This window comes from Telmatherina bonti (assembly GCF_933228915.1).
Source record: "Telmatherina bonti genome assembly, chromosome: 7".
Lineage (NCBI taxonomy): Eukaryota > Metazoa > Chordata > Actinopteri > Atheriniformes > Telmatherinidae > Telmatherina > Telmatherina bonti.
The window spans coordinates 39,192,107-39,264,195 of record NC_136625.1 but is presented as its reverse complement, the minus strand read 5'-3'; the positions used below and the strand labels follow the sequence as shown (position 1 = coordinate 39,264,195).

The following is a 72,089-nucleotide window of genomic DNA, read 5'->3' as shown; positions in this document are numbered from 1 at the left end:
CAACTTCCCCTTTAAAATTCGTCTTCAGCAGTTCTTGTTGTTTCTTGACCATTTCACCTGTTTTGCTTTGACAGCAGCTTTTTCTAATGTCAAAGCTGAATCTGGTTGCAGCTGCTCTGATAAACGCTTGTCTCTGAGTCCCACCATGAGCCTGTCTCTGATCATCCTGTAGCCACAATGTTCAGCTAAACAATGCAGTGTGGTGATAAAGCTGTCGGCCGTCTCGCCCATCTCTTGCTGACACGGATTAAACTTGGCTCTTTCAAATATTACATTCCTCCGAGTCACGAAGTGAGCATCTAGCCTCTGCTTGACTGGGGTGAGATGTAAAGACACTAAAAATGTCCTCAGCTTCTTCTCCCATACTGTAAATCAGCGCGTTCACCTGGTTTTCATCCACCTGGGTTTCCAGTCCTGACGTAATCCGGAACCTCTCAAAACATTTAATCCATTTGGTCCAGTCTTCAGCCTTAAATGAAAACTTTTCTGGCGGCTTTACTTGATATTGTGCCGTTATGTGAAGCTGTGGGGGTTTTTTTCCCCACTGGGTCCTACATTCCCACCTTGTGCTTTTTCTTTTTTTTTTTTTTTTTTTTTACCTGGCAAGGTCTGAAGTTATTTTTAGCCAACCTCAATCCTCTTGTGCTGGCGTATGGCATCCGTCACTTGTCTTTCCTTTGGAGTCTCGTTATCCCTCTCCTGACACCATGTTTGATACTTGCATAGGCACATAAAACTTTAAGAAGGCAGGCATAACCAAGTTGCATTATACCGGAACCATCTTTATTCATCATCCTGTGTAACTCCCCCTTGCCCCAGAGCACACAGGGACAAAGGTTCCTATCCAGCCTATTACTACAGTGTGGTCGAGTCTTCATTAACAGGAAGACATAACAGGCAGCACTTGCAGTTCGTTCGACAGCAGATACTATTGCAACAAATCACAGGTGATGGTGAAATATGATGGTATAGGGCTTGGCAACGTGACGTCACCTTGTTGGCCCCGCAGTGGCTGATGGGAAAAGCTGCCATTGTTTGAGGCCATAGAGAAGGATCGCAGTAAATATGGGAAGAACTTGCTGTGTAGTCGGCTGCAATGTCCGAGCACTAGATCGATCGGGAAAAACTAGATAACGGCTCGTCTTTTCACTCGTTTCCTACATGGAAGCAAAACAAGGGGAGTCTTGTACCTGATGTAACACAGAGAAGACGGATGGATATCGGCCATTAGACGCGCCGAGTTAAGTTTTACTAACATCCCAACATCTTTGAAAGTCTGCTCGCGACATTTTCATTACGGTAAGTGTGACTGTTTTGTGTAATTCGATTATTGTGTTCTTATTTTGTTCCGATTTCAATCAAATAATCCGAAGCTACTTTGGCTGGAAGAGCATCTGTTGACATAGCGCCTAGCAAGCTAGCATGCTACATGAATGCTAACGCAAAGATCGCATAATAATCGTGATAAATGATTAGATTTATATGGCACCTTACAAGGCATCAGAGCGCTTTACTTTTAATCCATCCCTCATTCATACTTGGTGACAGTAAGCAACATGTGTAGCAACAGCTGTCCTGCAGCACACTGACGGAAACCAAGCAGCCGAGGTCCGCTAGCGGACTCTCTGACTCTCACAGATAAGTAAAACCCAAACAACACCCAGCCGAGACCATCAGATACACTGATTAACAACCAGCTTAGACCATCAGATACACTGATTAACAACCAGCTTAGACCATCAGCTACACTGATTAACAACCAGCTTAGACCATCAGATACACTGATTAACAACCAGCTTAGACCATCAGATACACTGATTAACAACCAGCTTAGACCATCAGATACACTGGTTAACAACCAGCTTAGACCATCAGATACACTGATTAACAACCAGCTTAGACCATCAGATACACTGATTAACAACCAGCTTAGACCATCAGATACACTGATTAACAACCAGCTTAGACCATCAGATACACTGGTTAACAACCAGCTTAGACCATCAGATACACTGATTAACAACCAGCTTAGACCATCAGATACACTGATTAACAACCAGCTTAGACCATCAGATACACTGATTAACAACCAGCTTAGACCATCAGATACACTGATTAACAACCATCTTAGACCATCAGATACACTGATTAACAACCAGCCGAGACCATGGATCAAGGGTCCTGTCTGATGTAGAACTAAAAGCCCTGATATGTCTGATTCTTCTATAAAAAAAAAAACTAAACTTATTAAAACTTTCAACAGTGCAACTGAGGTTAATTTTGTTCTTATTACTTAATACTGATTCAAGTCAAAAGAATGGATGTATGTGTGTGTACATATGTAGATATGTATATATGTGTGAGTGTGTGTGTGTGTGTGTGTGTGTACTAAAACTACAACAGTCCCAGTCTGTACACTGCCTGGAAATGATAAATAAGGTACACTTAGTGACAGCAGAAGTATTTACTTTATTAATACAAAGTATAATGTACAAAATGTAATAGTTGCAAAACAAAGTTAAAAGCTTGTATTCAAGCTGACTTTACTCTCTGGGCTCCACAGCCTTAGTGTAATATTTAGCAAGTAGCTCTGGAAGCACACCCTCCTAAAGAAGACCTGTGCTTCTGTAAGATAGTTTTCCAGAACTCCCTGTCTGGGAAGACGCACCGCTACAAAGTCCTGTTCTGTCCAAACAACCAGATCAGTCATCTGACTGAGTAACAATAATCTTACATCCCACTTCTGGTTGAATCTGTGTGAAGTTGCTGCGCAAAACCCAGTATGCTGCTCACAGTCTTCGTTCCATGGATGCCGACAGTTGCCTCCAGTTTAAACAGGAGTGCAGCTACATGCATACAGGTGTCAGCTACTCCTGCCATGCAGGTGCAGCGGCCACATTCCACTTTGCCCGCACTGCTCACCATCACCCAGGGCTTGAGAGGAGGCTCGTTCAGCCGCTGAGAATGCAGGACTTGTGAGGACCGATGAACAGAGTTTATGAAAAAAAAAATTATATATAGAAACATATATATTGGCGTGCATTATTTTAGTCTGCATGCACACATAGTTCGCCTAATTATAACAAGTTCATATCACTCGGTTGCGGGCGTCACCACGTTAATCGGTTGGTTCAGACCAGCTGGCTTTCCATAGGTGAATGAAAGAAATGCGCTTTAGCTTATGGTTGACAGCAGTTGTTCAACATAAAAATCACTGCTCTAATAATGATCTCAATGATCATGTAATTCCTCAGGAATGGCCTCCGAAAATGGCGCCGGTCTACTATTTACGTCCCAGACCGCATTACGTCCGTTGCCAAGCCCTATTGTGGGATGTGTGTGACTGTGTGGTCCAGGGAGATCAGTGTGTATGAACATGAGTGAGTGTGTGCGCACGGCTCGCCATCAGGTGATCAAGCCTGAAAGATAAGAGTGTTAAACAGAAGTGCCACCCCCTCCTTTTAACGGATTCCAGTGAAAATATGGTGATTTTCTGAAAATGCATGTTTCTTCACAATATGAAGGAAATCATGGAGGACGTGCCATGGCTGGTTTCTATAACAGTATGAGAAAAATTTGGCCGTGGAAAAATGTAAATACGAACAGCACGGACCTTTTTAATTCTTGAAGATTGCTGTGAAATTGGCAAAACCGCTGGAGCATTAATGCAGAGAAACACGCGGACGGTCCGCTGTACCGCTGCAGGGTGACGTCAGAGCCGCTCTGTCCTTCTTTCAGAGATCTGGAGCTTCATCACAAACTAACTGATTAAACATTATTTCATACAGTTGAAACAATAACTTAAAAACTGGCAGATCATAGTAACCATGAGCCGCTGTCTGACGTAGTCAGTCCAGATACTCTTTCTGCTTTCTGTTCCGCCCGTTTGTCGCTAACATTTCTGTTGCCACGGTTACCAATTGGAGTTTGAGCCAGCGCAATGATTGAGAACTATTTGGCTATTTGACAGAACTTTTTTAAACTAGTGTCCTATATCACTTTTTAACGGACACCCTGCAACCAATCAGAATCGAGTATTCACCAAGCGGCAACCTCCGGCAGTTAAAAGTAAAGTCTGTGCGGAAGTGCATAAAACTGCAGTTCCCCCTTTATCCGCTAGGGGCTCCAACACAGAGCGAATCCTGATATAACACTCTCATGTTAAAAAGACCAACTTCCAAGCAGAAACAAACATGTTTACAGCAGAAATAAACACGTTTACAGCAGAAATAAACATGTTTACAGCAGAAATAAACATGTTTACAGTAGAAATAAACACGTTTACAGCAGAAATAAACACGTTTACAGCAGAAATAAACACGTTTACAGCAGAAATAAACATGTTTACAGCAGAAATAAACATGTTTACAGCAGAAATAAACACGTTTACAGCAGAAATAAACATGTTTACAGCCTGGTACAAAAATCTATTTTAGGTTTAATAGGTCAGGTTTACCTTCATGACAACTGTGGGAGGAGTGACTTTTTTTTTTAACTCGCCCCTTTAAAAGTAATTTAATCACGAAATTTAATCTCTCCAAGTTAGGGGCGTGTCCTTTTGATTGACATGTACCCGAAGTCAGAAGAACGTAGAACAACCGTGTTTTTTCTTTTTTTTTTTTCTTCTTTTTTGTCTTGTCCAGCATTTAGGCAGCAGAATGATACTTTTGATGTGCTTAAACAGCACGTATTCATATATTTACATGAAAAAATGAGCTGACATTCAGAGATTTTGCAGCTAAGACAAGTTTTCTGGCCCTGAATGAAATAGGCATTATTGTCTGAACTTCTTCCCTATATTGCTTTGTTTTTGTGTTTATCCAAGGTCTTCACAGGTAACCCGAGCAAGCAGCAGCAGCTACTCTTCTAGTCTGGCTCCATGCTGTATAAATGCAATCACTGCACTGTAAAACAAGTTGCCTAAATTAAACTTTAGTCTCAATTTGAAGTGACGCCTCGGCTTCTTTCAGTGTCCTTTTAATGCATTTCGGCAGCTTGTTTTTATGCTCCTGAATATCTAACAAGCACTAAACCTATTTCCTATGTGGTTGCATAGAGAGGAGGACATAAAAAAGGTTTTATGCTCCGGCAGGAAACATAACGACTTCCAGCAGGTGGCTCAGTGTACTCAGCTGTTTCTGAAGGGTGTTTTGCTGTGGAGCTCTCGACCAGAATGGCTCGATGCTTTTAGCGTTGAGAAATGTCCCACGTCTATGTGGGAGGATAGAGGAGTTATATTTGTGAGCTCTGTGTCCAGTTTCATGGTTATTTTCCTGTTTGGTCAGAGGGAATTCTCCGATTGTGGGCTGATTTTATTTTCCAAAGAAATGTGGTTCTTTTATGTAGACATATCCACTCTGGCCGTGTCCGTGCAGCCACTCCTTTCCAGCCCTCTGTGGGTTTTGGTTTGTTGGACTCATTGACCTAATTGTTTCGTGAAGGCATCATAAAAGTAAAAGTACTGCAGCCATTCTACTTTGAATTACCTTCCATTCTACACTTCCAGCCTCTTGTCAAGACAGTGAGGTGGAGCCTTTCTGGAAGCTTCTGCAGGTGCCAATACTCTGAATGTATGCAGACCATCAGCATATGGTAGTAACATAAAAAGGCAGCGTAGTGATCTTTTTACGTAAAGGATTTATATGTGGAAACGGACTGTGCATGTGCAAACACACATGGTTGCGATGATGAGAGGAAAAGGCAGAACAGGAGGGTGTCTACGGCCTCGACCTCCAGCGCAGGATGAGTTGTGCAGCTTCTCTACCTGGCCAGGAGGAGGCGCTGTGGAGACATTTTTATTGAGCTGTGAAAAGCACTGAATGCTATCAGTTTCAGATCGATCGGTACTGCAGGCTGTAGGGCATTATCTTCTGAACCATTATAATATTAATTATTATGCAAGAAAGTAAAAAAATGTATGAACTAATTATTAAAATGGAATGATTCCATTTCTCAACTTCAACTTTCAACTTTATTTATTGATATAGCATCAAATCACGGCGACAGTGGGAAGGAAAAAACTCCCTTTTAACAGGAAGGAAACCTCCGGCAGAACCCGGCTCAAGGACAGGCAGCCATCTGCCTCTGCTGTGTGGGGGGAAGAGGACAGAAAGACAACAGACTACAGGAACTGCTACTCCCGGCCAGGGAGACCTGCTGAGACAGGAGACATACATGTTAATGATGCTACACTGTTATCAGGCCCCTCTCTTATTCCGTAAGAGAGGGGCCTGATAACCAAAGGCTCTGCCTCCTGCTCGGCTCTTTGAGACTCTAGGAACCACAAGTAAGCCTGCAGTCTGGGAACGAAGTACTAGAATGATGCTATTATTTTAGTTAATTCAGAGGGTTGGACAGGACAGAAACTATTTAGACACAAGTCAGATCCTGGTTCTAAGGATGCTTCGGAGACCACAACAGGCTCAACATCATAGGTAGAAGGAAGAATATTGTGGATTTGATCTCTAATAGTATCAATTTTATTCCTGAAAAAATACATGAAATCATCACAGCTAAGTGAGAAAGGAATACATGGCTCCACAGCGCTCCGGCTCCTAGTAAGCCTAGCTACAGTGCTGAAAAGAAACCCAGGGTTGTGTTTGTTTTCCTCTATCAATGATGAATAATAAGCTGTTCTTGCCGTACGTAAGGCTTTTTTGTATACAATTAAACTTTCTTTCCAGGTTAAGCGAGACTCCTCTAGTCCTGATGAACGCCATCTGTTTTCCAAACGCCTTGATGCCTGTTTTAGAGCTCGAAGCTGGGAATTAAATCAGGGAGCCTTCATAATCTTACCTAATTTCTTCTTCTTTAGGGGAGCAACATTATCCAAGGTTGTACGCATTGAAGCTGTTATAGTATCAGCATGTAGATCAATCTGAGCAGGAGTAAGGCTTAAAGGGGGACTCTCAGTCATGCTAACACATGGTAGAGGGGAAAAATTGATTCAATTGATTGTTTAAATTTTGTAATATTATTGTCTGATAAACATCTACTATAGTAGAATTTATTTTTGGTCAGTGAGTAATCAAATAAAGTGAATTCAAAGGTTAATAAGAAGTGATCGGACAAGACAGGGTTTTGAGGAAAAACTTTGAGCTTATCAGTCTCAATACCAGATGTTAGAACCAGATCAAGAGTATGACCATGAGAGTGAGTGGCTCCATGGACATTTTGTGAAAACCCAATTGAGTTTAGAATAGAGCTAAAGGAAATGTTTAAACTATCATTTTCATGGTCAACATGAATATTAAAATCACCTAGTACAATGACCTTATCAGTAGTCAGCACTAACTCAGACAAGAGATCAGAGAATTCGGTCAGAAACTCGGAGTAAGGTCCAGGTGGGCGATACACTAATGCTAAAAGGAGCGGTTTCTCTGAATTCCATTTTGGATGAGATAAATTTAATGTCAGGAATTCAAAGGATTTATAGTTAGTTTTGATCTTAGGACTAATTAATAATTCTGACTGAAAAATAGCTGCAACACCTCCTCCTCTGCCTGTAGTTCTAGGAATGTGAAAGTTTAAATAGTTAGCTGGCGTAGCTTCATTAATACTAACATAATCCTCTTGCTGTAACCAGGTTTCCGTAAGACAGAATAAATCAAGTCATTGACTAATAAAGACTTATTTGCGAGGGATCTGATATTCAGTAGGCCACACTTTATTGTCTTATTTTCAGATTTTATTAGATCCATTGTTTTTATTTGTAGGAGGTTTCCATGATTAACCCCAAAAGTGTTTTTGTGTTGTTTAATTCTTACTGCTGGGAAGTTGTATAAGGTCGGAATGGGGTTTTGGGTGGGCGGCGGCAGGTGGGAAGCTGCAGAAAAGTGTGTAGGACTACAATTCTGCCTCCTGGTCCCAACCCTGAGTTGTCAATTTAGCTGACTAATAAAAGAGTCCATATTGCTAGATAAGAGAGCGGCTCCATCCAACGTGGGATGGATGCCATCTCTCCTAATAAGACCAGGCTTTCCCCAAAAAGCGCTCCAGTTATCTATAAAACCCACGTTCTTATCGGGACACCACCTAGACAACCAGCGGCTGAAGGATGACATGCGGCTAAACATGTCATCGCTGATTAAATTTGGCAAGGGACCAGAGAAAACTACGGAGTCCGACATGCTCTTAGCAAAGTTACACACCGAAGCAACATTAATTTTAGTGACCTCCGATTGGCGTAACCAGGTGTCGTTACCGCCGACGTGAATTACAATCTTACGGTATTTACGTTTAGCCTTAGCCAGCAGTTTCAAATACGATTCAACATTGCCCGCTCTGGCCCCAGGAATGCATTTGACTATGGTCCCCGGTGTCTCTAGTGCCACGTTTCTGACTATGGAACTACCTATAATCAGGGTTTCTGCCTCAGCGGGTGTGTCGCCGAGCGGGGAAAATCTGTTAGAAACGTGAACAGGTCGGTGGTGGCCAGTGGGTTTTGGTTTGGGGCTACGCTTCCGCCTGACCGTCGTCCAGCCCTGTCCAGTTGGTTACAGCTGTCCTGTTGGTTACGGCTGTCCTGTTGGTTACAGCTGTCCTGTTGGTTACAGCTGTCCTGTTGGCCACAGCTGTCCTGTTGGTTACGGCTGTCCTGTTGGTTACGGCTGTCCTGTTGGTTACAGCTGTCCTGTTGGCCACAGCTGTCCTGTTGGTTACGGCTGTCCTGTTGGTTACGGCTGTCCTGTTGGTTACGGCTGTCCTGTTGGCCACAGCTGTCCTGTTGGTTACGGCTGTCCTGTTGGTTACGGCTGTCCTGTTGGCCACAGCTGTCCTGTTGGTTACGGCTGTCCTGTTGGTTACGGCTGTCCTGTTGGTTACAGCTGTCCTGTTGGCCACGGCTGTCCTGTTGGCCACAGCTGTCCTGTTGGTTACGGCTGTCCTGTTGGTTACGGCTGACCTGTTGGTTACGGCTGTCCTGTTGGTTACGGCTGTCCAGTTGGTTACGGCTGTCCTGTTGGTTACGGCTGTCCTGTTGGTTACGGCTGTCCTGTTGGTTACAGCTGTCCTGTTGGTTACAGCTGTCCAGTTGGTTACAGCTGTCCTGTTGGCCACAGCTGTCCTGTTGGTTACGGCTGTCCTGTTGGTTACGGCTGTCCTGTTGGTTACAGCTGTCCTGTTGGCCACAGCTGTCCTGTTGGTTACGGCTGTCCTGTTGGTTACGGCTGTCCTGTTGGTTACAGCTGTCCTGTTGGTTACAGCTGTCCTGTTGGCCACGGCTGTCCTGTTGGTTACGGCTGTCCTGTTGGTTACAGCTGTCCTGTTGGTTACGGCTGTCCTGTTGGTTACGGCTGTCCTGTTGGCCACAGCTGTCCTGTTGGCCACAGCTGTCCTGTTGGTTACGGCTGTCCTGTTGGCCACAGCTGTCCTGTTGGTTACGGCTGTCCTGTTGGTTACAGCTGTCCTGTTGGTTACGGCTGTCCTGTTGGTTACGGCTGTCCTGTTGGCCACAGCTGTCCTGTTGGTTACGGCTGTCCTGTTGGTTACGGCTGTCCTGTTGGCCACAGCTGTCCTGTTGGTTACGGCTGTCCTGTTGGTTACGGCTGTCCTGTTGGCTACGGCTGTCCTGTTGGTTACAGCTGTCCAGTTGGTTACAGCTGTCCTGTTGGTTACGGCTGTCCTCTTGGTTACAGCTGTCCTGTTGGTTACAGCTATCCTGTTGGTTACGGCTGTCCTGTTGGCCACGGCTGTCCTGTTGGTTACAGCTGTCCTGTTGGTTACGGCTGTCCTGTTGGTTACGGCTGTCCTGTTGGTTACAGCTGTCCTGTTGGCCACGGCTGTCCTGTTGGCCACAGCTGTCCTGTTGGTTACAGCTGTCCTGTTGGCCACGGCTGTCCTGTTGGTTACGGCTGTCCTGTTGGTTACGGCTGTCCTGTTGGCCACAGCTGTCCTGTTGGTTACGGCTGTCCTGTTGGTTACGGCTGTCCTGTTGGCCACAGCTGTCCTGTTGGTTACAGCTGTCCTGTTGGCCACGGCTGTCCTGTTGGTTACGGCTGTCCTGTTGGCCACGGCTGTCCTGTTGGTTACAGCTGTCCTGTTGGTTACAGCTGTCCTGTTGGCCACGGCTGTCCTGTTGGTTACGGCTGTCCTGTTGGTTACAGCTGTCCTGTTGGTTACGGCTGTCCTGTTGGCCACGGCTGTCCTGTTGGTTACAGCTGTCCTGTTGGCCACGGCTGTCCTGTTGGTTACAGCTGTCCAGTTGGTTACGGCTGTCCAGTTGGTTACAGCTGTCCTGTTGGTTACAGCTGTCCTGTTGGTTACGGCTGTCCTGTTGGTTACAGCTGTCCTGTTGGTTACAGCTGTCCTGTTGGTTACAGCTGTCCTGTTGGCTACGGCTGTCCTGTTGGTTACGGCTGTCCTGTTGGCTACGGCTGTCCTGTTGGTTACAGCTGTCCAGTTGGTTACGGCTGTCCTGTTGGTTACGGCTGTCCTGTTGGTTACGGCTGTCCTGTTGGCTACGGCTGTCCAGTTGGTTACAGCTGTCCTGTTGGTTACGGCTGTCCTCTTGGTTACAGCTGTCCTGTTGGTTACAGCTGTCCTGTTGGCCACGGCTGTCCTGTTGGTTACAGCTGTCCAGTTGGTTTCGGCTGTCCAGTTGGTTACAGCTGTCCAGTTGGTTACGGCTGTCCAGTTGGTTACAGCTGTCCTGTTGGTTACAGCTGTCCTGTTGGTTACGGCTGTCCTGTTGGTTACAGCTGTCCTGTTGGTTACGGCTGTCCTGTTGGCCACGGCTGTCCTGTTGGTTACAGCTGTCCTGTTGGCCACGGCTGTCCTGTTGGTTACAGCTGTCCAGTTGGTTACGGCTGTCCAGTTGGTTACAGCTGTCCTGTTGGTTACGGCTGTCCTGTTGGTTACGGCTGTCCTGTTGGTTACAGCTGTCCTGTTGGTTACAGCTGTCCTGTTGGTTACGGCTGTCCTGTTGGTTACGGCTGTCCTGTTGGTTACGGCTGTCTTGTTGGTCACGGCTGCAGGAGCACCAATCACGTCACTGGTCTTCTGACTGTTGCTGGTCTGGTGGGCTCCTGGTGCAGACGGCTCCAGTCAGTGTTTTCTTACCAAGCTCCTCTGTGCTCAACAACGTGTAACTGGGGGTTCCGTCGTCTTCATCAGCTTTCATTAAAGAAAAGGTTGAATATACAACAGTCACTCAACTAAAGGTGAACAGTGGCTAAAAATGTTTTCCAGTTATATAAGACACTTTTTTTGTCATTTAATTGAGTTAAAGAAAAAACAAACAAACAAATAAATGTGTCCTGGACAAATTAGAGCATTTTTCTGATGAACAGTGGGACAAAATACCTGTCAACAGGTGCAGAAATCTGACTGAGAGGAACAGAAAACACCTGACTGGAGCGGAAACATTTATTATTTTATCATATTTGTTTGCTTTTTAAAAAATCTTTCTATTGAACCAAAATTAGGAAATAATGTTGTAATTTTCATAAATGTTTGTAATCTATTATTAATTTAGTCAATTTTAGCTTATTTCCCAGGCAGCAGTTTTTTTTTTCTTTAATGGGTGTGTGTGTGTGTGTGTGTGTGTGTGCGATGACTGCAGCCCGTTACATCCTCCACGGGAAGCAAGAACTCTTCCTGCTCTCGTGGCCACAGAACAAGAAAAAGGTTCTGGCTCCTGGTGGAGGATGTAACAGATTTGAGATGTGTGTGTGTGTCTACGTTTGAGTGTGTAAGGAGGGGTGGGACTAATTCGTTTTAGGTCTTTTAAAATCTCTAAAGCACTTTGTGTTACATTTTATTGTATGACAAGTGCTTTATAAATAAAGTTTGATTTGATTGGATTTAAAAAGGACAGAAAAAAACTGATTGGGTGAGTCAGACAGGAAGCAGGAAGTCAACAGCTGCTCTTTCTTTTCAATAAAATATCAGCCACTGTAGGATTTGGATTCATTGTTTTTACTAGTTTTGCAATCAGAAAGCATCATTTTTCTTTACAAACACAAAAGCACAAAGAAGGAGAAATTAGCTATGAAAACCGAGCCTGGCAAAAGTTTCTACATCCAACATAAAGAAAAGGTGGCGATATGCTACCGTGGTCATCCAGCAGAAACATTTGTGTCATTCAGTGTCAAACAGCATGCCGTCGTCGTAGCAGCGCCACCAAACCCTACAATCACATGTCAGGAAGCTGCGTGTTGCTAGCAAACATGCTGCAGGCAGGTTTTACATGGAACCTGTGAAAATAAGCCAGGCAACATGTTTTTGTCACTCTGAAGGCTTGTCCAGATGGACACCGCTGGAAAACTAATATGAGGCGTTTGCAGTTTTCCAGAAGTCTGCCAGCAAGTTGGAGTGAGTTTTCACCATTAGCGAGTCGGTCTTACGCGGAATCAAACCAACACTGCGCAGCAGAAATATGTCCAGATAGAAAACATCCCAGCGACTGCTGAAAAAAACCAATCAAACTTCTATGAACTCCCACCGTAACTTCCGGGTTGCAAGCCGCGACTGTTTCCTCACCATGAATCCTGCAGCTTAAGCTATGATGCAGTTAGCTTCCCGCCACGCCCTCGCCATGGAAAACAGCAGAAGAAGTGCACATGATGCAGCCTGCAGCCGTCCATGTGGCAGCTGAAGAAGAACGTAGAGCTGCTGCTCGCTCGTGCGGCCCAGAAGTTACGGTAATCACAAAGGCATGGTAAAAAGGAAAAGAACTTTTCATATGAGGCATACTCAGATTATTTGTTGATGTGAGCTCCAATTTGTTCGATCTTCCTCCATCAGAGGATTAAATGTGTCCCTCTCTGATGTTCCGGGTCAAAATGGACAAAGATCTGATCATAAAGCCACGAGTTCTGTGTAGTCCAGATGATGTCCTGGTTTACCAAGAAGCTGCTTCCTACCCACAGTCTGCACTCATCTAGAAGCTCAACCTTAACTATACTGACAAACATGAAATAAGGCAACAAAAAATCTGATAGAAAAAGTCTCATTTATGGGCACGGCTACACACTGAGCGCTTTATTACCATAAGTCTCATCATTTTCTATGAAATTCTAACATCACACAATGCCATGACGATATCAATGCATGAAAATAAATAAATAAATACAACATTTTATGAAAAATATTTAACAAATAAGTTCAATTGAGTGATGGTCACAAAAATCTAAAATGTGAGCTAAAGTGAACACACTCATCCTGTAGCGTTATGGCAACATTATGGCGCCGCCGCTGAAGGCGGATGTCCATTAACACGAAGGAAAGAGACATTCCACATCATGAAGGGGTCCTGCAGGGCCCTGTGCTATAAAACCTCCTCTGTCCTCCACGTTTCACCGATCCAACATCCTCAGGCTTCCTCACCAACGCTCTCCATGCTTAAAGCAACGACAGATGAGTGTTGGCGTTTCAGATGAACCACTCCTTCTTACTCTCATCGATGGTTTCGGTGAAGGCTGGATCGTTGACGATGATCGCTGCGTCGGCGCAGTCTGCCGACTCTGCCCCCTTGGCCTCGTTTGTGTGGTATGAGCCTTTATGACGGAACATGTGACGGATCACGATCACCATGATGCACAGGACGGTGAAGATCACCATGGAGATGATGCCTGAAACAAGACGCGACAAGTTCCTTCAGCAGATTTTACACTTCAGATTGATGCTCCTCACTCGTGAACAGCTTGTTTTTTTGTTTTTTTTTAAAGGACACAGTTTGGGAACATGGCGTCTGTGTTTCCATGGTAACTGACTCTTAAACAGCTTGGTTTTTTTTAAGAGGAAACAGTTTGGGAACATGGTGTCTGCGTTTCCATGGTAACTGACTCTTAAACAGCTTGTTTTACGTACACAGAGGTTATAGAGCAATATCTGCTGCCATCCAGACAATGTCTCTTTGACAGAAGACCTTGCAGATTTCAGCAAGACTGCGCTAAACCACATCCTCCATCCAAAACAAAAGCAAGACTTCACAGGCCAGTCTGCAGTTCATATCTTTTACGAATACAAAACATAAAAAGCAACTGGGCCGCAGTTCGATGATGGATTTTGTAGTCGTATAATCGGACTTGCGGCCACATGCCTTGGACACTCGGGTGAAGAGGGGGGCGGAGCTTCAACTGATCACCACCTGGTGGTGAGTTGGCTCAGATGGTGGGGGAGGAAGCCAGTCAGATCTGGCAGACCCAAACGTGTTGTGAGGGTCTGCTGGGAACGTCTGGCTGAGTCCCCCGTCAGAGCGAGCTTCAACTCCCACCTTCAGCAGAGCTTCAACCATGTCCCGAGTGAGGCGGGGGACATTGAGTCTGAATGGGCTGTGTTCCGTGCCTCTATTGCTGAGGCGGCCGGCTGGAGCTGTGGACGTAAGGTCGTTGGTGCCTGTTGTGGTGGTAATCCCAGGACTCGTTGGTGGACACCAGCAGTGAGGTATGCTGTCAAGCTGGAGAAGGAGTCGTATCAGGCCTTCTTGGCCTGTGGGACTCTGGAGGCAGCTGATGAGTACCGGCGGGCTAAGCGGCATGCAGCTTCAGCTGTTGTCAAGGCAAAAACTCGGGCTTGGGAGGAGTTCGGCGAGGCCATGGAGAAAGACTTCCGGACGGCTTCGAGGCGACTCTGGTCCACCATCTGGCGGCTCAGGAGGGGGAAGCAGTGCTCCATCAATACAGTGTACAGTGGAGATGGGGAGCTGCTGACCCCAACTCGGGACGTAGTGGGTCAGTGGAGGGAATACTTCGAAGACCTCCTCAATCCTACCAACACGTCTTCCAATGAGGAAGCAGAGCTGGTGGACTCAGGGGTGGACTCTCCTATCTCTGGGGATGAAGTCGCTGAGGTGGTCAAAAAGCTCCTTGGCGGCAAGGCCCTGGGGGTGGATGAGATCCGCCCGGAGTTCCTTAAGGCTCTGGATGATGTGGGGCTGTCCTGGCTGACACGCCTCTGCAGCATCGCATGGACATCGGGGACAGTGCCACGGGATTGGTCCCCCTTTTTAAGAAGGGGGACCGGAGGGTGTGTTCCAATTACAGGGGAATCACACTCCTCAGCCTCCCTGGTAAGGTCTATTCAGGGGTCCTGGAGAGGAGGATCCGTCAGATAGTCAAATCTCAGATTGATGAGGAGCAGTGTGGTTTTCGTCCTGGTCGCGGAACAGTGGACCAGCTCTATACCCTCTTTGGGGTCCTGGAGGGGGCATGGGAGTTTGCCCAACCAGTCTACATGTGCTTTGTGGACCTGGAGAAGGCATTCGACCGTGTCCCCCGGGGGCTCCTGTGGGGGGTATTCCGGGAGTATGGGGTACCGGACCCCCTTGTATGAGCTGTCCGGTCCCTGTACGACAGGTGTCAGAGCTTGGTCCGCATTGCCGGTAGTAAGTCGGATTCGTTTCTGGTGAGGGTTGGACTCCGCCAAGGCTGCCCTTTATCACCGATTCTGTTCATAACTTATATGGACAGAATTTCTAGGTGCAGCCAAGGTGTTGAGGGGATCCGGCTTGGTGGCCTCAGGATTGGGTCTCTGCTTTTTGCGGATGACGTGGTCCTGTTGGCTTCATCTGGTCGTGATCTCCAGCTCTCACTTGAGCGATTCGCTGCCGAGTGTGAAGCGGCCGGGATGGGAATCAGCACCTCCAAATCTGAGACCATGGTCCTCAGCCGGAATAGGGTGGATTGCCCTCTCCGGGTCGGGAGTCAGGTCCTGCCTCAAGTGGAGGAGTTTAAATATCTCGGGGTCTTGTTCACGAGTGAAGGAAGGATGGAGCGTGAGATTGACAGACGGATCGGTGCGGCGTCTGCAGTAGTGCGGACTCTGCGCCGGTCTGTCGTGGTGAAGAAGGAGCTGAGCCAGAAGGCGAAGCTCTCCATTTACCAGTCAATCTACGTTCCTACTCTCACCTATGGTCATGAGCTGTGGGTCGTGACCGAAAGAAGGAGATCTCGTATACAGGCAGCTGAAATGGGTTTCCTCCGCAGGGTGGCCGGGCTCTCCCTTAGAGATAGGGTGAGGAGCTCGGTCATCTGGGAGGGGCTCAAAGTAGAGCCGCTGCTCCTCCGCATCGAGAGGAACCAGTTGAGGTGGCTCGGGCATCTGGTCAGGATGCCTCCTGGACCTCCCTGGTGAGGTGTTCCAGGCACGTCCCTCTGGGAGGAGACCCCGGGGAAGACCCAGGACATGCTGGAGGGATTATATCTCTCAGCTGGCCTGGGAACGCCTCGGGATCCCCCCAACAGAGTTGGCAAATGTGGCTGGGAGAGGGAAGTCTGGGCTTCCCTGCTTAGGCTGCTGCCCCCGCGACCCGACCCCGGATAAGCGGCAGAAGATGAGACGAAAACATAAAAAGCAGATATCCAGCAACAAGGTCCAGACTTTAGACCAGCTAGAATCCTGCAACAGACCACAAATGGACAACACTCCTTTTCTAAGGATCAGATGCAACAGGTTTGAATTTTCTTTTATTTCCAGACTAAAGTTCTTAATTCACTTTGAAAGGAATTTGTCTGCACTTGTCTGGAAAACTTCTTTTTTGGGAAAGTTGGATCTCACCTTTTATTGGTCTATGACTGTGTTATGGTTGTATGTATTTTACTGTGTTTGACTTTATATTTGTACTGCATTGCAAAAATTTCCCCTTGAGGGATAATAGAAATGAACTGAACTAAACTCCAGCAACTGGTCTCCTCACTTCCAAGATGTTAAAAGAAGAAGAGTAGCCAACGATGCTAAACTTCACTCTGGAAGTATTTTTCGACATATGTAAGCTCTTACCTTATCTGTTTGGTAACCAGAGGCATGAATCTGGATGCATGTGTAACTGGCACATAGAAGGGGAGTCTAATGTCCCTTCAGAGTTGCCGTAGTCAAGGATCCGTGCATTTCCAGGTTGGCAGATCATACACACCTATGTAGTAATCTGCGAGCATAAAAGCCAGAAAATGTAGCTTTAGGCGTGCATGGTGGCTGGTCGCACGGTTCACTGCAGGACGCTCTGTAGGGTAGGTGATCGGGTTTCCACTCTGGTTTTTCTGTCAAGTTTGAGGTTAGCACATGCTAAATTGCTATCATTTCCTTTTGTAGTTGCAGGCTTAGCGTCAAGGCTTCTTTGTAACCTGGGCATGAAAATCTACGCAGGGTGGAAGGTATGGCGTCTGTCTTTTCTCAGCTTACGTTGTTGTTGTTATGGTGACATCGTCGTCAGTCCGTTAATCACAGAGGATGATGTACAGAGAAAACCAGCAGCTGGGAAGTTCTATTGTGAGGTAAATGCAGTTTATGTGAATGAAATGAAATGAAAAATACTTTAATAATCCCCAACGGGAAATCCAATATTATAGTATATAATAATAATAACTAGAGGAGGTCTTGTTCCGGAGGCTGATGGCTGCTGGCAGGAATGATTGTATCTTTCAGTCTTACATCGGACCTGAAGAAGCCTCTCACTGAACACACTTTGTTGTTTCATCACTGTGTTGTGGAGAGGGTGTGAAGAATCCTCCATCATCTTCATCAGCTTGTGCTGCATTCTTCTTTGGACAATCAGCTCCAGCGGCTCCAGAGTTACTCCAAGCACAGAAGCAGCTTTCTGGATCAGTTTGTTGATTCTCTTCAAGTCTCTGGTTCTGATGCTACTACCCCAGCAGATGCTGCAAAGCTGACTGCACTCTCCACAACAGACTTATAGAAGATATGCAACATCTTGGTGCAGACGTTAAACCATCTCAGCTTCCTTAAGAAGTACAGTCTGCTCTGACCTTTCTTGTAGATGTAGTCAGTGTTGCATTTCCAGTCCAGTTTGTTGTCCAGCTGAACTCCAAGATACTTGTATTCCTCCACCACCTCCACCTCCTCTCCCAGGATGGAAACAGTGCTTTGTTTATTCTTCTTCCTCCTGAAGTCAACAATCATCTCTTTTGTTTTGCTGCTATTTAATATGAGATGATTGTCACCGCACCATTTAACAAACTGACTGACCAGTTCTCTGTACTCTGCTTCTTGTCCATCCCTGATACACCCCACAACTGCAGAGTCATCAGAGTATTTCTGCAGATGACAGGACTCAGAGTTGTACTGGAAGTCTGAGGTGTACAGAGTGAAGAGGAATGGCCAGAGTACAGTTCCTTGTGGTGCACCAGTGCTGCTGACCTCCATCTCAGACACACAACCTTTCAGTCTCACAAACTGGGGTCTGTTTGTGAGGTAGTCATAGATCCAGGTGGTTGTGGAGGTATCCACCTGGAATTTATGGAGCTTCTCACATAACAAAGCAGCTGAATGGTATTAAAAGCACTTGAGAAATGAAAGAACATGACCCTCAGAGTGCTGCCTGAATGGTCCAGATGAGAGTGTGCTCTCTGGACCATCGGGATTTGATGTGTTGTTTTGCTGATAAACCAGATATGGGAGAGGTTAATCAGTTGATCCCGATTGTAAACAAGTCTTTCGTTGCCATGGAGACTCATCATAACAAGTCTTGAAAGAGCCAGAAATATGCAGAAAAATCTTCCTTGCAGCCCTTGTACTTAAAAGGAATCAAGATAGCAGGTCAGAGCGACTACAATTTGCTGCCATCAGACGGCGCATCTAGAAAGAATGCTCAATCCCAACATGACTGGTGGCCCATGTGAGGCTTTTCAACACTAAAATTGATGATCTGTGTTGGTTTTTCTTTACTGACCTTTTAACTCTGCAAAACTTTCTGCTCAGAGTAAATCACAAAAATACTTGTGATTCTCCTAAAACTTCTCATTTAGCCAACAACAGTTTGTCTTGCATGGCAACATGAACAGCTTCATCAGGTTGATGGTTGATGATGAGGTGACTGACGATGCAGACCTCGTCAACATGGAAACGTAATGGAGTGCTGACAACAATGTGACTCACAGGTCAGAGCAAGTTGGAAAAAGAGTTGTTCTTTCTTGTCCTCTAATGTTATGCTTAATTTTAACTTAACACAGACTATTATGGGGGAGTAAAAGTGCCGTAATGTTTTAATTAAATATATAATTAATTAATGAAATAAATGTGTCATTAATTTATTCAAACATTAAATGTAAAATTAATTAATTAATTAATTAAATGTGTCATTAATTATTTAAAATAGGAAATAAATTCACAAATATATAATTAAATATATCAGTAATTCATTAAAATACAATTCTTTGCATGTAATAGTGAAATAATTTCATTATATATATATATATATATATATATATATATATATATATATATATATATATATATATATATATATATATATATACATATATATATAAAAAATTATTTCACTATAAGACGAGACAGAACCTTCCCCCAAGACAACCAATGCACCTCTGTGTGGAGGATCAGGCTTGTGTGGTCAGCTCCCATCTTGGTGCACAGCTGGGAGAAGAGGCGAGATTTCAGGGGCCTTGATTTGATGTAATTCACCGTTTGCACGGCCTGATCCAGCACCTCTGTCAACTCTGGGGGCGTGGTTTTGGCAACTGATGCTTCTCGATGCAAAATGCAGTGGTTCGTCACAATATGTGTGTTCTGTGCTGTCACCTTAGCGATAAATCCTTCGACTCTCCCCGTCATGCATGCTGCGCCATCTGTGCAAATTCGCACATATTCCAGGTCAGATTATCCTTTAAATAGTCATTAGTTACCCTGAATATTTCTTTTCTCGTTGTATGGCTTTCCATTTCTTTGCAGAAGAAAAAGGTCTTTGATAGAGTCCCCATCAACATATCTGACGTTAGCCAGGAGTTGGGCAGCCCCACTGATGTCAGTAGACTCGTCTATTTGGAGCGCAAATCTGCCGCACATCCACAGTTTCTCTGCCAACTGTTGCTCAGTCTCTTCGGACATGTGGTCTATTCTTCTTTTAATTGTGTTGTCAGACGACAGCACTTTGGATAGCTGGTTTGCCGCATCTGGACCTAACATGACACCTGTGATTATTTTGCAAGCGGGGAGAATGAGTGTCTCTGCTATTGTGTGAGGTTTGTTTTGCTTTGCAATAAACTCCGCTAGCATGTAACTAGCCGTCATAGCCTTTTCAGACACTTTCACACAATCCAACAAACGGTCTTGCTGCCTTTGCTTCAGATCCCGTGCTCTCTTGAAGTAGGCCAGGTTTCTTCCAACATGGAAGGGATGTTTGGTTTCCATTTGCCTTTTCAGCTTGCTGGGGACCATGTTACCGTTAGCTAACTTCTCCCTACAGAGGACGCACTCGGGCTGAGGGGTGTTAACATCCCCAGTCCAACTGAACCTGTAGGACAGGTAACTGTCATGGTTCTGTCTACTGACAGTCTTCTTCCGGAGGGTTGTCACCCGTCTCGGATGGTTGATGGTTTGCTCCATTTTCCCTCTGGTTCTGCTTACAGGATGAATGTGTCACAGTCATATAATTCCCACCTGCTGCTGATCAGCCAAACAGGTAGTTCTCTTTAAGATTTAATTTTTTTTCTGCAATTTTTTTTTGTAGTTTGCCCCTGTATTAATTATTAAATGCTAGCTAGGCAGTGATATGGTCACACCGTTTGGGAACCACTGGTCTAGATACTTCTAATTGGTATGTATTACACATCATGTAGGTGTCAAAACGGTATGTATGGCATGTGCTCTTGTTCTCAAGTTCTCACAGTTCTGCAATTACATGTTCATTGTTGTGTATTTGGCAAGCGTCCTACAAATATACTGTATAGGTTAAACAGGAAACTGATACTGTTCCTAAAAACATGGACACAAACTAATTATCTACTGGCCCTGGTAGCACTTCACCATTTTCATTCTCTGTGAGTTTACACCACCGTGATAGGCACTCAAGAACTGGTTATTACACGTCACCAACGGATGTGATAAAAATTCACTTTTCTGCTTTGAATAAACCAAATTACATGGTGCTTTCTGCGGTGTTTTGTTTTCCCATGATCAGAGTTATGACACTTTTTCTGCAGGTACTTGTCTGTCATCGGATTTGTCGTTAACATTGACGCGTTAATGCCGATGGTTCCTGAACTGCTCCCAGGTCAGCGGTATGTCCTGACATACAGGATCACTTGGAGCTCCTATTTAATTCCATCAGAGCGTCACGTTGCTGTTCTTTTAATTAGAATAAATTCTGAAAAATATTTTTAATGAACATCTTTATATATGTCTTGTGAGAAGTATATGTGTTGTAATGTATGTGTTGTGTACTTGTTCTCCATGCAAGGTGGCTGGAATAACAATCCATCTGCATGCCAGTTCCAGGCCATCTTCCGCCGTCTGATGGTTAGGTGTGGTGTCTCGCCCAGTGAGAGAGGCAACGTGGCCGCCCCACTGTGTCCCTGTCTGCTGGAGAGATGTCTTCTGCTGGAACTGCCGAAGAGCACCCATCTCCATTTGCCAACATTTCGCCTATTGTGTGTAAGCACAGCTATCTTCCCACTCGGTTTGGTGGTCTGGTGGAAAATGCTCTGGTCTGCAGGGTCTGTAGTCCGGCAGATTCAGCGAAAGCTGTGCTGTGATGTGTGGCATGCTAGCTTAGTTAGAGATGCTGCAGCAGCATCATTTGATGAGAGCTACCACCTTCTAGCCCTGAAAAACCACGGTGGGCCAGAAATTCCATCTCTAGGCACAGTGAAGGTGCTGAGAGCAGCTGAGAGAGTGATCCGCCAGGCTCCAACAAAGCAAGCTCCAAAGGTGTCGACAGGTACGCACATCGTCCGTGAGGAGATGGAACAGAAGATTTGTCTGATTGGGCCACACATTGAGGAGACACAACTTGGCATTAACAAGCATCATGTCAGGGTTTGGACTTTTGTGTGTCTTCATTTCTGGTTTCCTGTTTTATTTTGTAGTTTTCCTGCTTAGTTCACTTGTCTTGTTTCTTGTTTTACCTTCGTTTCTGTTCATTAGATCACCTGGTCCTCAGCTAGTCATTACACCTGTGGCTGTATATATTCTCCAGGTTTTCAGTTCCCAGTTGCTGGATCATTTTGTTGTTTTAGTCCCCTGAGTTCCTCTGGGTCTTCAACCTGCATCCCAGTTCCCGACTCCATCACCGTCCCGACACATCAGTCCAACTTGTCTTTGGTTGCGTGTTTTTGGAGCTAAGGCTGCACCACATTGCCAAACTCACCTGCCTTGACCTGCAGAAAGGCAGCAGAAGAAGAAAGCTCTGCAAAGCCGTCCTCCTTCAGGGTTTTTAGCTCATGTAAAGGATCCATGAGCGACTTTGTACATGTGTAAATATGGTTTAGGATTTGTCATGTTCTTCTTATCCAGACTAGTCATTTATGGTTGTTCTCATTCTCTCTCTGAATTATATAGATATTATTTCTATATTTATTTATATATGAACTATATTGATACTATATAAATATATTAATTATATTGATACTCTATAAATATAAGAATTATATTGATTCTCTATCAATGAATTATATTGTATATATTAATCATTTATTAAAACAGCTGAATAGTACTTATTGCTTCTCCAACATATATTTGTGTGTTTTTCTTTTGCAAAATGCTGAGGTTTTACACAGTATTATGGTAGCTACCATCTCATATGTATATCAGAATATTCTATTACTGCTAAGCCCAATTATTATATTAAAATTATATTATCATTGCTATATAATTGAAAGTCACAGAACCATTTGTCCTGTTTCATAGCTACATGTATGTTGTTTGCAACCAAAAAAACGTGAAAATCACTTTAGTATTCAGCGAGTTATGACTGATTAAACCCACTGACACTTCATTACGCCTGCCAAACAGATTGGAGTGGCGACCAGTCCAAGATGGCGGCCCCACGGCTCGTCAGCGCCAATAGGCAGCAGCGGTCGATGCGGCGTCTGCTCTTTATTAATGTCTATAGAGCAGAGTACAGGACGATGTGCAGGACGTTCACAAAGCAGTAGCAGAGTTCAGAACAAAGATAGCGTGCCATGATGCGTTCAGGGTCCCTGCTGTAGTAGACCTACTACTGACAGCTGTTCTCAGAACAAGCAGGGACCCAGTAGGATTCCTTTTTTTTTTCTTTTTAATCCAGTAGGATTCCTGTATTAGTTGGAAAAAGAAGGACTGGAAAGCCGTTAACGTGTAGGATGGTTCTTTTCTATCTGTTAACGGTGCCGTGTACAAGTCAGCCTACAACAGAGACCAGCTTAAACTCCATAAAGCTTTACTAAATACTAGATCTCTGTCCAATAAGTCACTCTTAGTAAATTACTTCATTTCTCATAGTTTAGATTTTCTTTTTCTGACAGAAACATGGCTGACAGAAGGTACAAGTGCTAATGAAACAGCACCTCCTCACTTTAGTTTATAATAAATGTCAAAATGGGAGAAAAGGAGGAGGAGAAGCTGCTTTACTTAAAGGGTTCCTATTCTGGTATTTGGAGTTTTCTGAGCTTTCTACAGTGTTACAGTGTTGAATCCTCATCAGACATGTGAACGACACTGTTTTTTATCACCTAAACGCATGTTTGAGTTTGAGTTCCAGCACTCTATCCGTTCGGTTTCCATGGTGACGGAAAACGCGTGGTTTTAGAGAGTTTTTTCTACGTGGAAATCCTTGTGACGTCCCGGGGGATAAGGTTGGGTGATTGGTTACCTTCTACTGGTTAACAAGGGCATGTACAAATACATCAGGCGGGTGGAAAACGTGGGATAAAGTTATTTCCAACGATGGCTGGTGAGTTTACCAGAGAGAGACATCCTGCTGCATTCGTTGCTGTGGGTTGCTGTTTTCCACTTCGTTTTCAGGCTCTGATTCAGGTTCCAACATGTAGGGCTGTATGCTATGTGTTGACATTGTAGTTTGTTTTTTTATTGAGTTCATATGAGCCTAATCCTTCTGTTTATGAGATGTTACAATGACGGTGAAAGCAGCTGCGGTGCGCGCTCCCGATGTAGTGCAGTGGCGGGAGGCGGGGCTTAATGCGGAAGAGTCTCAATCCACTTGTTTTGCCCGCAGGCTGATCTGACAGCCTACGGAGAGGGTCGGTCTGAAGTAAATAAAGCCATTTGGGACAATAACTCCATCAATCCCAGTCCTTCTGGGCTCAGAAATAAAAATAAATTAGCCTGAAACGCACAGAATCGTTCCACTTTAATGATTTTTTTCCAGGGTAAAGAGATTTCATTTGGTGATTTTACTACTTTTGAATATCTTTTATTTACAGAGCTCTGTGCAAATGTTCTGAATTATTGTCAGCTCTTCTGATTTTAATCACTTTCTCATCAGGTGATTTTAATATTCACATAGATAATTTAACAGATGGTATTGCCAAAGACTTTTCTTCTGTATTGCACATGTTTGGTTTAAGGCAACATGGAAAAGAACCAACCCACATTCGAAGTCACATTCTAGACCTGGTTATTTCTAAAGGTGTTGATATTTCCTCTGTTGCGGTTTCTGATTTGGCTTTATCAGACCATTTCTGTATCTGTATTTACTGATCACCCAGAATGTTCAAACATCCTGCTTCTCTGTTAGGAAGAGGTTCATTAATGAAAGAACAAGTGCAGCGGTATCTATCTCACATGATTAACAAGAATGCAAACAATTCCCGCACTCTGTTTGATATGATAGAAAAACTTACAAATCCTCCTAAACAGTTCAGCCCAGACCTCCTCTCCACTGAGAAATACAATGAATTTACTCACTTTTTTTAGGGAAAAAATTAAAACAATTCGACAAAATATTAATGTCACATATTCAAACAAGAAAGCTAGCCTGTGTCCAAAACTTTGAAAAACTCTGATATGTCAGAATTTAATACGACTAAAAATTCCACAAGAAACAGTTTTGCATCTGAAATCAACAACATGCTCTTTGGACATGATACCATCCGACTTCTTAAAAGTAGTTTTTACCTCTGTAGAAAACGATCTCCCGCTTATTGTCAACAGTTCACTGGCATCAGGTATTTTTCCCAAGTCTCTAAAGATAGCTGCTATTAAAGGGACATTGTGTAACATTTACATCTGCCTGACGTCGGAATCGTCGCTACAATTCTAACACATGCGCGTTCTGGCACCTCACCAACAGGCATCGTAACGACGGTAGCCAACGTGGATCAAAAAGCCTCGGCAACACATAAATAAAAATGTATATTATGACTATGGTAAACACAACCGAATGAAAAACGTTTCTTTAGGCTAGTTTAGGCAGCACATTCGACTTACTTCTCCAGAAGAAAGTTGGCAACTTCGGCGTCCCTTTTAAAACCCTTCTCCGTCTTCGGCTCCTTCCACCTGGAGAAAGCTAGTCCGATGTTGATCCTTGTTTTTTGTATTTCCTGGTCACGCTGGCGAACAGGGCTCCCGTTCAGCTGCTGCATATCCGTGGTCCTCCATCTTTGTTAATAACAATTTAACAGGATTTTGATCAAACTTCTCACAGCTTCAGTTTGCAGAGAGGCACCAGACAAGGCTGTCCACTCTCTCCTCACCTTTTGCAATCTTTATTGAACCCTTAGCAGCTAGCATTAGACAAAACAAAGACATTAAAGGCATTAACTGTAGAAATATGGAGCATAAGACCAGTCTTTATGCTGATGATGTTTTACTTTTCCTTCAAAATTCACAATCATCCATCTGTCAGACAATCACACTCATCAATAAATTCTCATCAATTTCTGAATATTCCATTAATTGGTCTAAAACCACCGTTCTACCCATCAACTGTTCCTTCCATAATACTCCTGACACTGCTTTACAGTCAGGAAATATTAGATACTTGGGAATAAACATCTCACCCAGACTGTCAGACCTTATAAAGCTAAATTATGTCCCTCTACTAAAAACAGTTGAGGATGATCTCACATGGTGGAAATCTTTACCCATATCACTAATGGGAAGAGTTGCCACTATAAAAATGATGATTCTACCTAAAATCAATTATCTGTTTTCAATGATCCCCATTAAACCTCCATCGACCTGGTTTAAATCGCTGGACTCTCATGTCACTAGATTTCTCTGGAAAGACAAACCACCACGGATTAGTCTAAAAACACTCCAGAAGACTAAAGATAGCGGTGGCTTAGACTTGCCTAATTTCCAAAATTACTTTATAAGCAATAGACTACAATACATCTCTAAATGGCTTAAACCTAGCTATCTAGATGAACCATGGCTTAATATAGAAGAAGCTATGTGTGAGGATATGGCAATTTCAGACCTGCCATTTATCAGCACAGCTGTCAAACGCCAAAAATGCTTTAAAAGCATTAATATCAGCTCCTCACTAATGGCCTGGTGGGAATTTCTTACACTAACCAAGTCCTTGCTTATTCCATGCAAACTTACACCTATTTGGAACAATCCCGACATCCAGCAAAACCGGAAAATGATAAACTTCCCTCAGTGGAAGAATAAAGGAATAAAACAGTTAGAACATTTAATAGAAAACGGGAACTTTCTCCCTTTTGATACAATTACTTCACGATATGAAATCAGCAGCACAAAATTCTTAGAATACCACCAACTTAAATCTATTATAGGTAAGAAATACACCCCTGATCAATTAAACTTGCAGCTACCTATCAGGGCTGCACAATTCTTAAATCTCAATGCCCTGAAACTGTTATCCAAAATATATAGATTACTATCAAAGCTAGACGATTCCATATGTCTCCCAACTTCTAAATGGGAAGCAGACTTATCCAGTAACTTTGACCAAAATGAATGGTCACAAATCTGTTCAAATACATTTACAATGACTAAGAATTCAAACATGCAACTAATACAATTTAAAATTCTGCATAGAAGTCATTATACAGGACACAGGATGTTCAGGATGGGTCTGTCACAATCAAACATCGGTCCACACTGCACTGGCAACACGACTGACAGCTACTACCATGCTTTGTGGTCTTGCCCACTGATGGAGACCAGCTGATGGAGACCAGCTGGTGGAGACCAGCTGGTGGAGACCAGCTGGTGGAGACCAGTTGATGCAGACCAGCAGGTGGAGACCAGCAGGTGGAGACCAGCTGATGGAGACCAGCAGGTGGAGACCAGCTGATGCAGACCAGCTGGTGGAGACCAGCAGGTGGAGACCAGCTGATGCAGACCAGCAGGTGGAGACCAGCAGGTGGAGACCAGCAGGTGGAGACCAGCTGGTGGAGACCAGCAGGTGGAGGCCAGCAGGTGGAGACCAGCAGGTGGAGATCAGCTGATGCAGACCAGCAGGTGGAGACCAGCTGGTGGAGACCAGCTGGTGGAGACCAGCAGGTGGAGACCAGCTGGTGGAGACCAGCAGGTGGAGACCAGTTGATGCAGACCAGCAGGTGGAGACCAGCTGGTGGAGACCAGCAGGTGGAGATCAGCTGATGCAGACCAGCAGGTGGAGACCAGCTGGTGGAGACCAGCTGGTGGAGACCAGCAGGTGGAGACCAGCAGGTGGAGGCCAGCAGGTGGAGACCAGCAGGTGGAGACCAGCAGGTGGAGACCAGCTGGTGGAGACCAGCAGGTGGAGGCCAGCAGGTGGAGACCAGCAGGTGGAGACCAGCAGGTGGAGACCAGCAGGTGGAGACCAGCTGGTGGAGACCAGCAGGTGGAGATCAGCTGATGCAGACCAGCTGGTGGAGACCAGCAGGTGGAGACCAGCTGATGGAGACCAGCAGGTGGAGACCAGCTGATGGAGACCAGCAGGTGGAGACCAGCTGGTGGAGACCAGCAGGTGGAGACCAGCTGGTGGAGACCAGCAGGTGGAGACCAGCTGATGGAGACCAGCAGGTGGAGACCAGCTGGTGGAGACCAGCAGGTGGAGACCAGCTGGTGGAGACCAGCAGGTGGAGATCAGCTGATGCAGACCAGCAGGTGGAGACCAGCAGGTGGAGACCAGCTGATGGAGACCAGCAGGTGGAGACCAGCTGGTGGAGACCAGCAGGTGGAGACCAGCTGATGGAGACCAGCAGGTGGAGACCAGCAGGTGGAGACCAGCTGGTGGAGACCAGCAGGTGGAGACCAGCAGGTGGAGACCAGCTGATGGAGACCAGCTGATGGAGACCAGCAGGTGGAGACCAGCAGGTGGAGACCAGCTGATGCAGACCAGCTGGTGGAGACCAGCAGGTGGAGACCAGCAGGTGGAGACCAGCTGATGCAGACCAGCAGGTGGAGACCAGCTGATGGAGACCAGCAGGTGGAGACCAGCAGGTGGAGACCAGCAGGTGGAGACCAGCTGATGCAGACCAGCTGGTGGAGACCAGCAGGTGGAGACCAGCAGGTGGAGACCAGCTGATGGAGACCAGCAGGTGGAGACCAGCAGGTGGAGACCAGCAGGTGGAGACCAGCTGATGGAGACCAGCAGGTGGAGACCAGCTGATGGAGACCAGCAGGTGGAGACCAGCAGGTGGAGACCAGCTGATGGAGACCAGCAGGTGGAGACCAGCTGATGGAGACCAGCAGGTGGAGACCAGCAGGTGGAGACCAGTTGATGCAGACCAGCAGGTGGAGACCAGCAGGTGGAGACCAGCAGGTGGAGACCAGCTGATGGAGACCAGCAGGTGGAGACCAGCTGATGGAGACCAGCAGGTGGAGATCAGCTGATGGAGACCAGCAGGTGGAGACCAGCAGGTGGAGACCAGCAGGTGGAGACCAGCAGGTGGAGACCAGTTGATGCAGACCAGCAGGTGGAGACCAGCAGGTGGAGACCAGTTGATGGAGACCAGCAGGTGGAGACCAGCAGGTGGAGACCAGCAGGTGGAGACCAGCTGATGGAGACCAGCAGGTGGAGACCAGCAGGTGGAGACCAGTTGATGCAGACCAGCAGGTGGAGACCAGCAGGTGGAGACCAGCTGATGGAGACCAGCAGGTGGAGACCAGCAGGTGGAGACCAGCTGATGGAGACCAGCAGGTGGAGACCAGCAGGTGGAGACCAGCAGGTGGAGACCAGCTGATGGAGACCAGCAGGTGGAGACCAGCAGGTGGAGACCAGCAGGTGGAGACCAGCTGATGGAGACCAGCAGGTGGAGACCAGCAGGTGGAGACCAGCTGATGGAGACCAGCAGGTGGAGACCAGCAGGTGGAGACCAGCTGATGGAGACCAGCAGGTGGAGATCAGCTGATGGAGACCAGCAGGTGGAGACCAGCAGGTGGAGACCAGCAGGTGGAGACCAGCAGGTGGAGACCAGTTGATGCAGACCAGCAGGTGGAGACCAGCAGGTGGAGACCAGTTGATGCAGACCAGCAGGTGGAGACCAGCAGGTGGAGACCAGCTGATGCAGACCAGCAGGTGGAGACCAGCAGGTGGAGACCAGCAGGTGGAGACCAGCAGGTGGAGACCAGTTGATGCAGACCAGCAGGTGGAGACCAGCAGGTGGAGACCAGTTGATGCAGACCAGCAGGTGGAGACCAGCAGGTGGAGACCAGCAGGTGGAGACCAGCAGGTGGAGACCAGCTGATGCAGACCAGCAGGTGGAGACCAGCAGGTGGAGACCAGCAGGTGGAGACCAGTTGATGCAGACCAGCAGGTGGAGACTAGCAGGTGGAGACCAGCAGGTGGAGACCAGCTGATGCAGACCAGCAGGTGGAGACCAGCAGGTGGAGACCAGCAGGTGGAGATCAGCTGATGCAGACCAGCAGGTGGAGACCAGCAGGTGGAGACCAGCAGGTGGAGACCAGTTGATGCAGACCAGCAGGTGGAGACCAGTTGGTGGAGACCAGCAGGTGGAGACCAGCAGGTGGAGACCAGCAGGTGGAGACCAGTTGATGCAGACCAGCAGGTGGAGACCAGCAGGTGGAGACCAGCAGGTGGAGACCAGTTGATGCAGACCAGCAGGTGGAGACCAGCAGGTGGAGACCAGTTGATGCAGACCAGCTGGTGGAGACCAGCAGGTGGAGACCAGCTGATGCAGACCAGCTGGTGGAGACCAGCTGGTGGAGACCAGCAGGTGGAGACCAGCAGGTGGAGACCAGCTGATGCAGACCAGCAGGTGGAGACCAGCAGGTGGAGACCAGCAGGTGGAGACCAGTTGATGCAGACCAGCTGATGCAGACCAGCAGGTGGAGACCAGCAGGTGGAGACCAGCTGGTGGAGACCAGCAGGTGGAGACCAGCAGGTGGAGACCAGCAGGTGGAGACCAGTTGATGCAGACCAGCAGGTGGAGACCAGCAGGTGGAGACCAGCTGATGCAGACCAGCAGGTGGAGACCAGCTGATGCAGACCAGCAGGTGGAGACCAGCTGATGCAGACCAGCTGATGGAGACCAGCAGGTGGAGACCAGCAGGTGGAGACCAGCAGGTGGAGACCAGTTGATGCAGACCAGCAGGTGGAGACCAGCAGGTGGAGACCAGCAGGTGGAGACCAGCTGATGCAGACCAGCAGGTGGAGACCAGCAGGTGGAGACCAGCAGGTGGAGACCAGCTGATGCAGACCAGCAGGTGGAGACCAGCAGGTGGAGACCAGCAGGTGGAGACCAGTTGATGCAGACCAGCAGGTGGAGACCAGCAGGTGGAGACCAGTTGATGCAGACCAGCAGGTGGAGACCAGCAGGTGGAGACCAGCAGGTGGAGATCAGCTGATGGAGACCAGTTGATGCAGACCAGCAGGTGGAGACCAGTTGATGCAGACCAGCAGGTGGAGACCAGCAGGTGGAGACCAGCTGATGCAGACCAGCAGGTGGAGACCAGCTGATGCAGACCAGCAGGTGGAGACCAGCAGGTGGAGACCAGCAGGTGGAGACCAGTTGATGCAGACCAGCAGGTGGAGACCAGCAGGTGGAGACCAGTTGATGCAGACCAGCAGGTGGAGACCAGTTGGTGGAGACCAGCAGGTGGAGACCAGCAGGTGGAGACCAGCAGGTGGAGACCAGTTGATGCAGACCAGCAGGTGGAGACCAGCAGGTGGAGACCAGCAGGTGGAGACCAGTTGATGCAGACCAGCAGGTGGAGACCAGCAGGTGGAGACCAGTTGATGCAGACCAGCAGGTGGAGACCAGCAGGTGGAGACCAGCAGGTGGAGACCAGCAGGTGGAGACCAGCTGATGCAGACCAGCAGGTGGAGACCAGCTGATGCAGACCAGCAGGTGGAGACCAGCAGGTGGAGACCAGCTGGTGGAGACCAGTTGATGCAGACCAGCAGGTGGAGACCAGCAGGTGGAGACCAGCTGGTGGAGACCAGCAGGTGGAGACCAGCAGGTGGAGACCAGTTGATGCAGACCAGCAGGTGGAGACCAGTTGATGGAGACCAGCAGGTGGAGACCAGCAGGTGGAGACCAGTTGATGCAGACCAGCAGGTGGAGACCAGCAGGTGGAGACCAGTTGATGCAGACCAGCAGGTGGAGACCAGCAGGTGGAGACCAGTTGATGGAGACCAGCAGGTGGAGACCAGCAGGTGGAGACCAGCAGGTGGAGACCAGCTGATGGAGACCAGCAGGTGGAGACCAGCAGGTGGAGACCAGTTGATGCAGACCAGCAGGTGGAGACCAGCAGGTGGAGACCAGCAGGTGGAGACCAGCAGGTGGAGACCAGTTGATGCAGACCAGCAGGTGGAGACCAGCAGGTGGAGACCAGCAGGTGGAGACCAGTTGATGCAGACCAGCAGGTGGAGACCAGCAGGTGGAGACCAGCAGGTGGAGACCAGCTGATGGAGACCAGCAGGTGGAGACCAGCTGATGCAGACCAGCAGGTGGAGACCAGTTGATGCAGACCAGCAGGTGGAGACCAGTTGATGCAGACCAGCAGGTGGAGACCAGTTGATGCAGACCAGCAGGTGGAGACCAGCTGATGCAGACCAGCAGGTGGAGACCAGCTGATGCAGACCAGCAGGTGGAGACCAGCAGGTGGAGACCAGCTGATGCAGACCAGCAGGTGGAGACCAGTTGATGCAGACCAGCAGGTGGAGACCAGCTGATGCAGACCAGCAGGTGGAGACCAGCAGGTGGAGACCAGTTGATGCAGACCAGCAGGTGGAGACCAGCAGGTGGAGACCAGCAGGTGGAGACCAGCAGGTGGAGACCAGCAGGTGGAGACCAGTTGATGCAGACCAGCAGGTGGAGACCAGCAGGTGGAGACCAGTTGATGCAGACCAGCAGGTGGAGACCAGCAGGTGGAGACCAGCTGATGCAGACCAGCAGGTGGAGACCAGCAGGTGGAGACCAGCAGGTGGAGACCAGTTGATGCAGACCAGCAGGTGGAGACCAGCAGGTGGAGACCAGCTGATGCAGACCAGCAGGTGGAGACCAGCTGATGCAGACCAGCAGGTGGAGACCAGCAGGTGGAGACCAGCAGGTGGAGACCAGTTGATGCAGACCAGCAGGTGGAGACCAGCAGGTGGAGACCAGTTGATGCAGACCAGCAGGTGGAGACCAGCAGGTGGAGACCAGCAGGTGGAGACCAGTTGATGCAGACCAGCAGGTGGAGACCAGCTGATGCAGACCAGCAGGTGGAGACCAGCAGGTGGAGACCAGCAGGTGGAGACCAGTTGATGCAGACCAGCAGGTGGAGACCAGCAGGTGGAGACCAGCTGATGCAGACCAGCAGGTGGAGACCTGCTGATGCAGACCAGCAGGTGGAGACCAGCAGGTGGAGACCAGTTGATGCAGACCAGCAGGTGGAGACCAGCAGGTGGAGACCAGTTGATGCAGACCAGCAGGTGGAGACCAGCTGATGCAGACCAGCAGGTGGAGACCAGTTGATGCAGACCAGCAGGTGGAGACCAGCAGGTGGAGACCAGTTGATGCAGACCAGCAGGTGGAGACCAGTTGGTGGAGACCAGCAGGTGGAGACCAGCAGGTGGAGACCAGCAGGTGGAGACCAGTTGATGGAGACCAGCAGGTGGAGACCAGCAGGTGGAGACCAGCAGGTGGAGACCAGTTGATGCAGACCAGCAGGTGGAGACCAGCTGATGCAGACCAGCAGGTGGAGACCAGCAGGTGGAGACCAGCAGGTGGAGACCAGTTGATGCAGACCAGCAGGTGGAGACCAGTGGTTGGAGACCAGTTGATGCAGACCAGCAGGTGGAGACCAGTTGATGCAGACCAGCAGGTGGAGACCAGTTGGTGGAGACCAGCAGGTGGAGACCAGCAGGTGGAGACCAGCAGGTGGAGACCAGTTGATGCAGACCAGCAGGTGGAGACCAGCTGATGCAGACCAGCAGGTGGAGACCAGTTGATGCAGACCAGCAGGTGGAGACCAGCAGGTGGAGACCAGCAGGTGGAGACCAGCTGATGCAGACCAGCAGGTGGAGACCAGCAGGTGGAGACCAGCAGGTGGAGACCAGTTGATGCAGACCAGCAGGTGGAGACCAGCAGGTGGAGACCAGTTGATGGAGACCAGCAGGTGGAGACCAGCAGGTGGAGACCAGCAGGTGGAGACCAGTTGATGCAGACCAGCAGGTGGAGACCAGCAGGTGGAGACCAGTTGATGCAGACCAGCAGGTGGAGACCAGCAGGTGGAGACCAGTTGATGCAGACCAGCAGGTGGAGACCAGCAGGTGGAGATCAGCAGGTGGAGACCAGCAGGTGGAGACCAGTTGATGCAGACCAGCAGGTGGAGACCAGTTGATGCAGACCAGCAGGTGGAGACCAGCAGGTGGAGACCAGCAGGTGGAGACCAGCTGATGCAGACCAGCAGGTGGAGACCAGCTGATGCAGACCAGCAGGTGGAGACCAGCAGGTGGAGACCAGCAGGTGGAGACCAGTTGATGCAGACCAGCAGGTGGAGACCAGCAGGTGGAGACCAGTTGATGCAGACCAGCAGGTGGAGACCAGTTGATGCAGACCAGCAGGTGGAGACCAGTTGGTGGAGACCAGCAGGTGGAGACCAGCAGGTGGAGACCAGCAGGTGGAGACCAGCAGGTGGAGACCAGTTGATGCAGACCAGCAGGTGGAGACCAGCAGGTGGAGACCAGTTGATGCAGACCAGCAGGTGGAGACCAGCAGGTGGAGACCAGTTGATGCAGACCAGCAGGTGGAGACCAGCAGGTGGAGATCAGCAGGTGGAGACCAGCAGGTGGAGACCAGCAGGTGGAGACCAGCAGGTGGAGACCAGTTGATGCAGACCAGCAGGTGGAGACCAGCAGGTGGAGACCAGTTGATGCAGACCAGCAGGTGGAGACCAGCTGATGCAGACCAGCAGGTGGAGACCAGTTGATGCAGACCAGCAGGTGGAGACCAGCAGGTGGAGACCAGCAGGTGGAGACCAGCTGATGCAGACCAGCAGGTGGAGACCAGCAGGTGGAGACCAGCAGGTGGAGACCAGTTGATGCAGACCAGCAGGTGGAGACCAGCAGGTGGAGACCAGTTGATGCAGACCAGCAGGTGGAGACCAGCAGGTGGAGACCAGTTGATGCAGACCAGCAGGTGGAGACCAGTTGATGGAGACCAGCAGGTGGAGACCAGCTGATGGAGACCAGCAGGTGGAGACCAGCTGATGCAGACCAGCAGGTGGAGACCAGTTGATGCAGACCAGCAGGTGGAGACCAGTTGATGCAGACCAGCAGGTGGAGACCAGCAGGTGGAGACCAGTTGATGCAGACCAGCAGGTGGAGACCAGCAGGTGGAGACCAGCTGATGCAGACCAGCAGGTGGAGACCAGCTGATGCAGACCAGCAGGTGGAGACCAGCAGGTGGAGACCAGCAGGTGGAGACCAGCAGGTGGAGACCAGCAGGTGGAGACCAGCTGATGCAGACCAGCAGGTGGAGACCAGCTGATGCAGACCAGCAGGTGGAGACCAGCAGGTGGAGACCAGCAGGTGGAGACCAGTTGATGCAGACCAGCAGGTGGAGACCAGCAGGTGGAGACCAGCAGGTGGAGACCAGTTGATGCAGACCAGCAGGTGGAGACCAGCTGATGCAGACCAGCAGGTGGAGACCAGTTGATGCAGACCAGCAGGTGGAGACCAGCAGGTGGAGACCAGTTGATGCAGACCAGCAGGTGGAGACCAGCAGGTGGAGACCAGCTGATGCAGACCAGCAGGTGGAGACCAGCTGATGCAGACCAGCAGGTGGAGACCAGCAGGTGGAGACCAGCAGGTGGAGACCAGCAGGTGGAGACCAGCAGGTGGAGACCAGCAGGTGGAGACCAGTTGATGCAGACCAGCAGGTGGAGACCAGCAGGTGGAGACCAGCAGGTGGAGACCAGTTGATGCAGACCAGCAGGTGGAGACCAGTTGATGCAGACCAGCAGGTGGAGACCAGTTGATGCAGACCAGCAGGTGGAGACCAGCTGATGCAGACCAGCAGGTGGAGACCAGCAGGTGGAGACCAGCAGGTGGAGACCAGTTGGTGGAGACCAGCAGGTGGAGACCAGCAGGTGGAGACCAGCAGGTGGAGACCAGCAGGTGGAGACCAGTTGATGCAGACCAGCAGGTGGAGACCAGCAGGTGGAGACCAGTTGATGCAGACCAGCAGGTGGAGACCAGCAGGTGGAGACCAGCAGGTGGAGACCAGCTGATGCAGACCAGCAGGTGGAGACCAGCAGGTGGAGACCAGCTGGTGGAGACCAGCAGGTGGAGACCAGCAGGTGGAGACCAGTTGATGCAGACCAGCAGGTGGAGACCAGTTGATGGAGACCAGCAGGTGGAGACCAGCAGGTGGAGACCAGTTGATGCAGACCAGCAGGTGGAGACCAGCAGGTGGAGACCAGCAGGTGGAGACCAGCAGGTGGAGACCAGTTGATGCAGACCAGCAGGTGGAGACCAGCAGGTGGAGACCAGTTGATGCAGACCAGCAGGTGGAGACCAGCAGGTGGAGACCAGCAGGTGGAGACCAGTTGATGCAGACCAGCAGGTGGAGACCAGCAGGTGGAGACCAGCAGGTGGAGACCAGTTGATGCAGACCAGCAGGTGGAGACCAGCTGATGCAGACCAGCAGGTGGAGACCAGTTGATGCAGACCAGCAGGTGGAGACCAGCAGGTGGAGACCAGCAGGTGGAGACCAGTTGATGCAGACCAGCAGGTGGAGACCAGCAGGTGGAGACCAGTTGATGCAGACCAGCAGGTGGAGACCAGCAGGTGGAGACCAGTTGATGCAGACCAGCAGGTGGAGACCAGCAGGTGGAGACCAGCAGGTGGAGACCAGCAGGTGGAGACCAGCAGGTGGAGACCAGTTGATGGAGACCAGCAGGTGGAGACCAGCAGGTGGAGACCAGTTGATGGAGACCAGCAGGTGGAGACCAGCAGGTGGAGACCAGCAGGTGGAGACCAGCTGATGGAGACCAGCAGGTGGAGACCAGCAGGTGGAGACCAGCAGGTGGAGACCAGTTGATGCAGACCAGCAGGTGGAGACCAGCTGATGGAGACCAGCAGGTGGAGACCAGCAGGTGGAGACCAGCAGGTGGAGACCAGTTGATGGAGACCAGCAGGTGGAGACCAGTTGACGCAGACCAGCAGGTGGAGACCAGCTGATGGAGACCAGCAGGTGGAGACCAGCAGGTGGAGACCAGCAGGTGGAGACCAGCTGATGCAGACCAGCAGGTGGAGACCAGCTGATGCAGAGCAGCAGGTGGAGACCAGCTGATGGAGACCAGCAGGTGGAGACCAGCAGGTGGAGACCAGCTGATGGAGACCAGCAGGTGGAGACCAGCTGATGCAGACCAGCAGGTGGAGACCAGCTGGTGGAGACCAGCAGGTGGAGACCAGTTGATGCAGACCAGCAGGTGGAGACCAGCAGGTGGAGACCAGCAGGTGGAGACCAGCAGGTGGAGACCAGCTGATGCAGACCAGCAGGTGGAGACCAGCTGATGCAGACCAGCAGGTGGAGACCAGCAGGTGGAGACCAGCTGATGCAGACCAGCAGGTGGAGACCAGCAGGTGGAGACCAGCAGGTGGAGACCAGCTGATGGAGACCAGCTGATGGAGACCAGCAGGTGGAGACCAGCAGGTGGAGACCAGTTGATGCAGACCAGCAGGTGGAGACCAGCAGGTGGAGACCAGTTGATGCAGACCAGCAGGTGGAGACCAGCTGATGGAGACCAGCAGGTGGAGACCAGCAGGTGGAGACCAGCAGGTGGAGACCAGCAGGTGGAGACCAGTTGATGCAGACCAGCTGGTGGAGACCAGCAGGTGGAGACCAGCTGATGCAGACCAGCAGGTGGAGACCAGTTGATGCAGACCAGCAGGTGGAGACCAGCAGGTGGAGACCAGCAGGTGGAGACCAGCTGATGCAGACCAGCAGGTGGAGACCAGCTGATGGAGACCAGCAGGTGGAGACCAGTTGATGCAGACCAGCTGGTGGAGACCAGCAGGTGGAGACCAGCTGATGCAGACCAGCAGGTGGAGACCAGTTGATGCAGACCAGCAGGTGGAGACCAGCAGGTGGAGACCAGCAGGTGGAGACCAGCTGATGCAGACCAGCAGGTGGAGACCAGCTGATGCAGACCAGCTGATGGAGACCAGCAGGTGGAGACCAGCAGGTGGAGACCAGCAGGTGGAGACCAGCAGGTGGAGACCAGTTGATGCAGACCAGCAGGTGGAGACCAGCAGGTGGAGACCAGTTGATGCAGACCAGCAGGTGGAGACCAGCAGGTGGAGACCAGTTGATGCAGACCAGCAGGTGGAGACCAGCAGGTGGAGATCAGCAGGTGGAGACCAGCAGGTGGAGACCAGTTGATGCAGACCAGCAGGTGGAGACCAGTTGATGCAGACCAGCAGGTGGAGACCAGCAGGTGGAGACCAGCAGGTGGAGACCAGTTGATGCAGACCAGCAGGTGGAGACCAGCAGGTGGAGACCAGTTGATGCAGACCAGCAGGTGGAGACCAGTTGATGCAGACCAGCAGGTGGAGACCAGTTGATGCAGACCAGCAGGTGGAGACCAGCTGATGCAGACCAGCAGGTGGAGACCAGCAGGTGGAGACCAGTTGATGCAGACCAGCAGGTGGAGACCAGCAGGTGGAGACCAGCAGGTGGAGACCAGTTGATGCAGACCAGCAGGTGGAGACCAGCAGGTGGAGACCAGCAGGTGGAGACCAGCTGATGCAGACCAGCAGGTGGAGACCAGCAGGTGGAGACCAGCAGGTGGAGACCAGTTGATGCAGACCAGCAGGTGGAGACCAGCAGGTGGAGACCAGTTGATGCAGACCAGCAGGTGGAGACCAGCAGGTGGAGACTAGCAGGTGGAGACCAGCAGGTGGAGACCAGCAGGTGGAGACCAGCAGCTGCTGTGTTAACAGTTACTTACCGCTTCACTTGGAGCTGGACGTCATCACACAGCTTGTAAAAGTTTGAGTCTTGTGGACGGTGAGGATCAAAGTTGTTCTGCTGTGTTTAGGGGGTGGGAGGGGTGAGTTCTGCTCATTACTGCCACCTGGTGGTGGAAAGAATCGTCTTGAACTCTTGCATACTCTGCCTTTAAGTATCTGGTTCTGGTGGTTTTAGATTTAACTCTCCACCAGACAGCAGACGATCTCAGCTTCCTGCAGAACTGAACTGTGCTTTGTCTTTTTTTCTAGATGTTTGTGCTGCCTTTCCACTCCAGTTTGCCGTCCAGTTGAACTCTGAGGTGCTGGTATTCCTCCACCACCTCCTCTCCCAGGATGGAAACAGTGCTGTTTTTACTGTTGTTCCTCATGAAATCAACAATTGGCTCCTTAGTTTTATTGGTGCTCAGGATGAGGTGATCCATCACTGATACTCTCCATGGAGACAGAGTAGGTCTGGGCAATTAATCGGGTTTTAATCTCAGTACGATCTGAGTTTTCAACGATGATGAAAATAAAAGGGTGTGATTATTTTTCTCTCTGCAGTTTCCTCTCCTGCTGTCTTCAGCTGCTAATCGAGCGTCTCTGGCGTTGCAGCGCTGTGCTGTAAACTCCTCCCACAGCCGCTTTGCTTTCATTCAGACACTGTTGCCAACTTGGAGACTTTCTCGCTAAATCTGGAGACTTTTTTGTTAAAAGCGACAAATCTAGCAGCTTTTACTGGAGTTATTAGAGACTTTTCTGGTGTTTTGGCGACTGACTTGAAGGCACATATTGTTCTGCAGTTACTGTAAGGAAGGAGCAGCGGGAGCCTCTCCCGTCCTAAAGCACTCCCAGGCGGCCAGTCTCAGTCGGCTCCGGCTGCAGGTCAATGTAGAATAACTGCAGTAGGTTGTGGAAGTTCACCTAAACATAGTTTATACCATTGTCAGTGACAACTGGCTGCATTATTTTCCTATACATAGTTCGGCCAGTTAAACACTGTAATATCCCTTCGTTACGGGGCGTTACCATAGCAACGCGTTAACCAGCTGGTTCAGATCAGCCGTCTTTTAACAGGTGGATGAGAGAAACGCGCTGCAGCCTGACAGCGGTTGTTTGGTATAAAACGTACATCCAGGCCGATGTAAAATAGTTCCTATATAAGCGGTAAAAGCAGATTAAACAACTTGGAACCGTACATTAGACAGTTATAATGTACGACACGGAGTCTAGAACACCACGACGTGCAGCGTTTAAAAATACTGGATAATTGTGTTAAATAATTGAGATCTCAATTTCTGTCAAAATCGTGATTATAATTTTTGTCATAATTAAGCAGCCCTAGTGCAGCGTAATCAAAGTATTCCTGCAGATGACAGGACTCATCTGTGTAAAGAGAAAGGGTGAGAGTACAGATCCTGTACCTTCTAGGACAAGTTTTCAGTCTGTTAGCAAGTCATAAAACCAGATGTGTGTGGAGGTTCCACCTGAAATTTATGGATGTTTACACAAAACAGAAGAGCAGAGTTGTTTAAAAGCATTTGAGAAATGAAAGGACGTGATCCTGAAAGAGGTGCCTGATTGGTCCAGATGGGAGGTGCCTCTCTCAGGCAGGTAGATGATGGCATCTTCAACCCAAAGAACGTTGTGATAAGCAACCTGTAAGTGGTCCTGAAAGGTGCTGACGTTAACAGCGATGTTTATTTCCTGAATAATCTAAAATTTCCTTTTGGGAAGATGGTAAAAATAATCCAGACAGATTACAACCGTTCCAGCTGATAGACGTCCACCTCCACAGTAAAAGTCCCACATCTGGATTAAACAGACTTAGACATGATAAGAAATGGTGTTTTATTAAACACAGTTAATGTTTCATGTTCATTTTTTCATTTAATTTATTTTCATGATGATAAACTGCTTCACCAGAACCGAGCAGACCAGCGGATACACTAAGCCCCTGACAGCTTTATGGCGGTAGTTAGACTGATTATTTATTTCCAGATAGAATATTTAACTAGTCAGACTAAAATAAAAGCCTGATTCTCCTCAGTAGGTCAGTAGAAACTTGTACCGAGTTACAGATCAAGCTGAGTCCCTGTTGGAGAGGTGACACTTCAACTGAAATAATCTCTAATGCAAAAAGAAAAAATGCTATGATATGAAGTTTGTACAAACAAAACTTAAGGACTCGGTGATGAAAAGATTAAAGTTTAAATACAATCAAGCATCAGACAATGGATGATTTTAAAAGTCCTGGTTTAACTTTGTGAAAGTTGCTGTATTCTGTCTGCCACCTCCAGGCAGTGCAGGATCCTGGACTTCTCTCTCTCCAGCTCCTCTGGGCTCACCTGGCCTGAAAGCTTGGCTGAGAACCGGATCATGTCTTGCATAAAGAGTCCCACAGTCCCGGTTGGAGCAGGCGGAATTTGGGTGAGAGTGCAGGTATCAAAGATGAAGCTGACCTTCTTCGCTCTCGGGAGGCCGGACTGTCGTTCCTCTACCCACGTCAGAGGTCTACGAGGAAAAAGAAAACCTGTTTCAGATGTTTCCTGCCTCCTGAACCAATCAGATCCCTGGTGGCTTCTGACACGGCCATTTAATCCTTAATACTGAAACTTTCCCCTAAGACACATACTAAACAGGCTAGATATTAGATATTAATCATTATTATTAATACTTGAATGCCGTCTTCAGAGTAGAAAAAGATGGTGGAAAAATCGGTACAAAGCATCAGAGAAACATTTGTTTGGAACGACGAAGAAGTCGAGCTTCTTTTTTGTCTTATGCTGGACTACAAAAGCAAAAAGCACCACAACACGGTTGATCACCAGCGCCATTATTGTTCGTATGGCACGTGTTTGTTACTTCGATATCCTCCAGTTGTGTGGTTATGCTGTTCTGCCGGTTTCAAACCAAGCCACCTTGGTACCTGGTTTCAGACATGATTGGTTTCATTGTCCATGGACGTGGACGCGGGTTAGTTTAAAACAGACCAAAAGGTGATGACTTTCCTTTTAATCATCACATAAATATAGAGATTCCACTGTCAAGCATGACAGAAAAAAGTAAACCATGTGGCAGGTGGTGTCATAGCACCACTCTCCGCAATGTACCGCTATCTAATTCAACGACGTACTCAAATTTTCCACCACTGTGCTGCAAGTGTTCTTTCTCCAAGTTTTGTCACAGTGATTTGCTCTGCTGCTAGCATCCATACAGTAATATAGCCATGCTGCTAGCATCCATACAGTAATATAGCCATGCTGCTAGCGTCCATAGTTACAGTAATATAGCCATGCTGCTAGCATCCATAAGTACAGTAATATAGCCATGCTGCTAGCGTCCATAGTTACAGTAATATAGCCATGCTTCCAGCATCCATACAGTAATATAGCCATGCTGCTAGTGTCCATAGTTACAGTAATATAGCCATGCTGCTAGCATCCATAAGTACAGTAATATAGCCATGCTGCTAGCGTCCATAGTTACAGTAATATAGCCATGCTTCCAGCATCCATACAGTAATATAGCCATGCTGCTAGTGTCCATAGTTACAGTAATATAGCCATGCTGCTAGCATCCATAAGTACAGTAATATAGCCATGCTGCTAGCGTCCATAGTTACAGTAATATAGCCATGCTTCCAGCATCCATACAGTAATATAGCCATGCTGCTAGTGTCCATAGTTACAGTAATATAGCCATGCTGCTAGCATCCATAAGTACAGTAATATAGCCATGCTGCTAGCGTCCATAGTTACAGTAATATAGCCATGCTTCCAGCATCCATACAGTAATATAGCCATGCTGCTAGTGTCCATAGTTACAGTAATATAGCCATGCTTCCAGCATCCATACAGTAATATAGCCATGCTGCTAGCATCCATACAGTAATATAGCCATGCTGCTAGTGTCCATAGTTACAGTAATATAGCCATGCTTCCAGCATCCATACAGTAATATAGTCATGCTGCTAGTGTCCATAGTTACAGTAATATAGCCATGCTTCCAGCATCCATACAGTAATATAGCCATGCTGCTAGCGTCCATAGTTACAGTAATATAGCCATGCTTCCAGCATCCATACAGTAATATAGCCATGCTGCTAGTGTCCATAGTTAGTAATATAGCCATGCTTCCAGCATCCATACAGTAATATAGCCATGCTGCTAGCGTCCATAGTTACAGTAATATAGCCATGCTGCTAGCGTCCATAGTTAAAGTAATATAGCCATGCTTCCAGCATCCATACAGTAATATAGCCATGCTGCTAGCGTCCATAGTTACAGTAATATAGCCATGCTTCCAGCATCCATACAGTAATATAGCCATGCTGCTAGTGTCCATAGTTACAGTAATATAGCCATGCTTCCAGCATCCATACAGTAATATAGCCATGCTGCTAGCGTCCATAGTTACAGTAATATAGCCATGCTGCTAGCGTCCATAGTTACAGTAATATAGCCATGCTGCTAGTGTCCATAGTTACAGTAATATAGCCATGCTGCGAGCATCCATACAGTAATATAGCCATGCTGCTAGCGTCCATAGTTACAGTAATATAGCCATGCTTCCAGCATCCATACAGTAATATAGCCATGCTGCTAGTGTCCATAGTTACAGTAATATAGCCATGCTGCGAGCATCCATACAGTAATATAGCCATGCTGCTAGCATCCATAGTTACAGTAATTTAGCCATGCTTCCAGCATCCATACAGTAATATAGCCATGCTGCTAGCGTCCATAGTTACAGTAATATAGCCATGCTGCTAGTGTCCATAGTTACAGTAATATAGCCATGCTGCGAGCATCCATACAGTAATATAGCCATGCTGCTAGCATCCATAGTTACAGTAATTTAGCCATGCTGCTAGCGTCAAAAGTTACAGTAATATAGCCATGCAGGTAAAATCCATACAGTATTATAGCCATGCTGCTAGCGTCCATAGATACGGTAATATAGCCATGCTGCTAGTGTCCATAGTTAAAGTAATATAGCCATGCTGCTAGCGTCCATAGTTATGGTAATATAGCCATGCTGGTAGAATCCATACAGTAATATAGCCATGCTGTTAGCGTCCATAGTTACAGTAATATAGCTATGCTGCTAGCGTCCATAGTTACGGTAATATAGCCATGCTGCTAGCGTCCATAGTTACGGTAATGTAGCCATGCTGCTAGTGTCTATAGTTACGGTAATATAGCCATGCTGCTAGCGTCCATAGTTACGGTAATATAGCCATGCTGTTAGCGTCCATAGTTACAGTAATATAGCTATGCTGCTAGCGTCCATAGTTACGGTAATATAGCCATGCTGCTAGCGTCCATAGTTACGGTAATGTAGCCATGCTGCTAGTGTCTATAGTTACGGTAATATAGCCATGCTGCTAGCGTCCATAGTTACGGTAATATAGCCATGCTGGTAGAATCCATACAGTAATATAGCCATGCTGTTAGCGTCCATAGTTACAGTAATATAGCTATGCTGCTAGCGTCCATAGTTACGGTAATGTAGCCATGCTGGTAGTGTCTATAGTTACTGTAATATAGCCATGCTGCCAGCGTCCATAGTTACAGTAATATAGCCATGCTGCATCCTAGCCAGGAGGCATCCTGACCAGATGCCCGAGCCACCTCAACTGGTTCCTCTCGATGTGGAGGAGCATTGGCTCTACTCTGATCTCCTCCTGGATGATCGAGCTCCTCACCCTATCTCTAAGGGAGAGCCCGGCCAACCTTCGGAGGCCGCCTGTAAACGAGATCTCATTCTTCTGCTCATGACCCACAGCTCATGACCATAGGCCATAGAAAACCATAGATGTGCGAGTCAATAGACCATTAAACAATGCATTTATTACACAATTTTAATGTCTGTTCCAGTATTTATTAATATTTTCCATTGCATAAGTGATGTTATTTTCATGGTTTTCTGACTGATTTTTTTTTTTGTTTTTCTACCCTTTGTGTTGTATCGAAACACTGCCATTCTTTGCATAGTATCAAGTTTGAAATGTTTCTTCATTGACAACACGGTCAGGTGGACTGATTTATTCTTTATTTCTTATAAAACAGTAAATTCTGTTAAGCGTTGGAATTATGTAGAATGATCTCTTTTGGCTCCTGTCCACTAGATGGAGCGCTGACTCCATTCCAACCTCAGTCCTCACTGCTGTAACGTATAGGAGTAACGCTACAGTCAGGTACATAACAGGTGGGTGGAGCTTGCTGACAGCTATGTTCATAATAATACTGAAATGAATAATGACTCAGTTAGGAGTTTTTCTGCTGCAACACACCTGGCACACATCAGACCGAATCAGCAGACTGGTGCAGATCTTGACATCAAACTCTGCACATGTCTGCTAATTAGCCATTGATTTGAATCAGGTGTGTTGCAGCAGAGAAACTCCTAACATTTGCAGGACAGTGACACTTGAGGACCGGAGTTGCCTACCCCTGGTCTAACAAAAAGCATGACAATAAATGATCAGTTCGTAACAGAGTGGAGTAAAGCTTCCTTATATGCTATAATACTTCCTTATGATACCGTCTTCCACACCTGCTCTCAACGAAGGCGGACGCATTACTCTTTGCTCATGTTTCCTCCCTCTCCTCCCACTCTGGCCTGCAACTTTGTCCTGTCTGACTCTGAGCCTCTTTTTACATCTCTTTACTCAAATTTACATCATGGATTTGATCGGCTGGTCTCTCAACGCATTTGATCAAATATTCTCAACCCGGAGATCGGGCAGAGGGGAGCCCGCATGTCCTGATGGAACGCTTCCGGCTGGATACGTTCATGACTCATGGGCCAGGTGGAGACCGATGTGTCTGGCGGTTCTGTCCTCTGAAGGACGTGGAGGACGTTTACATCTTTGGATTATTGGTGATCGGGATTCTGCTGATTGGCGCTGGTGGAGTTTTTATCTACCTGAAGACCCGTGAGATTCTGGCAACAACTGGCAGGTTGGCTGAATTCTGCAAACGGTATGGGCCGGGCTAGCAGTGCACGGACTCTTGCGTTGACCGGACTAAATAGTAAGCAGGATACCAGTTTAGCCCAGACTGGTCATCTTGCTTCAGTCCCGGAGCTGGTCCGCAGAATTGATAACAACATGGAGACGATGTCTATTAGGATCGGTGGAATTTTTCTCTGTATCTTCGGACAAGCTGGCTTGAACCTTGAATTTCCCCTCGGGGATGAATAAAGTATCTTTGATTTGATTTGATTTGGTCCTCTCAGTTAGCAAAGAGACTTTTACATTGTCTGTTAGCAATAGCATCGCTGTAGCTATGCTACCCTAGCATAGCGTTACCCGGCAGCTTAAAGCCAGTCACTGCAGACATAACATCTGTGTAGAAATATCTGAGCATAGAAGGACTGCACATCAGTCCGTTAGAGGGAAGGAGGTTCATTAGCGTGACTATTTGTGACCGTTACATATCTAAAGCGTAAATCTATCAAAGATGACGTGATGTCTGAAAAAGGCGTCCCTGGTTTTTAATTAGGTTCATATGATTTGCCACTTCATGGCAAAGAAAATAATGGAGTAAAGAAAATGTAAGTGAACGTTAAAGGCATCGAAGAGCTGCATAAATAATGTTTTTCCAGTAACTTCTCTCATTTTGCGTGAACGTCTGGCCTAAATGTAAAGAGAAATCCATCAGTACAGCTGCCAGCCAGAGGTTGATGCTTTGTTTTTCTACTTCAGTACCTCTGCTCTGAAGTTAAACAAGCACTAAAGCACTAAATATGATCATATCTTCATATCTTTGTTGTTGTGAGCACTGAGGCCCCAAAAATAAGGTTATTTTAGTCATTATAATTTTTCAAATTGTTTCGTAGATTAATCGGTTATCAGATTTTTCATAATCAGCCTAAAGCAATCAATATTGGTCGGGTCCTATTGTAAACTGGACTAATGTAAATCATGTAATGGATTATTTTTCTCAAAGGACCAAACTACTGGGTTTACTGGTTATTTCAACAAGAACTGTGTCCTAAACAGTAATGAGTGACAGAAGGGAGGGCAGGTGCATCTCGTCTCACCTGTTGTCAGCTGTCATCAGTTTGGCGGTCATCTTGGTGTAGCCGTTTGCAGAGTCCTCCTCCAATGTGGCCGCTGTCACAGACAGCTCACCAAACAGGTCCACCAGCCAGGTGAGGCGTGCAATGCCGCTGAAGGCGGGGAAACCAAACCCTGGCTTCAGAGCTCCTCCTGACACATTTATGGAACAAAAACATGTTTCAGCGCCTGCTTTGTATCTAAATATCATACATAAATCACATATCAAGACATTCCAGCTCTTTCCTCTCATCTTCTACTCCCATAGTTCTCATAGTACCACTGGTGACAAGCAAAAACCCTCCAGTGGTATAATCTTCACATATCAGCCTATTTACAGATCACACAGTAAACAGAAGCTAACCGATAAATATGTTTGTCTTCTTAACTCCAAGCCATGTCTCTGGTTTTCCTCCACGTTTCAGTTTATGTTACAGTTCTGTGATAAATCGTGCCGGGTGACCGCAAATCCAAGCATGACGGTAAGAAAGGTCGACTAGTTGGTCAAATTTAACAGGATGTTTAAGTATGCAGATCGTTTCAAATAAAGAAGTTTCTGCATGAGGTTGTGCTGTTGATGTGAGGTCAGACATATCCTCCTTCAGGCCTGATCGGATTATCATCATCATCATCATCATCATCCCAGTCTGCTGGAAATTCCCATTTGAAAGTGGCCCAGTTTCTGTTTGACCAGAGGTATGATGGTTTTCCTCTAATAGAAGTGTGAAACTGAGCTGGGCAGGTCTCTTTATGTTTGTCATTTTACCAAACAGAAACACAGCTGCGTTTGTGGGAACTCATCATTCACATTATTTATTTTTATGTATTTTGGGACCATTATTTAAATAAAATAGGTCCATTCACAGATTAGTGACAACATTAACTGTAAACATTTTTCATTTGGTATAAAAGCCCAAATCAAAAGTTTTATACCAACTAAAGTATTCTCATACCATGAGAATTTTGAGTTGCTGACCAAGTTTAGATATCAGATCTGGAGAGGAAGTCCTTCCAGCTGCCACTACCCTACCATACCTACATTGATTTATTCCCATCAGGACCATCCACTAGACTCGCTCAGATGTGTGGTAACAGAAATTATTTTAATAATCATAAAATGTCATCTGTAGACTTTTTAGATTATGTCTCTCACAGCAGACATGCAGCTTAGATAAAAGTTTCAGACCATTCATGATTCCTAAGAACGTGCAAACCCCCAGGGTGTTCAGATACTCATTGGTCTGTATGGAGCCCAGCTGCACCCAACACTGAGACAAGCAGATACGCTTCTGGACTTCAGGAATCATCTCACTCTACACAACAGATCATAACAGATAGGGTTGTTGAGCAGGTGGAACAGTATCAATACCTTGTAGGTGGCCTCCCACCGCCCTGCTGTATATGAGCAGCAGGTAGCGAGGAAGGCCAGATGCATTGTGGGAAACCAGAACTGCTTCCCTCAGGTCTCAGGTTTAGAAGTCTGACCAACAGACTGAAAAAGTCATTTGTTCCTCGTGCCATCATATTTTACATGGCCTCAGATCATTTTACTCCTTTTTATGCTTTTCTATTGCTAACTTTTCTCTTGTGGCGTTTTTCTTTCTCCCCTTCGTAACATTTGATCTGTTGTTGTGAGTGACTGGATTTTACTGGGATGTTTTTAGGAACCTGGCTGGAAATAAAGTTTCCCATTGAGGACCATAACTTCCTGAAGCTGAACGATTGACCAACTTGTGTGGAAATTCTTCAAAGCAAAGAGGATGATGGTCTGTCTGGCCTCCACCTGCCCGTATGCACTCCCTGCAGCACCCAGCTCCAGATGAGACCAGGACCTTCTCCTGGGAGATCTCCTGGACCTGGATTCAGGTCTGGTGAGCCGACCATAGCATCGGAAGTACCCAGATCCCACTGCAGCAGCATCTGGTCTGTAGATGGTCTGAGGAGTGCCTTGCACCCAACGGCAGCCTGGTACCTCTCGCTAGCACAGGAAGGTCTCTGCGTCCTTCCAACGATATGCCTCAGCTGACTCTCACTGAGCCAATACCAAGCTGTTGCAGGCAGCATAACATTCTCCATGACATCTCTAGATGTTCTCTCATGGGCTCAGTGTGACCCTGCTGTCATCCATGAAGAGCACCGGACACAAACGGCCCATCTGCCCATCCGGGTGTCCTCCGACAAACAGCACTGGGCGGCCTGGTGTTGGGCTGCCATCACAGGGCCCGCTTGTGGAAGTGGAGCCCTCTTAGCACCTTCATGGGGTCTGCGTCTCGCAGTTTGAGCAGAAACCTGCAGACCAGTGGCCTGGCAGTGCTCATTATGTTACTCGCTGCTAGTCCTGCTACTGGGTCTTGTCCTCCAGTGTCCCCCTCCATGCCTTTTGGCCTGTCTCCTGGTTTCTCCTCCATGCTCTCCACAGTGTGTTTGAATATACAGCAAACCCTGATGTACCCAGCCGGAGGAGCAGGTCCAGGCGCATGTACCCACCTGAGCAACTTGTGGGTTTATACCTGCGTGGTGTGTTTGCAGGTGTTTACGGCGTCACCATCACAGGTTCTGCGTGGATCTGTAGCCACCAAGTGCAGGAACACTTAAGGCAGGAACACGTTACAAGACCATCGCCTGATTTTTGCCTCCTTCAGATCAAAACTAGGATGTTTGCAATCCATGTTTGGTGTGTTTGATCCAATCTGCTCAGCAGGTCTTGGAAGGAGGGATTGTGAGTAATGAACATGTTTGGCAGTAGCTGCAGGGGGTGTAGTAATTATCTTATCTGCTGAAGTCTGACATAAACACGACTCTGCTACTGGATCCAAGGTCAGTAATGAAGGTGACACTTGGAGAACCTGAAGTGGTCTGTGATGTCAAACAGAACCACTGACCTATAACTGTACTCCATTCTTCTCCTCAGTGTGGTCCACAGAGGGTGTCCGTCCCCTACCTGTGAAATGAAGACTTCCTTCCTGCAGGGTTTTTCCCTCCACCTCTTTCTTCAGCAGTTTGTAGTCCTCTGTCAGCAGCTCGATGTGTTCTTCATGAAGAATCACTCCTGACAAGCACACATGAACACATCCACTTCCTGAAAACACATTTTCCACCGCCAGAGGCTGGATCTTCTGAAGTCCCCAAACGAAAACCTCAAACTTCTCCTTGGTTAACTGCAGAGTTTAATCATGTTCAGAGAGATAACTTCAGTCTCACCTTTTCTCTCAGCCAGATCCCAGAGCTCCAGAGCAGACTTGTAGGACATGGTCATGGGATACTCCACACAGACGTGTTTCCCGGCCTCCAGAAACACTCTGATGAAACAGAACAATGGAAGTCTTAGACAGATGTTCTGTTTGCAGAACATGTTTACACCATGTGACTGTGTTCTCCCGATGGCAGAACAAAGCACAGGAAAGTCAGGTCACCTGACCTTCGGCCAACGGATGGTCTGAAACCGTCTCAGACGTCTTCAATAGGTTCACATCAGGAAAAAGAGCAAAGGACATAAAAGAGAGGTGAACAACACCCAGCTCTCCCCCCCTCATCAGATCCACTTCTCCACATCGCCCAAGGTCTCCAGAAGATGTCTCTGTCCCAGTCCGGACCCCAACGACCCCCACCTGTTAAACACAGGGCTCCCCCTCCTCTTAGATCATCTGTCCTGGCAGCAGAGCCGTTTCTTGCTATAGGTAAACTGCAAAAGGTTAGGGCCCCCAAGCCACCAGGGGGCGCCACCGCTGAAAGTTCAGCCTTTTCTGAGGACCATTAAATGTCCATTTTCACCTGTAGCTATCTCATGTGTTTATTACTCCCCTGACAGCCGTAAAAATAAACTTTGGCCAAAATATAATAAACTGCAATAATAAGCAGTGGCTGCTCTTTTCTTTTTTTGTCATTATTAGGTCGTTGGACACGCGTCGCGACACTCCCACGCTCACAGTTCGTGAAGTACCTGGCCGGCAGCGCCGACAGGTATGATGAGGATTGACAGCTACCATTCCTTCCCGTGAGTAAGATGATTAAAAAAACCCACAAACATCATCAAAAAGGAGTTGTCCCAGCGGCGCAGAAGAACAGAAGAAAAGTAAATGGTTGAAGAAAAACTAGCAAAGGATAGAGGTAAGTTGTTGGTCTGTCCTGCCATGTTGGTCTGTCCTGCCATGTTGGTCTGTCCTGCCATGTTGGTCTGTTCTGCCATGTTGGTCTGTCCTGCCATGTTGGTCTGTCCTGCCATGTTGGTCTGTCCTGTCATGTTGGTCTGTCCTGCCATGTTGGTCTGTCCTGCCATGTTGGTCTGTCCTGCCATGTTGGTCTGTCCTGTCATGTTGGTCTGTCCTGCCATGTTGGTCTGTCCTGTCATGTTGGTCTGTCCTGCCATGTTGGTCTGTCCTGCCATGTTGGTCTGTCCTGCCATGTTGGTCTGTCCTGCCATGTTGGTCTGTCCTGTCATGTTGGTCTGTTCTGCCATGTTGGTCTGTCCTGCCATGTTGGTCTGTCCTGTCATGTTGGTCTGTCCTGCCATGTTGGTCTGTCCTGTCATGTTGGTCTGTCCTGCCATGTTGGTCTGTCCTGCCATGTTGGTCTGTCCTGTCATGTTGGTCTGTTCTGCCATGTTGGTCTGTCCTGTCATGTTGGTCTGTCCTGTCATGTTGGTCTGTTCTGCCATGTTGGTCTGTCCTGTCATGTTGGTCTGTCCTGCCATGTTGGTCTGTCCTGTCATGTTGGTCTGTCCTGCCATGTTGGTCTGTCCTGTCATGTTGGTCTGTCCTGCCATGTTGGTCTGTCCTGCCATGTTGGTCTGTCCTGTCATGTTGGTCTGTCCTGCCATGTTGGTCTGTCCTGTCATGTTGGTCTGTCCTGCCATGTTGGTCTGTCCTGCCATGTTGGTCTGTTCTGCCATGTTGGTCTGTCCTGTCATGTTGGTCTGTCCTGCCATGTTGGTCTGTTCTGCCATGTTGGTCTGTCCTGCCATGTTGGTCTGTTCTGCCATGTTGGTCTGTCCTGTCATGTTGGTCTGTCCTGTCATGTTGGTCTGTCCTGTCATGTTGGTCTGTTCTGCCATGTTGGTCTGTCCTGCCATGTTGGTCTGTCCTGCCATGTTGGTCTGTTCTGTCATGTTGGTCTGTTCTGCCATGTTGGTCTGTCCTGCCATGTTGGTCTGTTCTGCCATGTTGGTCTGTTCTGCCATGTTGGTCTGTCCTGTCATGTTGGTCTGTCCTGCCATGTTGGTCTGTTCTGCCATGTTGGTCTGTCCTGCCATGTTGGTCTGTTCTGCCATGTTGGTCTGTTCTGCCATGTTGGTCTGTCCTGTCATGTTGGTCTGTCCTGTCATGTTGGTCTGTCCTGTCATGTTGGTCTGTTCTGCCATGTTGGTCTGTCCTGCCATGTTGGTCTGTCCTGCCATGTTGGTCTGTTCTGTCATGTTGGTCTGTTCTGCCATGTTGGTCTGTCCTGCCATGTTGGTCTGTTCTGCCATGTTGGTCTGTCCTGCCATGTTGGTCTGTCCTGTCATGTTGGTCTGTCCTGTCATGTTGGTCTGTTCTGCCATGTTGGTCTGTCCTGTCATGTTGGTCTGTTCTGCCATGTTGGTCTGTCCTGTCATGTTGGTCTGTTCTGCCATGTTGGTCTGTCCTGTCATGTTGGTCTGTCCTGCCATGTTGGTCTGTCCTGCCATGTTGGTCTGTCCTGCCATGTTGGTCTGTCCTGTCATGTTGGTCTGTTCTGCCATGTTGGTCTGTCCTGTCATGTTGGTCTGTTCTGCCATGTTGGTCTGTTCTGCCATGTTGGTCTGTCCTGTCATGTTGGTCTGTCCTGTCATGTTGGTCTGTCCTGTCATGTTGGTCTGTTCTGTCATGTTGGTCTGTTCTGCCATGTTGGTCTGTCTTATCATGTTGGTCTGTCCTGTAATGTTAACCTAACCTGCCATGTTGGTCTGTCCTGTCATGTTGGTCTGTCCTGCCATGTTGGTCTGTCCTGTCATGTTGGTCTGTCCTGTCATGTTGGTCTGTCCTGTCATGTTGGTCTGTCCTGTCATGTTGGTCTGTCCTGTCATGTTGGTCTGTTCTGCCATGTTGGTCTGTCTTATCATGTTGGTCTGTCCTGTAATGTTAACCTAACCTGCCATGTTGGTCTGTGCTGTCATGGGCATCTCCTTGATATATGCCACATTTGATGGAGACTTGTGCAGTTGGCTTGAAGTTGGCCTCCAGAGTGGTCTGCCACAGCCTCATTGAGTTTGCAACAAAGGTCCTTAAGTAGCCAGGATCTTGTACAGCTTCAGACATTCCAGGATCCGTGTATGTGGCATCGAGTCGTAGGCTTCCTGGTAATCAGTCCACAGGTGCACAGGTTTGTCTGTCTGGATTTACAGTCTTGGGCGACTGTTCTGTCAACCAGCAGCTGATGTTTGGCTCCTCTGGTTCCTCTGCCAATGCCTTTCTGTGTCTCCGCCATGTATTGATCCATGTGCCCACTTACCTTAGCCGCTATGATGCCTGACAGGAGCTTCCATGTTGTGGAGAGGCAGGTTATTGGCCGGTAGTTGGATGGGACTGATCTCTAGTGGGGGTCTTTCAGTATCAGGACTGTTCGTCCCTTAGTCAGCCAGTCTGGATGAGTCCCATTCCTCAGGAGTTGGTTCATTTGTGCTGCTAGGCATTCATGGAGTGAAGTCAGTCTCTTTAGCCAGTAGGCATGGATCATATCAGGGCCAGGCACTGACCAGTTCTTCATACCTGAGAGTCTATGCTGGATATCTGCCACCATGATGGTAACTGGACCTTGTTCAGGGAGGGAGCTGTGGTCTGCTCTGAGGTCTTTTAACCACTGCGCTTCACTGTTATGTGATGCTTCCTTCTCCCATATGCCTTTCCAGTATCGTTCCGTCTCCAGCCTTGGTGGGTCAGCTTGTGTGGTATTACCCTGCCACTGGAAGTACACTTTAGCTGAGTTAGTTGGGAACAGCCAGTTTATTCTTCTGGCTTCAACTTCTCTTGTGTATCTCCAGTTGCACAGCCAATGCTTGTTTGGCAGTTTCCAGGGCCTCAGGTATGGACATCTGGCTGTACCTCTCTGGCACCTTTTTCATGGTTGTGCCCTTCTGGAGTTCTGACAGTTGACTAACTTCCCTTCGAGTTGCCTTGATCTTGGTTTCTAACCTCCTCTTCCATGGTGCCTCCTTCTTGCCCTTGATGTTATGTCGGCCAAGAGACTCTTTTTCCTTTTCCAACAGCCACATCGATGCACTGATCATATCTGTTTTTAATGATGATGTGTGCATGAACCGCAAAATGACTAATTCAGTAAAAGTACATAAATTAGCCGCGTCACTGTCTAAGCTACAGAATTCAAATCGTGGGAAAAATCAGCTGTTTATAGCCTGGAAAATACAGAATACATTCAGTCATTAAAATGCTTGAGAAAACAAATTCTTACTCCTTGAGGCTCTGGCATTTGGAAGCCCAGACTGAGATCTCTACCTTGAATCCATGACATCACCTGAACTGCCACCGTCATCAAGATGATGACTAGGTGCTTTTCACTTGTCCCACACCTGGCGGTTCGTCTTTCTCTGGCACGTCCACGAAAAGTTACTTCGCTCTGGCTGTGACTGTCATCTCTTCCTTCTCCGTGTACCCTGTGGTGTTGTTGCTCACCTCTCCCGACTTCTTTCTAGTTTCTCCCTCATCGCAGCATCCAATCTCTTGCTCATCCTCATCTTCCTTGTCGCTGTCACTGTCAGTCTCCTCTGACAAATCAGTCAGAGTCCATATCCATAATAATCCTGAGAGCTTCAGTAGCAAAGTATGTTTTCTGTGGCATTGTCAATCATAAGTGAGATAGTGTTGTTTACTGTGTTGCTATAAGATACCAATTACTTGTGTTTATTTACTACATCAGCTGCAGCTCCGTCACATTTTAAGCCCAAAAACACGGATCACCAGAATATCTGTCATCAGCGGGGAAACATTGTAAAGAGAATGACGGAATAACTAATAGACCATTTCTGTGTCTTGTTTAATTTACTGATCACCCAGAATGTCCAAACAACCCACTTCTCCATTAAGAAGAGGTTCAATAATGAAAAAACATGTCCAGAGTCTCTCAAGGCCCACCAGCAGAGTCAGTTGATTGACTCCTGGATCCAGGGGGGATTTACCATTTGGGGAAACTAGGCAGTTGCCTAGGGCCCCCAGTTCTTTAGGGGCCCATAGCACCTGTCATACACTTATGGTCATTTGGTACTCAGTTACTTATTACAAACATAAATTATGTTTTTTATCAAAACGCTCTCCTAAAATAATGCCAGCAGAATGCCCCCCCTTTTCAGTCTCCACTATATTGGATCGGTCCATCTTACTGCACATGTAAACAAATTACGCAAAGACGCAAGAAAATAAAAGAAAAAGGAAAAGAAAAGAATATAAAAAAGAAGGTATCCAACAGTGATGTTGGTTGAACATTGTTTTTACCTTTGATGTGTTAAGTTAGGCATTTAAAACAGTAGAAACAGTGTAACTGGGGCCTGACCAATATATCAACCAACCAATAAAATCGGCGGATTATAGCCTTTTTCAAAATAATCATCAGCTGTAATTTTACTGAGCAAATGCTAATTTTGTCTGAATTTCTCATTTAACAGTAAATCCTGTTCAGAGTAAGTTTGCAGCTTTTGTCCAATAGATGGAGCTCTGACTCCATACAATCCTCAGTGCAAGCCACTGTCCTCTCTGTAACGTACAGGACAGGATAGCAGAGCGGAGCTACATGTTACAAACTCTCTGTCATAACAAGTGAATGCTCTTTATTTAAGTTGCAGTGCTAACTTAGTTGTCTGTAATGTTTATAGTGCTTCTCACTGATACCCAATGTGATGTTTGTGTGTGATGTGGTCAGTGAGTTGATCTGTAACTTAAAGAACGACTCGTCACAATGAACAATCAGTTTGCACCATCAAGTGAAGCAAACCTTCGCTATTATTATACACGATCCTCTCAGTCAGCAAAGAGACATTTACACTGTTTGTTAGCAGCAACATCACTGTAGCTATGCTAACCCACCATAGCTATAGCTGAAAGCCTTAGTTTTACTAACCTAGCATAGCTTTAGCTGGAAACTTTAGTTATGCCAACGTAGCATAGCTTTAGCTGGAAGCTTTAGTTATAATAACATAGCATAGCTTTAGCTGGAAGCTTTAGTTATAATAATGTAGCACAGCTTTAGCTGGAAACTTTAGTTTTACTAACCTAGCATAGCTTTAGCTGGAAGCTTTAGTTATACTAACCTAGCATAGCTTTAGCTGGAAGCTTTAGTTATGCCAACGTAGCATAGCTTTAGCTGGAAGCTATGCTAAAGCTAAAGCAGTAAGTAACAGCAGAAATAACAAACCCTGACCCTAACTGTTCATCAGTTCATCAGTTGCGTGGCACATGGAGAAGGGGAGTTTAGTAATCCTACTGTCTGACTACTTGGGACCATTTTATTTCTAAAATGCAAATCTATCAAAGATGACATGACATCTGAGAAAGGCGTCTGGTTTTTAGTTTAATTCATATGAGTCTTCACTTCATGGCAAAGATAAATAATGGAGTAAAGAAAATGTAATCAAACGTTAAACGGCATCAGAGGGCTGCATAAATAATGGTTTTCCAGTGACTTTTCATTATGTTGCTGACATGACGCACACAGCTCTAGTCTAAATGTAAAGATAAATCTGTCTGTACAGCTGCCAGCCAGAGGTTTCATGCTTTGTTGCATGTTTTTGTACTTAAAAATTCTTCTTTGATACTTTTTTGTTGTAAGAGTCAAGATAGCCAAAAGAAGTTATTTGATCCATTATACATGCATCCATTTTCTTATCTGCTTTGACCAGCTGGAAGCTGGATCCTATCCCATCATTATCAGCTATCATTGGGCGAGAGGCAGGGTACACCCTGGACAGGTTGCCACCCCATCACACGGCCATTTATCCATTATAAAAATTGTTTAAATTAATGGTCCGATTTAAATCAGATCTGAATTTTTTTCTGCCAAATATTATAATAAGGCATAATCAGGCTAAACAAATCCATATTATTAACAACACCACATTCTATCTTAAAATGATCCCTATGACTCTTATGGCTTTAATATTGTTTAAAGTGTATAATATCATTTACTGCTGTAGATGTTAAATGTAGAGTTAATCGGAAATAATAAAAAAAAGTGCAGTTTAAGCATTTGTTACACATTTTCATTACTTGTCTTTCCTGTGACATCCAATCTGTTTTCTTTTCGTGATGCATTTTCCAGCAGGGCCTAGATGATACTTCGAGTTTTGGCTTAAGAATTCACACCTCAAAGGAAGACTCTTTCATTTTAACACAATTATTACCATTGAATCATTGTTTTGGGGGCACTTGGTTTCCACTGAGCAGGAAGGGTTTGAAATATGTAACCAGCAATGTAAAAAACGTACAGTGGTGGTGAAGAAAGTGCAATATTTTTCAGAGGGCCCATGCCTGCCTTTGCCTTGGGCCCCAAATTTCTTAAATCCACCACTGCCTGCATCATTTCAATCTGAAAATCTTGAATGTGATGGATGCTGTTGCACCAATAAGAATAAAGAACAACTTCAGCAAGCATAAAACACCTTGCTGAAATACCAACATGGTGGCAAACCTATAAGAGAATGCAGAAAAGCTGAGCGTAAAACAGCTAAAAACAACAAAACTTCAGATCCATTATGAGCTGTGAGATTATAAGAATGAGCTGTACGAGGCCAGAGAGCTGTCTCTATCTCACTCTATGCACTCGGTTTGCTGTGATAGAAACAGCCCAGCCCAGACCTCCTCTCCACTGGGAAATGCCATGAATTTGCTGACTTTTTTCCAGTCTCAGTCGGCTCCGGCTGTACGTCAATGTAGAATAACTGCAGTAGGTTGTGGAAGTTCACCGTAGGTAATATTTATCTATTCAGTTTACATCATATTTGCACTTTGTCCAGACCAAGCTTCATGTTATTTGTTTGCTTTCTATAATTAGTGGAATCCTAAAGACATAGTTTTAATGTTAAATACATTCATGTTGTTAAAGATAAGGGATAATTGTGTTCAATAATCTCAACTTCAGTCAAAATAATCCTGATTATTATTTTGACCATAATCGAGCAGCCCTACCTGACGTTGTTATCATGGGAGATGTTCTCGGTGCAGATGAAGGCAGCATGGATGTCCTCTCTGCTCAGAGCCTCCTCCAGTGATATCTGATTCACTCCCTGCTCGGTCTTCAGGTTCCTCCTGTTGGATCACAACATTGAATCTGTTAAATATGTTTGGAGCTGCTGCTTCCTTTTCAGAAACCACTTAACTCCACTTCATAGTCCTGCCATTGTGTCCTAGAAGCTTTACAGTCTGAGTGAAATTGTTACCTGGAGACCAATCCTCTGACACACAGTTTCTCAGCGAGGCTGCCAGGATGTGGATTCAGCATGTCTCTGATCCGGACCCAGCCTGCAGTGCCGATGCCGACCACCACGGCCCCAAACATGCTGGCCGGGAAAAGCAGAAAACAGGCTGGCTTAATCAGAGTTAACAAAAGCTCCGGGCTTCTGTTTCACAGAGCGAGTTGAGCCGAACCGAGTAAGCTACCATGGTAACAGAATCAGGGAGACCAACCTGCTTGCTGGCAGGTTTGACCCAGTAAGTCAAAGTTCCTCGTCTGCAGCGGCACTTTCAGATTGAAATAAATCAGTTATTAGATGTGTCCAATTCTTGAAAGCGCTGCCCCATTGAGGCGCACATCATCCATCAGGATGCACGGTGTGGGTGATGCGCAGCACGTTTCCTTGGCAACCCTAATGTGTATGAAATATGACTGTGTGATGCGTTGAGGAACTCCGCATATTAACAAGTGTGAAATAAAGATAAACAATCATTTCCTGGAAGTGGTTTGCAGTTTATGATTTTACCATTTACTAACTCATATATAAAGGATTAATGCTCAGCCAGGTAACAAGAAATTAATAGAGGACACGGTTGCAAACCCTCTTCCGCTTCACGGCGGACGGTTGCCTCCCCAAAGTTCATTCATTTCTGATAACGGACACCTCAAAGGGCATTATCCCACGATACCGTGGTCACTCACAATGGAAATAATATACTAATATTATTTACAGTTAAAACAATGTTTTTAACAAGAAGCGCCTGAGCGGACTATTTAATGTCTCTTGTTGTAGCGCTGCCAAGGTAACTGCCGTTGGCAGCGCCTGCAGCTGTTCAATAGCAGATACTATTACAACAAATCACCGATGATGGTTAAACATGATGGTGTTGCAGGATGTGTGTGACTGTGTGGTCCAGGGAGATCATTGTGTATGAACATGAGTGAGTGTGTGCGCACGGCTCGCCGTCAGGTGATCGAGCCTGAAAGATAAGAGTGTTAAACGGAAGTGCCGCCCCCTCCTTTTAACAGAATATGGTGATTTTCTGAAAATGTATATTTCTTCACAATATGAAGGAAATCTGCCTGTCGTCCAAAGCCAGCTAGGATAGGCTCCAGCTTCCCCGCGGCCCTGAATTGGATTAAGCGGTTCATAAAATGAATGAATGAATCAAGGAGATCGGGGAGGACATGCGATGGTCGCTTTCTATAACAGTATGAGAAAAATTCGGCTGTGTAAAAATGTAAATGCGAACAGCACGGAGCTTTTTAATTCTTGAAGATCGCTGTGAAATTGGCGTAACTGCTGGAGCATTAATGCAGAGGAACACAGACGGTCCGCTGTACCGCTGCAGGGTGACGTCAGAGCCGCTCTGTCCCTCTTTCAGAGATCTGGAGCTTCATCACAAACTGATTAAACATTATTTAATACGGTTGAAACATTATGATGGATATTTTATCCGCAGTGACTGATTTCAACCAATGACCTCGGTAGAACATGAACATATTACAGTCGTGAGGTGGGGAGGGATCGGGAGACTTTTTTTTCCTCTCTCTCTCTTTTCTACTCTGGTTGTTGTTCAACCGATGGTCTAAATTAACCTGAAAAAAGAAAATAACTTAAAAACTGGCAGATCAGATACATTCATCAGTAACCATGGGCTGCTGTTTGACATCGTCCTTCCAGATATTCTTTCTGCTTTCTGTTTTGTCTGTTTGTCGCGACCATTTCTGTTGCCACAGTTACCATCTGGCGTTTGAGCCAACGCAGTGATTTAGATTTATTCGGCTATTTGGCTGAACTTTTTTTAGCTAGTGTCCTATATCACTTTTTAACGGACACCCTGCAACCAAGTACAATCGAGTCTTCACCCAGACCATGGTATAATTAAAGATGAAAGTATTTAAAAATCCTTTTTCATGCAGAATGCAACACATTTGATTGATGTGCCCCAACCCACCTTTAACTGAAGTTCCAATACCGTATAAAAACAGGGTTTTACCTTTTTTTATAAGGTATTTTAAGTTTACACTATTAAGTACACAACAAGTTCACTGTAATACTTCTAGTTCACGTTGTAGTTCACTGAAGTATACTTTTATTAAGCTAAAATATTTTCATGTAGTCAAAAACGAGTATTAAGATACTTCCTAGTGAGGATTCTTTTCACTGATTTTTCCAGTGCTGTTGACCCGCATGGAAGTTGAACATATCTCATCTCCTGGATAAAGGACTACCTGACAAACACACCCCAGTTTGTTAAACTGGCGTGGACGGTACAACCATCTGCAGGGGCGTGGACGGTACAACCATCTGCAGGGGCGTGGACGGTACAACCCTCTGTGGGCCGTGGACGGTACAACCATCTGCAGGGGCGTGGACGGTACAACCATCTGCAGGAGCGTGGACAGTACAACCCTCTGTGGGCCGTGGACGGTACAACCATCTGCAGGGGCGTGGACAGTACAACCCTCTGTGGGCCGTGGACGGTACAACCATCTGCAGGGGCGTGGACGGTACAACCATCTGCAGGGGCGTGGACGGTACAACCATCTGCAGGGGCGTGGATGGTACAACCCTCTGTGGGCCGTGGACGGTACAACCATCTGCAGGGGCGTGGACGGTACAACCCTCTGTGGGCCGTGGACGGTACAACCATCTGCAGGGGCGTGGACGGTACAACCATCTGCAGGAGCGTGGACAGTACAACCCTCTGTGGGCCGTGGACGGTACAACCATCTGCAGGGGCGTGGACAGTACAACCCTCTGTGGGCCGTGGACGGTACAACCATCTGCAGGGGCGTGGACGGTACAACCATCTGCAGGGGCGTGGACGGTACAACCATCTGCAGGGGCGTGGATGGTACAACCCTCTGTGGGCCGTGGACGGTACAACCATCTGCAGGGGCGTGGACGGTACAACCCTCTGTGGGCCGTGGACGGTACAACCATCTGCAGGAGCGTGGACAGTACAACCATCTGCAGGGGCGTGGACGGTACAACCCTCTGTGGGCCGTGGACGGTACAACTATCTGCAGGAGCGTGGACAGTACAACCCTCTGTGGGCCGTGGACGGTACAACCATCTGCAGGGGCGTGGACGGTACAACCCTCTGTGGGCCGTGGACGGTACAACTATCTGCAGGAGCGTGGACGGTACAACCATCTGCAGGGGCGTGGACGGTACAACTATCTGCAGGAGCGTGGACAGTACAACCCTCTGTGGGCCGTGGACGGTACAACTATCTGCAGGGGCGTGGACGGTACAACCCTCTGTGGGCCGTGGACGGTACAACTATCTGCAGGGGCGTGGACGGTACAACTATCTGCAGGAGCGTGGACGGTACAACCCTCTGTGGGCCGTGGACGGTACAACTATCTGCAGGGGCGTGGACGGTACAACTATCTGCAGGGGCGTGGACGGTACAACTATCTGCAGGAGCGTGGACGGTACAACCCTCTGTGGGCCGTGGATGGTACAACTATCTGCAGGGGCGTGGACGGTACAACCCTCTGTGGGCCGTGGACGGTACAACTATCTGCAGGGGCGTGGACGGTACAACCCTCTGTGGGCCGTGGACGGTACAACTATCTGCAGGGGCGTGGACGGTACAACTATCTGCAGGAGCGTGGACGGTACAACCCTCTGTGGGCCGTGGATGGTACAACTATCTGCAGGGGCGTGGACGGTACAACCCTCTTCAGGGGCGTGGACAGGCAGACGGCCAGACGGAGGGTACAGATAGTGGAGCTGTGATGGTCATATACGTTATGAGCAGACTGACGACGATGGTTATGTTGTCTATCATCATCATCACTTGGTTGTATTTCATGTTTTACTACATTTATTTATTGATTTTAGTCGCTTTTATTCCTCCTAACTTTGTATGAAGTTACTTTTATGAGTGCACGAGCAGCTGGTGCTCACAGCTTCCTGAAGTGTTAATAAAGTATCTATCAGTAGTTACAGGTATGTGGTCCGTAGTACCCTTGCCATTAAATGCAGCATACCAAAAACACATGTATACTTTATACGTTTTACAGAGGGAAACACAAGTCAATGATTCAACCTGATTCTGTACTTGGATGAAGACAAGTATTACAACTTGACAGAATGAAGTAAAAAGTACACTAAAGTACAAGCATAAGCTTAATGAAAGTGTTCATGTAAGATGCAGGATATAAGCCAAGTACGGGGATAGTATATATAAAGTAAAGCAAAGTAAACTTCAAGTATACTGTGTCAGTTTTAGTATAACTACTTGAAGTACACGCTGAAGCACAGAGAACGCGAGAGGACTTAGATGTGCCACGAGGAACGGAGGAAATGTGACGTCGTGTGGAGGAAGTGAATAAAACTGGTCCCGTCAGACCATAAATCATCCTAATATTTATACTATGTGGATTAACTCTGGTTCTATGAAGAATAACCCTGGTTCTATGTAGAATAACTCTGGTTCTATGAAGAATAACCCTGGTTCTATGAAGAATAACCCTGGTTCTATGTAGAATAACCCTGGTTCTATGTAGAATAACTCTCTGGTTCTATGTAGAATAACCCTGGTTCTAGAATAACCCTGGTTCTATGAAGAATAACCCTGGTTCTATGTAGAATAACCCTGGTTCTATGTAGAATAACTCTCTGGTTCTATGTAGAATAACCCTGGTTCTATGAAGAATAACCCTGGTTCTATGAAGAATAACCCTGGTTCTATGTAGAATAACCCTGGTTCTATGTAGAATAACTCTCTGGTTCTATGTAGAATAACCCTGGTTCTAGAATAACCCTGGTTCTATGTAGAATAACCCTGGTTCTAGAATAACCCTGGTTCTATGAAGAATAACCCTGGTTCTATGTAGAATAACCCCGGTTCTATGTAGAATAACCCTGGTTCTATGTAGAATAACTCTCTGGTTCTATGTAGAATAACCCTGGTTCTAGAATAACCCTGGTTCTATGTAGAATAACTCTCTGGTTCTATGTAGAATAACCCTGGTTCTATGTAGAATAACCCTGGTTCTATGTAGAATAACTCTCTGGTTCTATGTAGAATAACCCTGGTTCTAGAATAACCCTGGTTCTATGTAGAATAACCCTGGTTCTATGTAGAATAACTCTCTGGTTCTATGTAGAATAACTCTGGTTCTATGTAGAATAACCCTGGTTCTATGTAGAATAACCCTGTTCTATGTAGAGTAACCCTGGTTCTATGTAGAATAACTGTGGTTCTACGTAGAATAACCCTGGTTCTATGTAGAATACCTCTGGTTCTATGACGGAGGTCCAGGAGGACCACAGACGGAGGTCCAGGAGAAGGAACCACGGACGGAGGTCCAGGAGGAGGACCACAGACGGAGGTCCAGGAGGAGGATCACAGACGGTGGTCCAGGAGGATCACAGACGGAGGTTTCCGGAGGAGGACCACAGACGGAGGTCCAGGAGGAGGTCCACAGACGGAGGTCCAGGAGAAGGAACCACAGACGGAGGTCCAGGAGGATCACAGACGGAGGTTCCGGAGGAGGACCACAGACGGAGGTCCAGGAGGAGGTCCACAGACGGAGGTCCACAGACGGAGGTCCAGGAGAAGGAACCACGGACGGAGGTCCAGGAGGAGGAACCACGGACGGAGGTCCAGGAGGAGGACCACAGACGGAGGTCCAGGGGGAGGACCACAGACGGAGGTCCAGGAGGAGGACCACAGACGGAGGTCCAGGAGGAGGATCACAGACGGAGGTCCAGGAGGATCACAGACGGAGGTCCAGGAGAAGGACCACAGACGGAGGTCCAGGAGGAGGACCACAGACGGAGGTCCAGGAGGAGGATCACAGACGGAGGTCCAGGAGGTCCACAGACGGAGGTCCAGGAGAAGGAACAACAGATGGAAGTCCAGGAGGAGGACCACAGACGGAGGTCCAGGAGGAGGTCCACAGACGGAGGTCCAGGAGGATCACAGACGGAGGTCCAGGAGGAGGACCACAGAAGGAGGTCCAGGAGGAGGACCACAGAAGGAGGTCCAGGAGGAGGACCACAGAAGGAGGTCCAGGAGGAGGACCACAGACGGAGGTCCAGGAGGAGGATCACAGACGGAGGTCCAGGAGGAGGTCCACAGACGGAGGTCCAGGAGGATCACAGACGGAGGTCCAGGAGGACCACAGACGGAGGTCCAGGAGGACCACAGACGGAGGTCCAGGAGGAGGACCACAGACGGAGGTCCAGGAGGACCACAGACGGAGGTCCAGGAGGAGGACCACAGACGGAGGTCCAGGAGGAGGACCACAGACGGAGGTCCAGGAGGAGGTCCACAGATAGAGGTCCAGGAGGAGGACCACAGACGGAGATCCAGGAGGAGGTCCACAGACGGAGGTCCAGGAGGAGGACTACAGACGGTGGTCCAGGAGGAGGTCCACAGACGGAGGTCCAGGAGGAGGACCAATGACGGAGGTCCAGGAGGAGGACCACAGACGGAGGTCCAGGAGGAGGACCACAGACGGAGGTCCAGGAGGAGGTCCACAGATGGAGGAGGACTACAGATGGTGGTCCAGGAGGAGGTCCACAGACGGAGGTCCAGGAGGAGGACCACAGACGGAGGTCAAGGAGGAGGACCACAGACGGAGGTCCAGGAGGAGGACCACAGACGGAGGTCCAGGAGGAGGTCCACAGACGGAGGTCCAGGAGGATCACAGACGGAGGTCCAGGAGGAGGACCACAGACGGAGGTCCAGGAGGACCACAGACGGAGGTCCAGGAGGATCACAGACGGAAGTCCAGGAGGACCACAGACGGAGGTCCAGGAGGAGGACCACAGACGGAGGTCCAGGAGGAGGTCCACATACGGAGGTCCAGGAGGAGGACTACAGACGGAGGTCCAGGAGGAGGTCCACAGACGGAGGTCCAGGAGGAGGACCACAGACGGAGGTCCAGGAGGACCACAGACGGAGGTCCAGGAGGATCACAGACGGAAGTCCAGGAGGACCACAGACGGAGGTCCAGGAGGAGGACCACAGACGGAGGTCCAGGAGGATCACAGACGGAGGTCCAGGAGGAGGATCACAGTCGGAGGTCCAGGAGGAGGACCACAGACGGAGGTCCAGGAGGATCACAGACGGAGGTCCAGGAGGAGGACCACAGACGGAGGTCCAGGAGGAGGTCCACAGATGGAGGTCCAGGAGGAGGACCACAGACGGAGGTCCAGGAGGAGGACCACAGACGGAGGTCCAGGAGGAGGTCCACAGATGGAGGAGGACTACAGATGGTGGTCCAGGAGGAGGTCCACAGACGGAGGTCCAGGAGGAGGACCACAGACGGAGGTCCAGGAGGAGGACCACAGACGGAGGTCCAGGAGGAGGACCACAGACGGAGGTCCAGGAGGAGGTCCACAGATGGAGGAGGACTACAGATGGTGGTCCAGGAGGAGGTCCACAGACGGAGGTCCAGGAGGAGGACCACAGACGGAGGTCCAGGAGGAGGACTACAGACGGAGGTCCAGGAGGAGGACTACAGACGGTGGTCCAGGAGGAGGGCTACAGACGGTGGTCCAGGAGGAGGACTACAGACGGTGGTCCAGGAGGAGGACCACAGACGGAGGTCCAGGAGGATCACAGACGGAGGTCCAGGAGGAGGACCACAGACGGAGGTCCAGGAGGAGGTCCACAGATGGAGGAGGACTACAGATGGTGGTCCAGGAGGAGGTCCACAGACGGAGGTCCAGGAGGAGGACCACAGACGGAGGTCCAGGAGGAGGACCACAGACGGAGGTCCAGGAGGAGGTCCACAGATGGAGGAGGACTACAGATGGTGGTCCAGGAGGAGGTCCACAGACGGAGGTCCAGGAGGAGGACTACAGACGGTGGTCCAGGAGGAGGACTACAGACGGTGGTCCAGGAGGAGGACTACAGACGGTGGTCCAGGAGGAGGACTACAGACGGAGGTCCAGGAGGAGGTCCACAGACGGAGGTCCAGGAGGAGGTCCACAGACGGAGGTCCAGGAGGAGGACTACAGATGGTGGTCCAGGAGGTCCACAGACGGAGGTCCAGGAGGAGGTCCACAGACGGAGGTCCAGGAGGAGGACTACAGACGGAGGTCCAGGAGGAGGTCCACAGACGGAGGTCCAGGAGGATCACAGACGGAGGTCCAGGAGGACCACAGACGGAGGTCCAGGAGGATCACAGACGGAGGTCCAGGAGGAGGTCCACAGACGGAGGTCCAGGAGGATCACAGACGGAGGTCCAGGAGGTCCACAGACGGAGGTCCAGGAGGATCACAGACGGAGGTCCAGGAGGACCACAGACGGAGGTCCAGGAGGAGGACCACAGACGGAGGTCCAGGAGGACCACAGACGGAGGTCCAGGAGGAGGTCCACAGACGGAGGTCCAGGAGGAGGTCCAGGAGGAGGTCCACAGACGGAGGTCCAGGAGGAGGTCCACAGACGGAGGTCCAGGAGGAGGACTACAGACGGTGGTCCAGGAGGAGGTCCACAGACGGAGGTTCAGGAGGAGGACCACAGACGGTGGTCCAGGAGGAGGTCCACAGACGGAGGTCCAGGAGGAGGACCACAGACGGAGGTCCAGGAGGAGGACCACAGACGGAGGTCCAGGAGGAGGACCACAGACGGAGGTCCAGGAGGAGGACCACAGATGGAGGAGGACTACAGATGGTGGTCCAGGAGGAGGTCCACAGACGGAGGTCCAGGAGGAGGACCACAGACGGAGGTCCAGGAGGAGGACCACAGACGGAGGTCCAGGAGGAGGACCACAGATGGAGGAGGACTACAGATGGTGGTCCAGGAGGAGGTCCACAGACGGAGGTCCAGGAGGAGGACCACAGACGGAGGTCCAGGAGGAGGACCACAGACGGAGGTCCAGGAGGAGGTCCACAGATGGAGGAGGACTACAGATGGTGGTCCAGGAGGAGGTCCACAGACGGAGGTCCAGGAGGAGGACTACAGACGGTGGTCCAGGAGGAGGACTACAGACGGTGGTCCAGGAGGAGGACTACAGACGGTGGTCCAGGAGGAGGACTACAGACGGAGGTCCAGGAGGAGGTCCACAGACGGAGGTCCAGGAGGAGGTCCACAGACGGAGGTCCAGGAGGAGGACTACAGATGGTGGTCCAGGAGGTCCACAGACGGAGGTCCAGGAGGAGGTCCACAGACGGAGGTCCAGGAGGAGGACTACAGACGGAGGTCCAGGAGGAGGTCCACAGACGGAGGTCCAGGAGGATCACAGACGGAGGTCCAGGAGGACCACAGACGGAGGTCCAGGAGGAGGACCACAGACGGAGGTCCAGGAGGACCACAGACGGAGGTCCAGGAGGACCACAGACGGAGGTCCAGGAGGAGGTCCACAGACGGAGGTCCAGGAGGAGGACCACAGACGGAGGTCCAGGAGGAGGACTACAGACGGAGGTCCAGGAGGAGGACCACAGACGGAGGTCCAGGAGGAGGTCCACAGACGGAGGTCCAGCAGGAGGTCCACAGACGGAGGTCCAGGAGGAGGTCCACAGACGGAGGTCCAGGAGGAGGACCACAGACGGAGGTCCAGGAGGAGGTCCACAGACGGAGGTCCAGGAGGAGGACTACAGACGGAGGTCCAGGAGGAGGACCACAGACGGAGGTCCAGGAGGAGGACCACAGACGGAGGTCCAGGAGGACCACAGACGGTCCAGGATGAATGCGTGTCACGGATGAAAACTGACGGTCGCGCGCAATCTGGCCCCCCTCCCTCGTGACGCAGCATAACGTCAGGACGCCCCGCACGCGGTCCGGTGTTCCGTTTGTTCTCTTACCTGCTTTGTTTCTTCTTCTTCTTCGGTGCCTCACGTGGAGAACGATCAGCTGATCAACAGGAACCGGAAATGCAGCCCAGAGTGACGTCAGAGGAGACGCCGTCTGACGTCAGTAGTCCCGCCCCCTCCATTTGTCTGCGAAAGCGCGCTCTCGTCAAAAAGCTCGTCCCCGTCTATGGCAAGCTAAAGGGGCCAAAAGTGTTCTACTGAAACAGCGCGTTTCTGTTAAAGTGGTTTAACTTTAGGATGACCCCACCTGCCTGACCTCACCTGTCTGACCCCACCTGCCTGACCTCACCTGTCTGACCTCACCTGTCTGACCCCACCTGCCTGACCCCACCTGTCTGACCTCACCTGTCTGACCCCACCTGCCTGACCTCACCTGTCTGACCTCACCTGTCTGACCCCACCTGTCTGACCTCACCTGTCTGACCCCACCTGCCTGACCTCACCTGTCTGACCCCACCTGTCTGACCTCACCTGTCTGACCCCACCTGTCTGACCTCACCTGTCTGACCCCACCTGGCTGACCCCACCTGTCTGACCTCACCTGTCTGACCCCACCTGTCTGACCCCACCTGTCTGACCTCACCTGCCTGACCTCACCTGTCTGACCCCACCTGCCTGACCTCACCTGTCTGACCTCACCTGTCTGACCCCACCTGCCTGACCTCACCTGTCTGACCTCACCTGTCTGACCCCACCTGCCTGACCTCACCTGTCTGACCTCACCTGTCTGACCCCACCTGTCTGACCTCACCTGTCTGACCCCACCTGCCTGACCTCACCTGTCTGACCTCACCTGTCTGACCCCACCTGGCTGACCCCACCTGTCTGACCTCACCTGTCTGACCCCACCTGTCTGACCTCACCTGTCTGACCCCACCTGGCTGACCCCACCTGGCTGACCTCACCTGTCTGACCCCACCTGTCTGACCCCACCTGTCTGACCTCACCTGTCTGACCCCACCTGGCTGACCCCACCTGTCTGACCTCACCTGTCTGACCTCACCTGTCTGACCTCACCTGTCTGACCCCACCTGGCTGACCCCACCTGTCTGACCCCACCTGGCTGACCCCACCTGTCTGACCTCACTTGTCTGACCCCACCTGGCTGACCCCACCTGTCTGACCCCACCTGTCTGACCTCACCTGTCTGACCCCACCTGTCTGACCCCACCTGGCTGACCCCACCTGTCTGACCTCACTTGTCTGACCTCACCTGTCTGACCCCACCTGTCTGACCTCACCTGTCTGACCCCACCTGCCTGACCTCACCTGTCTGACCTCACCTGTCTGACCCCACCTGGCTGACCCCACCTGTCTGACCTCACCTGTCTGACCCCACCTGTCTGACCTCACCTGTCTGACCCCACCTGGCTGACCCCACCTGGCTGACCCCACCTGGCTGACCTCACCTGTCTGACCCCACCTGTCTGACCTCACCTGTCTGACCCCACCTGGCTGACCCCACCTGTCTGACCTCACCTGTCTGACCCCACTTGTCTGACCTCACCTGTCTGACCTCACCTGTCTGACCCCACCTGTCTGACCTCACCTGTCTGACCCCACCTGGCTGACCCCACCTGTCTGACCCCACCTGGCTGACCCCACCTGTCTGACCTCACTTGTCTGACCCCACCTGGCTGACCCCACCTGTCTGACCCCACCTGTCTGACCTCACCTGTCTGACCCCACCTGTCTGACCCCACCTGGCTGACCCCACCTGTCTGACCTCACTTGTCTGACCCCACCTGGCTGACCCCACCTGTCTGACCCCACCTGTCTGACCTCACCTGTCTGACCCCACCTGGCTGACCCCACCTGTCTGACCTCACCTGTCTGACCCCACCTGGCTGACCTCACCTGTCTGACCCCACCTGGCTGACCCCACCTGTCTGACCTCACCTGTCTGACCCCACCTGGCTGACCTCACCTGTGTGACCCCACCTGGCTGACCCCACCTGTCTGACCTCACCTGTCTGACCCCACCTGTCTGACCCCACCTGGCTGACCCCACCTGTCTGACCCCACCTGCCTGACCCCACTTGACTGACCCTACCTGTCCAAATATCTCTGTCATACTGTTATTCCTGAGGACCGGCCAGACACATTCAACATGAACTTTCACTCAGCAGCCCAGGACTCCTGCATTGTGATGCATTTCTCCCCTAACTATACACATGACTGTACTCACATTATACCAGTACTATCTATACAATAGTTCTGCAGATGGCTGATCTGGAATGAGTAGTCTACAAAGATGCTGTCTCAACATGAAAACCAAACAGAAAGTAACAATAGAATAATTATACCTAAAACGATAGTATATACAGTACATACAGCACGATAACTGTGTACATAGTAGTATATACAGTACATACAGCACGATAACTGTGTACATAGTAGTATATGTACACCGATGTACACTGGTCATAGGTACACGCTACGGTTAATAGTGTAAATAATAAATATTACTTTGTCATGGATCAGACCTGTTTTTCTTCTATCATACCTGAAACTAGCTCAAAGTGGTTTCCTGAAGAGGACCTCTCTTCTGAATGAACTGTGGATGCAAAGTAATAAAAATTGTATGTAAGTGTATAAGACATTAAGAACAGGCACAGCAGAGTTTCTGAACAGTTGGACCGCCTGAACCTGCAGACCAGCAGCGCGTTTCTGATGTGGATCCTGGTCCATGGTGAGTCCTTCATCCTGCCAACCACATCAGCACTGGTACCTTGTAGCAGTATGTATGTAAGACCAGCTCGGCCCGCCATTCATCACCACTTTAGCGGTGACCGCTCTCGCTTCACGTTGTTTCAGCTCTTAGTTCAGCTGCTGCTGTATGTGATGAGGACAAATCAGACCAAATTCACACACATTTATGGGTTAGATAAAATGTTTACAACACATCTGTTACAATCCAGACGGAAGAAGCCTCTCACTGAACACACTTTGTTGTTTCATCACTGTGAAGAGTGTGAAGAATCACGGAGAGGGTGTGAAGAATCCTCCATCATCTTCATCAGCTTGTGCAGCATTCTTCTTTGGACAATCAGCTCCAGAGTTACTCCAATGTGTATGTGTATATATATATATATATATATATATATATATATATATATATATATATATATATATATATATATATATATATATATGTATATATATATATGTATATATATACATATATATATATATATATACATATATATATATACATATATATATGTATATATATATATATATATATATATATATATACATATATATATATATATATATATATATATATATATATATATATATATATATATATATATACATATATATATATATATATATATATATATACATATATGTATATATATATATATATATATATATATATATATATATATATATATATATATATATATATATATATATATGTATATGTCATATGTATTTGTACAGAAACATTGAATATATGTATATGAATGTATACTCTACAATTGTGAGAGAAAGTTTCACATGTGCGGCGTCTGCAGTAATGCGGACTCTGCGCCGGTCTGTCGTGGTGAAGAAGGAGCTGAGCCAGAAGGCGAAGCTCTCGATTTACCAGTCGATCTACGTTCCTACCCTCACCTATGGTCATGAGCTGTGGGTCGTGTCCGAAAGAAGGAGATCTGGTATACAGGCGGCTGAAATGAGATTCCTCCGCAGGGTGGCCGGGCTCTCCCTTAGAGATAGGGTGAGGAGCTCGGTCATCCGGGAGGAGATCAGAGTAGAGCCGCTGCTCCTCCGCATCGAGAGGAACCAGTTGAGGTGGCTCGGGCATCTGGTCAGGATGCCTCCTGGACCTCCCTGGTGAGGTGTTCCAGGCACGTCCCTCTGGGAGGAGACCCCGGGGAAGACCCAGGACACGCTGGAGGGATTATATCTCTCGGCTGGCCTGGGAACGCCTCGGGATCCCCCCGCAGAGTTGGCAAATGTGGCTGGGGAGAGGGAAGTCTGGGCTTCCCTGCTTAGGCTGCTGCCCCCGCGACCCGACCCCGGATAAGCAGCAGAAGATGGATGGAAGTTTCACTCCAGTTTAACCCCTTAACAGTCACCCCCCAAAATGCTGAAAAAGACATACCAAAATTAAAGTAGCTGCTGTTCTTGAACCCTTTGGGGTACATTCAAAAGCCTGGTCTCTTTATAAAGACAACACTCCAATGTTTTACCCTGAGCTTTCAGATGTATTGTAACTGTAACCAGCATAAAGTTATTGAAGTTGGAACACAAGGAAATTTCAGGTTTTTTCCCTCGTCTGAATTTCTCTTCTACTTTGTCAACATGCTGCTCATGGAGAGATGGAGATATGGACTGGAAAATCAGATGGAGCTGTAGCATGAAGCCTTTCCTATGACCAGTTAAAATTTGGTGACAATAGCAGCCACAATTATTATTCTATGAGGGCTTTACTGTAAGTATGTTCATGCGCTCCCCAAAGTGGCCATTTGGAGTCTCCAACTTCAATAAGCTATAACTCCAGAACACTTCAACATACAGTCATCAATGAGACTCTAATGAAAGGTGGCATCAAGACGAATCTTGTTGTATATTCATATTTACTTTCAGTATTATTGAAATTCACCAGGTGATGCATAAACACACTAAAAGCTTATTTTTTCTACTGTGCATTATAATAAAAGAGTCAGAATAAGTTTTACGGTCATCATGTTTATATATGTAAACAATATAATGCCATGTTATGTAATGCAAACAAAATGTAATAATAAAAACAC

At 48.4% G+C, this 72,089-nt stretch overlaps 1 protein-coding gene across 1 annotated transcript; it reads right to left on the bottom strand.

Annotated features, from left to right (window-relative positions):
• Positions 1–39,950: 39,950 nt before the first annotated feature.
• On the bottom strand, positions 39,951–67,388 carry blvra (biliverdin reductase A). The gene is made up of 7 exons (XM_079244178.1): positions 67,315–67,388; positions 57,520–57,639; positions 57,269–57,388; positions 49,326–49,423; positions 49,066–49,173; positions 46,109–46,277; positions 39,951–40,570 (listed from the first exon to the last, which is right to left on the bottom strand). Exons 2-7 carry the CDS (start codon positions 57,636–57,638, stop codon positions 40,315–40,317), a joined length of 870 nt encoding a protein of 289 aa, XP_079100304.1. The 5' UTR covers position 57,639; positions 67,315–67,388; the 3' UTR covers positions 39,951–40,314.
• Between the last annotated feature and the right edge of the window lie 4,701 nt (positions 67,389–72,089).

Excerpts from the sequence above, each read along its gene's own strand:
- blvra (XM_079244178.1), bottom strand. The coding sequence starts at position 57,638 with ATGTTTGGGGCCGTGGTGGTCGGCATCGGCACTGCAGGCTGGGTCCGG. Across the intron at positions 49,424-57,268 it reads TCCCATGATAACAACGTCAG|AGTGTTTCTGGAGGCCGGGA; the intron begins GTAGGGCTGCTC and ends CTGTTTCATCAG. Across the intron at positions 46,278-49,065 it reads AGGAAGTCTTCATTTCACAG|GAGGAGCTCTGAAGCCAGGG; the intron begins GTAGGGGACGGA and ends TAAATGTGTCAG.